Source organism: Cannabis sativa, chromosome 1, assembly GCF_029168945.1.
Source record: "Cannabis sativa cultivar Pink pepper isolate KNU-18-1 chromosome 1, ASM2916894v1, whole genome shotgun sequence".
Classification (NCBI taxonomy): Eukaryota; Viridiplantae; Streptophyta; class Magnoliopsida; order Rosales; family Cannabaceae; genus Cannabis; species Cannabis sativa.
Genome location: NC_083601.1, coordinates 72,716,894 through 72,788,982, shown reverse-complemented (window position 1 = coordinate 72,788,982; position 72,089 = coordinate 72,716,894). Strand labels below are relative to the sequence as shown.

Below are 72,089 nucleotides of genomic sequence, written 5' to 3'. Positions count from 1 at the left end.
TATATAAAAATACAATTTTCGAAAATAAAAAAAAGAAATACTTCAAGCAAAGATATCACCTATCTAGATATTCTTTTGACTAGTTAATTCAATTTCCAATAATATATATATATATATTTTAAATTCATTTATTTTAAATTAATCAATTAAATGAAAAAATCATTGATTGTAGTTGGTCCAAGAATTAATTAAAATAAATAATTAATTTACAACTCAATCTATTTTTCAAAATAAAAAAAAATTCGAAAATATTGCATAAATAAAATGCAAATTTCGAAATTGATTAATAAAATAAAGAAAAAATATATATTTTGAAAATTATTTAAATTTAAGTTGAAAAATTAAATTTCAACCTAAAAATAATTTTCTATTTAATTAAGTGTCATGAAAAAATCAATAAATATTTAAGTATCATGATGAAAATCAACTTAGATATTTAGATTCTTCAAGTTAATTAAATGTATTAAATTCAAGAAATAATAATTAAGTGTAGAGAAGGCTTAATTATTAATTTCTATTTAATACTAGGAAAAATATACTTAATAAAATTGTACCAAAATTAATTATTTAAATAATTAATTTCACAAAGTATGATTTTCCTATTTAATTATTAGAAATAATAAGTAGTCTAGAAATTACTATCTAGAAAATATCTTATTTGACTAAGTATCTTTTCAAAATTTGAAAAATATCTAATTTAAGTTATATAGAAAAAATCTAAAACTTAAATAATTGCAAATCTAGATTTAATTAAATATCACAAATTAAGTTGTAACCACTTAATTTGAAGATATCTTTTTAAAGTTAATATTTGAAAAGATATTAACCAAAAAAATATCTAAGATATTCCATTTCAAGTTAATATTTGAAAAGATATTAACTTAAAAAATATCTTAAGAATCTTTAATAACTAATGCCTAAGATTCCTCAACTTGATTTAAAATTTAAATAAAATATTCAAATTTAAGTTAGATAAGAAAAATCAGTTGATACAACTAATTTATAACTTAAATAGGAATATTTAATTAAATAAGCTCCAGAAAGAATCTTAGTTAGTTAAAATTCTATATTTAATTAAATACAAGAAAAATACAAATAGTTTGTCTAGAAATAATATCTAAACTAAAAGTGTTTTTCTAGAAAATTAACTTTAAAATATTAAAATGAAAATAAATTTCATATATTTTAAAAGTTAATTATGTTGCTAATTCAATTTTATTAGGTCAAACTAATATAATTAACCTAGTACAGTTATTCAAATCAGGCAAATGGGCCTTCACAATTGGGGTAGTTCATGTGAGGGGGTGCTGGGTTCAGTATGTCGTACCCACTTCTATGGCTCCCAACTCTCACACAAGGCCCAAAAGAGAGGAATTTAACCTTAAAATGAATAACTGTTATTAATTGAATAGGTCCAATAACTAAATGGACCTAAATAAAATCTATCATGGTGTGACATTTTATTTAGCAACAACCTATATGTATCTATATTAAAACAAAATAAACATATAGGCTCACACAGACACACTTTGGATGGATCCTATCATGTTGCTAGGTCATACACAGATGAAAGAAGATTGTAAAATACACCTGTTACAAATTATTAACTTGACCAAGGGAGCCATCAGATCATTAGATCTGGCAAAAAAGTAACCATGGCTATTTGCAATCAAGTAATAATAGGTTTTAAAAACTTACACACAAGCTAAAACACATACTCCTGCAACAAGGTTAGCTGGATAGTTGGAAGTAGGATTTATTTAATTTTAAATAAATAATTTCGAAAAATAAATAATTAAAAAAATATTTTAATTAATTTCGAAAATAAAATAAAATTTTAAAAAAAAAATTTAATTAATTTCGAAAATAAAATAAAAAAAAATAAATTTAAATTTCGAATTTATTAAAAAAATATTTAAAATTAAACCTACTATTTTGAAAAATTAGGTTTCAACCAACCTAAATATCATTTCAAAAATTTACTAACTACTTTTAAATATTAAATGTTATTTTAAAAATAAAAATTAAATAAAAAATTAGAAAAGATAAAAGAAATATCTTTTCAGATTTTAAATTTAATTTAAATAAATAAAATAACAAAATTTAAAAGTTAGCAAAATATCTTACATCTATTTAAAATTACATGATTATAAATATCTTATTTTAAATTTAAATAAGGTCAAAATATCTAAAAAGATTTAATTAAAAAATCTTAAAAAGATAAGATATTTTTAAAATATCTTAAAAGATAAGATATTTTTAAATATCTTAAAAGATATTATAAATATTTTAAAAGATAAGATATTTTTAAATATCTTAAAAGATATTGTAAATATCTTAAAAGATATTATAAATATCTTAAAAAATCTGACCTTAAATTTTAAAAAAATATAATCAAATTTAAAAATAAGATAGATTTTTAAGCAAAAAGATAAATACTAATTCTATTCAAATTCAAATTACACTAATATCTTGAATTAAATTAAAAAAAAATATTAAATTAATTCAAAATGATAATTAGAATTGAATTAGGAATAGTAATAGTATATATACAAAACCATACAAAAAATTAGAAGTTAATTCCATGAAAAAGTATGAAAAATTGAAGAAAAAAGAAAAAATTCGAAACTGTACGGACAGTTCTGCGATCGTTATGAAAATATCAAGACGTACCCGATTTTGTCAAATCTTCAAAAAATCATAACTAATTCAAATAAAATCCAAATTGAGCTCTGTAAAAGGCTAACTTGCTTAATTTTTTCCATACTATCCAATAAAAATAATTCTAGAAACGAAATCACAATTATTTTTCACGAAAATTTCACAAACATCAATCAATTATCAAATAACACTCAATACAACATGATACCATCCAAAAAACATACAAACAATCGTTTTAAAGTCCAAATTACATGTAAGTAAATCAATTACCATGGCTCTGAGGCCAGTTGTTGGGAATTATTTTACCAGGATCTTAGATCTACTCACAAGTATGTTGTTTAAACATCCTAAATATGAACTTTCTAAAACGATAAAATAAACACATATAAAGTTAAGAAAACCTTACATTGATGCAACGGAATAAATGTCTCCTTCCACTCAGATCTCTAACCCTTGATTCCTTTCTGTAGCAGAGTATAATCAAGATCTGAGCCCGAATCTCCTTCTTCTTCAAGCTTTGATCCTTCACAGTCTTCCAATCTATGATTGAGTTACTGCTTGCTGTGTGTGGGCACTTACTCTTTCACTAGGGTCACGAAAAAGATGAAGGGAAAAGAGAGAGAGGTATTTCGGCCAAGGTAGAGAGTGAGGAAGGCTCAGTTTTCTGAGAAGAGAAATTTCTGTCAGAAAGCTAATCTAAAACTTGTGATTTGACTGAGCCATCACTTTCTATTTATAGGCAACTACTAGGTCTAGGTTTAGAATTATTTGGCATTAAAATAATGAAAATAATAATTTGAAAAATCATCATTAAGTGGCCGGCCATATGGTGTTATTGGGCCTAACTTAATTTTGCAATTTTATCAAATTTTATCTCTATTTTCTCAAAAATGCCAGTTTTCCAATTCTAACCTTTTAAATGCCAAAACTAATTATTTAATAACTAAAATAGATTATTAAATAATATTGTCATTTAATTTAAATATTAATTAGACATATAATGTCTATTAATAAATAAATAAACCTAGAAAATTCTTTTCCTTACAATTTCACCCCTGCTTAGTGAAAATTCATAAAATCAGACATAGTCTAACTTTAGAATTATAATTGATCAATCACGAATCAATTAATGAGTCTTACAAGCAGAATGTTCTCAACTAGAATGGGGACCATGGATCTATATGCTGAGCTTCCAATAAGTGAACCAAATTTACCAAGTAAATTCCTACTTATTAATTCTTCGTTGAATCCACTCTTAGAACTTAGAATTGCACTCTCAGACTTATATAGAGCATATTGTATGTTTCACGATACCAATATACTATCTCATTTAACCATTGTTATAATCTTATTGTGATTTAAAGATCCTCTATATAGATGATTTACATCGAGATGGGATTTCTTTACCGTTCTCACCCCTCAATGTATTTTGCCCCTTAAAACACTTAGCTACCTGTAAATGGTGTTTAGTGATCTAATAATTAGTCAGTTAAACAAGAGCTCATCCATTTACTTCTATTTGCTAAGCTCGAAGGGAATCATCACTTAACTTCTATACACCAGTAGAAGCTATAGATTCCATATTTATGTTCAGCACTCCCACTCAATCATACTATCATGTTCTCGAAATATACGTATCACCCTGACCCGAAAGTAGGCTTAACTAATAAATCTAAGAACATGAATAGCACTCCTGAGTTAAGCCTAAGCATATCAGGATTTAGATTCTTTTAATCTTAAGATCAACTACTGATATTGACTTGGAAAGATATGTATAACGGTAAGTTTGTAATATCTTAACTTAGTTGCAATATCGGTCCAGTCCAATGTATACTCCATACATTCGAAACTAGTATACTTTACTAATGTCTTGGAAAGAACATAACACTTACTCCAAGTGTAAGTACACATCATCGCTGATTATCACATTAGTGTAAATCCAATAACACTGATGAAACAGGGACCAAAACTTTTGATTCATATGATCACAATCACATTCCACTGTGTTGACGATACTGTAATTGTGAATAAACATATGATCTGGATTTAACTGATTTTGTGTGTATGAATGTAATAAACATATTAAACATATTAAACCATTAGCATGTAAAATTCATGCAAACATCAATCACTTCAAATTTCTTATATTGATAACTAATCAGATTGTAAAGAGTTTTATTTAGGGCATAAAACCCAACAAAAACTACTATTTCAATACTAAATTTTTTATTAATTCCAATCACAACACTAAAAATTACACCAAATTTTATATTCTTTATTATTCTATTATTTTATTAATATAATAAGAATATTTTAATACTAAATATTTATCAAATCCAATAAATTATATTAGTAAATATTATTGAATTATTAATTTTTTTTTTTTAAAAAAAAATATCGTGATATATGATGCCCACTATTATTAGTGGGACACTGTAGATCTCCATAAAAATAAGGTGACAATTGCAGTCTCATTGGAGTAAAACAAAAAAATTTCACATTATATATAGTAATAGGACTGTCCAAAAAGTATCTGATCTAATCCAATCCGCACGATCCAATCCAATCCAATCCGCAAAATGCGGATATCCACACTTGCGCAGATTGAATTGAATTGAAAAATCTAAAATCCGTATTTGTGCGGATTGGATGTTGTTTGACCTCAAAAAGTAACCGATCCAATCCAATCCACACTTAATTATATATTTTTATAAAATTATGATACATAATATATATTTATTTTCTATTACTATTAAAAAAAAAATAAAAACTTCTAATTTCTAAATCTTTTCTAGTAATATATTGAGTTGGTACATTTTATTTATTTTATAATGGAAGATATAAAAAAAATTATTTTTATTCACACAGACACGTACACATTAATTTAAATATATATTAGCTTATTTATTTTAATAATGGATACATATATATATATATATATTATTGTAAATCTAAAGATTAGTATATATATGTATACTAGCAAAAAAGTACGTGCGAGGCACGTATACTAAATTTTATGCTAATTTTTTTCTATGTTATTTGAAAGTTATACAATTAAAAATTAAAGAAAAAATATTATTAATTATTAGGTGAGATTATTAATATGTGTATAGGAAGAAATCACAAATAAATTAATCTTATAATCTTAACTTTAATCAAATAGGGTTCTAGATATATGAACAATAATTAATCAGGTAAAAATAAAAAATAATTATTTAAATAAAGAATTCAATATACACAGTTATATATATGAATCCCATTAATCAAAAATAATTATTCAATATATGAATAATAATTTATCACGCTATATGTTTTCCAATAAAGAAATCCACCTCCTCATAGTCAAAAATAAATAATACATGTAATACAGATCTTAGTAATGGAGTACCTAAAAGAAACAAAACTTCAATTATTATAATCGGAAAAGGTTTAAGTGAATTAAATAATGACTAAGAAGATCTAAATTACAAAATGAAAATAACATGTCTATATGAGTATGATTTTTTTGCTATATGAGCATGATTGATCTAAGAGAAAATAGATAAACCTATAAACATATAAATATACTTAATATTAATTTTGACAAAGAAACAATTCAATTATAAACAATTCTAAATATCAGCTTGACAATTTCAACACACTAATTACTCATTAAATAACCATTGTAAAGCCCGCTTAGTTAATTTAGAAATTATCAGTTAATTATGATTAATTATGAAATTATTTATAGCTATTTAAATAATTTATTACTGTTATTTATGGAATTCAGAAATGCATGGTTATGTTATTCAGTAGTTTTCATATTTTGCATTTCCGGTGCCCGGTATTTTGGAACTCGGCGTTTGGCTCAGTAGAAATCACAACTTAGCATGTTATTAGTTTGGGACGGTTTATTAGATATTGGGAATGTCGGAAATGGCCGGGAATTTAGAATTTCCCAAAATGACCCCTTTTGTGATTTTTATGTGATTTTGGTGTGGAGGGGCAAAATGGTCTTTTTGCCCCAATGACTTTTGTCTTTTAGTGACTTGATTAAATGGAAATAAATATTTATTTGAGTGTTTATTTGGCTGAAATGGGTATATGTTAAGTGTTTATTCATTATTCCAATTTTTACAAAAAATAACAAAGTAAAGAAAAGTTAGAAATTTTCAACTCTCTTTCTCTCTTTTCCTCTCTCTCTCGGCTGTGCTTGTGGGTGTGCAAGAGCTGGATTTTCTGTGGTGATTCAAGCTTGGTTTGCAAGCTCTAGTAATCTTTTGTTGAGGTATTTCTTTATGTGATTTCTCTACCTTGTTTTCTTGAGATTTTTAATGAAAAAGTTGAGTAAATGCATGCTTCTTGAGTTGTTGTTGCTGCTGTGTATTTGTCTTTAATTTCTGAGGTTTAAGCTTGTTAAGATTAGGGTTATTTAAGTGGTTTTGATGCATGATTATTAAGTTGAGCAAGCTATAGCTTTTTCTATGCAAAAATGTGATTTTTGAAGAGATGTTGTGTAATCTGTTGCTGTATGGTTGTTAATGTTTTTGTTTGTTTTCAGAAGCTTATTCATGCATATTTTAGTAGAATTAACCAGGTTTGAATGCATGTTAGAGGGATTTGCTCAAGTTTGAGTTTACAACTCAAAGCTTGAGCTTTAATGGCAAATTTTGTATTTGTGGTTTCTGGGTTGTTTTTATGCCTTGGAAATGTTCATTGGGGTATTTAGAGCAGGTCTGGAAGGTTTGGTATGAATTGGGTTTGATTTGGTTGAGTTAGGAATTTTTGAAAAATTCCTGCGAGGAACCGGAATTCCGGTTGTGCAATCGGAATTCCGGATGAGGGTCCAGTAATTCCCAGAACTGAAATTCCGGTTGGGCAACCGGTCTGTCGGTTGGGGAATTTTCAGAACCCGTGTTTTTCCTCGTTTTTATGTTTTAAGGGGTATTGCCATGCTTTTTATCGATAGGGAAACTTTTAGTTCCTAGTTTTAGTCCCCGGGAAGTGATTTAGCGTGTCACTTATAGCGTTGTGATTTTTATGGTTTAGGAGCACATGTAATCCGCCGTCACTAAAGTTCCACAAAGTTGACGCACACCTGAATTCGGAATCCAGGTAAGATTAGTATAACAGTATGCATATGTAGATTACATGTTTAGCGTGCATGTAGGAAGCCTGTTAGATAACATTATTTGTATGTTGGCTTCGAACCATCCAACCCTGTCACGTCGGTACAGGCTGGAGTATGACCAGCAGCCAGAGTATGACCGGTTCGACCGATCAGGCTGACACTTGGTTGGTGGTTCCGTACTATTGACGTATCCCGTCGGTACAGGCTGGAGTATGACCAGCAGCCGGAGTATGACCGGTTCGACCGATTAGGAGGATATAGTAACACGTCGGTACAGGCTGGAGTATGACCAGCAGCCGGAGTATGACCGGTTCGACCGATCAGGTTGTTACGTGTCAATAGTACCGTCCCTATGAACGTTCAGAACTCAGTACCATGTTTGACATGGCAGTAGTGGCTCAGTATCGTGTTGGACACGGCAGTAGCGGGACTCAGTATCGTGTTGGACACGGCAGTTAGGGTTATGATCAGGGGTATGGGCGTCTGATCATAACCGGGATTATGTATGAGTATTATTATGCTTTTCTTACTGAGTCTGTCGACTCACAGTTCTACGTTTATGTGTAGGTAAAGGCAAGGCTAAAGCTGATGGACCGTGAGCGAGCTTGTGAAGATTGTACATGTCGGGGCGGTTAGGCCTGGAGCGTACGATCATCGGGACAGCGAGGCTGATTTTTGTAACTGGTCGTTAGACGACATTTATTTTGTGTATCAGTTAAACAGTTAAATCTTTTTGTAAATGATTTTATAATCGGGATCCCGAGTCTTTTGTAATATGGTTTATAAGTTTAATTAAAAAGCAAAATTTTAATTAATCACGTTTTTCCATAAACCTCGTTGATTAGCAACGAGCTGCACAGCATGTTTAAAAATCACGTAATACGCCTATGTTAGTTAGAGTGTTACAATTTGGTATCAGAGCCGCCAGGTTGTCTTCCGAAGATCGTCACGACATGTACAATCATCATCAACAGTTAGCTCGTTTCACGGTTCAATAAGCCTTTATTGCTTTAGTAGTTTATTTTATTCAGTTATGAAAAAGAAAAGCCTGTTAGGAAGCATGTTAGTAGCCTGATAGTAGAATAGGCGCATGTTTCGATTTTAATTTCCAAATTAAGCGGCATTAGTAAGCTCTCCTTGAATACGACCTGATATGCCAACTCTTGGTTTCGCAGGCGGTTCTAACTAGATGGACGCCAGGCGGACCACCAGGAGTCAGGGCAATTCAGTGGGGTCGAACCAAGGACAGGGAGCTCAGTTTCCCCCACCTGTTAGGGGCCGAGGTAGAGGTCCCCGAGGCGGTGGCTCGTGGTCGGGGTGATGAGAACCCACCACGGGCTGCCCGGGCTCCCCAGCCGATCGGGGGAGCCCGGGGTGGGAGTTACGGTTTGCGTAAATGCAAGCCCGGATCGAAGAGCAAGACCTCGAGATTCGAGAGGTTGAGACGGCGGGGTGCTCCCGCGGTTCCGGTGCCGTAGTTCCAAAGTGGCACCGCCCCTCGCCCGTGCCGAGATAGTGGTGGCGGCCCATAGATTGGAACCTCTGTATGAGCGGTTACGGAAGCAAGCACCTCCGGTTTTCCTGGGAGGTCCGGACGTGATGAAAGCCGAGCAGTGGCTGACGGTGATCGCCAAGATTTTGAACTTCATGGGTGTCACCGGTAACGACAGAGTGGTGTGCGCCACATTCCAGTTCCAGGAGGACGCTTTGGTCTGGTGGGACATGGTGTCTCAGATCCATGACGTCACCACCATGACCTGGGAAAGGTTCCAGGAACTCTTTAATGCAAAGTACTACAACGAGGCGGTCAGAAGCGCCAAGAGGAAAGAGTTCGCTCACCTGACTCAGCAAGAGAACATGAGCGTCACTGAGTATACTACTCAGTTTGATTGGTTGGCGAGGTTAGCCTCGGGAATTGTGCCGACCGACTTCAGTAAGAAGGAGAAGTATCTTGACGGGTTGAATGCCAAGATCAGGCATGATCTGATGATCACCACCGACGACAGCACCACCTATGCTCAGATGGTGGAGAAGGCACTGCGTGCTGAGGGCGCAGTTGGGTGTATGTCAGAATCAGCCAGTACTCCGGTGAGTGGCGTGGCTCCTACCCCTCCTGCATCAGGCTATAGCAGGGGGAGTAGTGGTTTGGCCATTGATCAGAGGAAGAGAGCACCCACTGCTCCCGGTGGCTCGAGTCAGAACAAGAGGTTCCGGGGGAACCAGAACAGAGGGAGTCGTCCTGGTGGTACTGAGATCCGATTCTCCTATCTCGAGTGCCCTAGCTGCAAGAGGCACCATCGGGGTGAGTGCAAAGGTCAGGGATGCTTTCACTGTGGCATGCCCGGACACTTCAAGAGGGACTGTCCCCAGCTCCGATCAGAGGCACCGAGAGCTCCAGCGATACCCACTCCAGCCAGGGTGTTCGCTATCACGCAGGCTGATGCAGATGCCAGCCCATCAGTTGTCACAGGTCAGCTTTCTATTAACAACTCGCTATATTCAGTACTGTTTGATTCTGGGGCTACACATTCTTATGTGGCGGCTAGAGTCTTTAGTAAATTTGGTAGACCGTATGATAGATATGAATCAGGGTTCGGAACCCTGTTACCTGGCGGAGAATTGGTTATCTCCAATAGGTGGATTAGGTCTATGCCGATCAGAATAGATGGTAGAGAGTTAAGTGCTGATCTGATAGAGATGAGTTTAGTCGAATTTGATATCATTTTAGGAATGGATTTCCTATCTAAGTATTCGGCGAGCATTGATTGTAAAAGGAAGATGGTGATCTTCCACCGGAAAGTGAAGAACCATTTATGTTTGTTGGTTCAGTTCAGGGATCTCGGATCCCGGTGATCTCGGCTATGTCAGCTAGAGAATTGTTGCACGGCGGTTTCTTAGGGTTTCTGACCGTGGTGGTGGACACCACTCGGCCAGATACCATTCGGCCAGAGGACATCAGAGTGGTTCGGGAATTTTTGGACGTTTTTCCCGAAGAACTTCCAGGGTTACCACCTCGGCGGGAGATTGATTTCGTGATAGACTTGGCACCAGGGGTGGAACCGGTTTCCAAAGCCCCGTATAGAATGGCTCCAGCTGAACTTAAGGAATTAAAGATTCAGCTCCAAGGGTTGCTTGACATAGGGTTCATTCGGCCCAGTGTGTCACCCTGGGGAGCCCCGGTGTTATTCGTTAAGAAGAAGGATGGGTCTATGAGGATGTGCATCGACTACAGGGAGTTGAACAAGCTAACGGTGAAGAATAAATATCCATTACCTAGGATCGATGATTTGTTCGATCAGTTTCAGGGGAAGACGGTCTTTTCTAAGATTGATCTCCGTTCGGGTTATCATCAGTTGAGAATCCGAGAGGAGGACATTCCGAAGACGGCTTTCCGCACTAGGTATGGACATTATGAGTTTCTGGTTATGTCATTCGGACTAACCAATGCTCCTGCAGCATTCATGGACCTGATGAATAGAGTATTCAAGGATTTCCTCGATATCTGTGTGATTGTGTTTATCGACGACATCCTCGTGTACTCTCAATCAGAAGAGGAGCATGAGTTACATCTTCAGATGGTACTGCAACGGCTTCGAGAACATAAGCTTTATGCCAAGTTCAAGAAATGTGAGTTCTGGCTATCTCAGGTGTCCTTCTTAGGGCACATTGTGAGCAAAGATGGGATCAAGGTGGATCCCGGGAAGATTGAATCCGTCAGGGATTGGCCGAGACCGAAGACAGTGACAGAGATTAGAAGCTTCTTGGGTTTAGCTGGGTACTACCGTAGGTTCGTCGAAGGGTTCTCTAAAATTTCAATGCCCCTAACCGAGCTTACAAAGAAGAATCAGCAGTTTATCAGGTCAGATAAATGCGAAGCTAGTTTTCAGGAGCTGAAACAGAGGTTGATTACTGCTCCAGTACTAGCTTTGCCTTCGGACAAGGAGAAGTTCGTAGTATATTGCGACGCATCCAAACAGGGTTTGGGGTGTGTATTGATGCAAGCCGATCGGGTCATCGCTTATGCCTCCCGTCAGTTGAAGGATTATGAACAGCGATACCCGACTCATGATCTAGAGTTAGCCGCGGTGGTTTTTGCATTGAAGATTTGGCGGCATTACCTTTACGGGGAAAAGTGTGAGATCTATACCGACCATAAAAGTCTCAGGTATTTCTTTACTCAGAAGGATTTGAATATGAGACAGAGGCGTTGGTTGGAATTAGTGAAGGATTACGATTGTGAGATCCTCTATCACCCCGGAAAAGCCAATGTAGTGGCCGATGCCCTGAGCAGAAAGGGTCCCGGGCAAGTAGCTAGCATGGTTCAGATCTCACCTCAGCTAGCAGAGGATATGGTTAGATTCAGCATTGAGTTTGTGGTAGGTCAGCTTCACAACTTAACGCTGCAATCTGATCAGTTGGAAAGAATAAAAGTCGCACAGATGACGGATCCAGAGTTAGTGAAGATCCGAGATGAGGTGTTGGCTGGTCAAGCCAAGGACTTTTCAGTGTCAGACAGTGGGATGCTTTTGTATAAAGCCAGGGTTCGTGTTCCGAGTAGTGTGGAACTTAGGAATGAGATCTTTGAGGAGGCTCATTCTACCCCGTATTCTCTGCATCCCGGCACCACTAAGATGTACCAAGATTTGAAACCGTACTTCTGGTGGAGCGGTATGAAGAAGAATTTGGTAGAATTCGTATCGAGATGCCTCACGTGTCAGCAGATTAAGGCTGAACATCAGAGACCAGCATGGTTGTTGCAGCCTCTAACCCTACCAGAATGGAAATGGGAGGATATTACGATGGATTTTGTGGTCGGGTTACCTAGGACCACGGGTTTATTTGATTCCATCTGGGTAGTGGTGGATCGATTTACGAAATCTGCTCATTTTCTGCCGGTTAGAACGACATTCACAGTGGATCAGTTGGCAGAATTGTATGTTAGAGAGATAGTAAGACTTCACGGGGTACCGAAGTCTATAGTTTCGGACAGGGATCCGAAGTTCACCTCCAAATTTTGGCAAAGTTTGCAACGGGCAATGGGTACAAAGCTGAAATTTAGTACAACATTCCATCCTCAGACAGATGGTCAGTCCGAAAGGACAATTCAGATATTAAAGGACATGTTGAGAGCCTGTGTTATGGATTTTGAAGGCTCATGGAATAAATATCTACCGTTGATAGAATTTTCGTACAACAACAGTTATCAGAGTACGATAGGCATGGCTCCCTATGAACTGTTATACGGTAGGAAATGTAGATCTCCCATCCATTGGGATGAGACAAGGGAGAGGAAATACCTAGGTCCAGAGTCAGTGCAACGGACCAATGAGGCTATAGAGAAGATAAAAGCTAGAATGCTTGCCTCACAGAGCAGACAGAAGAGTTACGCAGATCCGAAACGTAGAGATGTTGAGTTCCAAGTAGGGGACCATGTGTTTTTACGGGTATCTCCGATGAAGGGGATTAAACGTTTCGGGAAAAGAGGCAAGTTATGCCCTAGATTTACAGGACCTTTCGAGATTCTCGAGAAGATAGGTCAAGTGGCATATCGGTTAGCATTGCCTCCAGCCTTATCAGCAGTTCACAACGTATTCCATGTCTCGATGTTGAGAAAATACGTTTCAGATCCCTCTCATATACTCAGTTATGAGAGCCTTGAGCTACAGCCAGACATGACTTATGAGGAATGTACCGGTGCAGATCCTGGATAGAAAGGATAAAGTCCTTCGGAATAAGACCATAGCATTGGTCAAGGTTCTCTGGAGAAACAGCAAGGTGGAGGAAGCCACCTGGGAGCTAGAGTCAGATATGAGAGCTCAATATCCAGAGTTATTCAGGTTAGATTTTGGGGACGAAATCCTTTTAAGGGGGGGATAGTTGTAAAGCCCGCTTAGTTAATTTGGAAATTATCAGTTAATTATGATTAATTATGAAAATATTTATAGCTATTTAAATAATTTATTACTGTTATTTATGGAATTCAGAAATGCATGGTTATGTTATTCAGTAGTTTTCATATTTTGCATTTCCGGTGCCCGGTATTTTGGAACTCGGCGTTTGGCTCAGTAGAAATCACAACTTAGCATGTTATTAGTTTGGGACGGTTTATTAGATATTGGGAATGTCGGGAATGGCCGGGAATTTAGAATTTCCTAAAATTACCCCTTTTGTGATTTTTATGTGATTTTGGTGTGGAGGGGCAAAATGGTCTTTTTGCCCCAATGACTTTTGTCTTTTAGTGACTTGATTAAATGGAAATAAATATTTATTTGAGTGTTTATTTGGCTGAAATGGGTATATGTTAAGTGTTTATTCATTATTCCAATTTTTACAAAAAATAACAAAGTAAAGAAAAGTTAGAAATTTTCAACTCTCTTTCTCTCTTTTCCTCTCTCTCTCGGCTGTGCTTGTGGGTGTGCAAGAGCTGGATTTTCTGTGGTGATTCAAGCTTGGTTTGCAAGCTCTAGTAATCTTTTGTTGAGGTATTTCTTTATGTGATTTCTCTACCTTGTTTTCTTGAGATTTTTAATGAAAAAGTTGAGTAAATGCATGCTTCTTGAGTTGTTGTTGCTGCTGTGTATTTGTCTTTAATTTCTGAGGTTTAAGCTTGTTAAGATTAGGGTTATTTAAGTGGTTTTGATGCATGATTATTAAGTTGAGCAAGCTATAGCTTTTTCTATGCAAAAATGTGATTTTTGAAGAGATGTGTGTAATCTGTTGCTGTATGGTTGTTAATGTTTTTGTTTGTTTTCAGAAGCTTATTCATGCATATTTTAGTAGAATTAACCAGGTTTGAATGCATGTTAGAGGGATTTGCTCAAGTTTGAGTTTACAACTCAAAGCTTGAGCTTTAATGGCAAATTTTGTATTTGTGGTTTCTGGGTTGTTTTTATGCCTTGGAAATGTTCATCTGGGTATTTAGAGCAGGTCTGGAAGGTTTGGTATGAATTGGGTTTGATTTGGTTGAGTTAGGAATTTTTGAAAAATTCCTGCGAGGAACCGGAATTCCGGTTGTGCAACCGGAATTCCGGATGAGGGTCCAGTAATTCCCAGAACTGAAATTCCGGTTGGGCAACCGGTCTGCCGGTTGGGGAATTTTCAGAACCCGTGTTTTTCCTCGTTTTTATGTTTTAAGGGGTATTGCCATGCTTTTTATCGATAGGGAAACTTTTAGTTCCTAGTTTTAGTCCCCGGGAAGTGATTTAGCGTGTCACTTATAGCGTTGTGATTTTTATGGTTTAGGAGCCTGTAATCCGCCGCTCAGCTAAAGTTCCAGTCAGGTTGACCGGCACACCTGAATTCGGAATCCAGGTAAGATTAGTATAACAGTATGCATATGTAGATTACATGTTTAGCGTGCATGTAGGAAGCCTGTTAGATAACATTATTTGTATGTTGGCTTCGAACCATCCAACCCTGTCACGTCGGTACAGGCTGGAGTATGACCAGCAGCCAGAGTATGACCGGTTCGACCGATCAGGCTGACACTTGGTTGGTGGTTCCGTACTATTGACGTATCCCGTCGGTACAGGCTGGAGTATGACCAGCAGCCGGAGTATGACCGGTTCGACCGATCAGGTTGTTACGTGTCAATAGTACCGTCCTTATGAACGTTCAGAACTCAGTACCATATTGGACATGGCAGTAGTGGCTCAGTATTGTGTTGGACACGGCAGTAGCGGGACTCAGTATCGTGTTGGACACGGCAGTTAGGGTTATGATCAGGGGTATGGGCGTCTGATCATAACCGGGATTATGTATGAGTATTATTATGCTTTTCTTACTGAGTCTGTCGACTCACAGTTCTACGTTTATGTGTAGGTAAAGGCAAGGCTAAAGCTGATGGACCGTGAGCAAGCTTGTGAAGATTGTACATGTCGGGGCGGTTAGGCCTAGAGCGTACGATCATCGGGACAGCGAGGCTGATTTTTGTAACTGGTCGTTAGACGACATTTATTTTGTGTATCAGTTAAACAGTTAAATCTTTTTGTAAATGATTTTATAATCGGGATCCCGAGTCTTTTGTAATATGGTTTATAAGTTTAATTAAAAAGCAAAATTTTAATTAATCACGTTTTTCCATAAACCTCGTTGATTAGCAACGAGCTGCACAGCATGTTTAAAAATCACGTAATACGCCTATGTTAGTTAGGGTGTTACAACCATAATGTATACATCATGATAATTTTATTTTATTTGATATCAAATGATAGAGATTATTGAGGTTTTCAGCCATGGAAAACACACTATGATCAAAAAGTAATGCTCATTAATTGTATATTTCAAAGAAACCCTAATTTCCATGAATGTCCCTAATAAGATATAAACAATAAAGTTGTAAATTAAAAAAAAAAAGTAGCAAAATTTCAGTTAATATAAGAAATAGAACAAATTGAAGATTTATACAATACTGGAATTTGAACCCTTAGAGGCCATTAGCGAATGGGCGAAACTCATTAGATCCCCTAGTAGAACACTACCTTAATGGTCCGAACACAAAAATTGTAGAAATCAAAATATGAATAAATTAGCATCATCAATAAAAAGGAAAATTAAAGGGAAAAGACTTAATAATTACGTGACAAATAATTATTAACTGAAATATGAAAAAACTTTATTATTAACAAATTATATGTTATTTTATGTAAAAAGGCTCGTTTCTGCTCTGCTAGGGCTCGTTTCTGACCCATCTTCTTCCCTCACTTTCGAAGGGTTCCCATCTTCTGGGATTGAGGTGTTTGTTGGAAATTATTTTACGAGGATCTTAGATCTACTCACAAGTATGTTGATTAACACCCTAAATATGAACTTTCTAAAACGATGAAATAAACACATATAAAGTTTAGGAAACCTTACATTGGGTGCAGCGGAATAATATGACTCCTTCCGTTCAGATATCTAGCCCTTGATTCCTTTCTGTAGCAGAGCATTATCAATATCTGAACCTGGATCTCTTTCTCTGAATCTTTGATGCTGAAACCTCCTTCTTGCTGAAAGTCTTTCTTCACGATCTTCCTCACTATGATTGAGGTATCACTTGCTGTGTGTGGGCACTACTCATACACTAAGTATTTCGAAATTTGAGGAAGACGAAAGAGAGAGTGGGTTCGGCCAAAGATAGGGAGAGAGAAGGCTCAGGTTTTTCTGATTCAGAAAGTGTCAGAAAAAAGTGTGTAATTTTCCTGAAGCGTTCACTATCTATTTATAGCATTCCACTAGGGTTAGGTTTGAATTATTTGGCATTAAAATAATGAAAATATCAGAGGGAAAACCCTACAAAAGTGGCCGGCCATGCAAGGTGGATTTGGGCCTCACTTTTCGCAATTTTGCAGTTTTATCTTTTCTGCATCTGATTTTCTCAAAAACCCCAATTTACTAATTCAACCATTTAAATGCCAATTCTAACTATTTAATAACTATAAATAATTATTAAATAATATTGTCATTTATCACATTTACTAATTGAACCATACAAAGTATCATAATTAACAAATATGCCCCTATAAACTCTTTCTTTACAATTTCGACCTTACTTAGTGAAAATTTCACAAATAGACATAGTCTAATTTAAGAATTATAATTGATTAATCAAAACCAATTATATGAGTCTTACAAGCAATATTACCTCAACTAGTGCGGGGACCATGGGTCTATATAACCGAGCTTCTAATAAGTAGATCAAGAATTTAGCACTAAAATTCACTAACTTATTAATTCTTCGTTGAATCCACGCATAGAACTTAGAATTGCACTCTCAGTATATAGAATGCTCTATATGTTCCACCATATAGACACATCATTAGTTATCCATTATTATAATCCTAATTTGATCACTGATCCTCTATATGAATGATCTACATTGTAGAGGGATTAAATTACCGTTACACCCTACAATGTATTTATTCCTTAAAACACTTGACCCCGTATAAATGATATTTCAGCTTATGTGAAATGAGTACTCCACCATTTATGTTCGTTTGGTCAAGCTCGAAGGAGATCATCCTTTGCTTACTATTCGCCAGATAGAAGCTATAGATTCCATGTTTATGCTAGCGCTCCCACTCAATTGCACTACCGTGTTCCCAAAATGTACGTATCACCCTGACCTAAAAGTAGGCTTAACTAACAAATCAAAGAACACGAATAGCCTTTCAAGATTGAGTCTAATCATAATAGGATTAAGATCATTTGATCTAGGATCAACTAGGCGATATTGACTTGAATAGATATTACGGTAAGTTTAATAAATCTAAGTCAAAGTTCAATATCGGTCCCTTCCGATGCATACTCCATGCATCCAACCTGAGCTTTACTTTAACCAATGCTCTGGAAAGAACATAGCATTTCTCCAAATGCAAGTAAACTCTGTTGTAGATTATCATATCAGTAAAACCCTATGTCTGATAAATCTAGGAAACTTTATTCACATAGTCATGTTTACTTTCCAATGTGTTGACGGCACAATAAACAGGATCAAGTATGTGAAAAGGGTTTCAGATGAATTCATACATTATGTACATATAATCATGAAATAAATCATGTAAACCATGCAACATTAAATGTTATTTCTGATCTATATTAATAAGTAAATCTGATTATATTGAAATGAGTTTTATTTAGAGCATAAAACCCAACAAACTCCCACTTGCACTAATATAAAACAAAAAGTGCGTTTCAAATAATCTCAACACCTTGATATACAAATCAAGTGTAGTAGTAGTAAACTCCTCGTAATAGGATCTGAAAGGTTGAATTAAACACAACCTTTTCTCCACCATTACTCTTCCTTTAATCACAAAATCATTGATAATGTGAAATTCCTCTCTATATGTCTACTCTCTTGGGATACTGGATTCTATATCTTTGGCAACTACTTTTGGTTAATCAGGAAATTAACACTAGTAGTTTAAGGCAATTTGGATTGATGCCAAAAATGTATAGAACTTTCCTTAGACTGAATAAGTACCTTTCCTGCAGCTTTAACATTCAGTCTCTCTCTGGTAGATCTAGAGATTTCAGATAGGTTTTTACACTTCTCCAAAATCACTATTCCACCCCCAGAGTAATCACCATCTTATCAGAAAGATTTTCTAGCACAAAGGAAAATTTCGAAATCTGATATGGTGTAGTCTAAGAGTTTTAAACACACCCTTATAGACTAACATATAGTTCCTCTTCTTAATCTTAGGATTTACTTGATTGTCTTCCAATGTTCTTCTCCTGGATTAATCTGATACCTACTCATTACTCCCACTCAACAGCAGGTGTCTGGTCTAAGGCATACAAAAGCATATCTAAGACCTCTCACTGTTGTTTTAAGAAATTCTTTCATGGCTTTATCTTTTCTGGAATAGTTGAAACTTTTCCTTAGATAAAATCTATGTCTAAGAAGTTGTGAAGCTTCTATAGATTGCCATTAGAAAGAAAAATGCTTAAGCATCCTACTAAAGTAAGGTGCTTGCATTAGAGTAAGTAATTACCAGGTATACCACAAGCCATAGGTTTAGATAAACTCAAACCTATAATACTAGGAACAGGAAGTTTTGTTAAGTCTATTGAATGGACTTATAAACGAAAATTTTCTTTTATGTCCTTGTAATAGAAAACTTTAGGTTACTCCATGTGAATGGATTAAACCGTAGTTCTATTGGCTTTCTTCTTAGTTTCTTATCTTGACAATCCATTACTTGTTTAAACTCACAATGGATTTTAATCACTAGTGTCTCCCACGTCATAAGAAGGTGAGTTCCTAGAAACTCTCCCATTACGACAAGGTACCGTGAATTATGTCTAAGAAAACTAAATGGTATTAACCTCTTTGGTTGTGACAAGACAACAGAGGAAGTGGGATCATCATATGTAAGATGATGGAACACTTTTGGAATCAAGAATTAAATATCTCCTTTAATGCTACTTGTTTTCAGACTTAGTCATTATCTTAGAAAAGTAGTATTTGTTTGAACAAACACTTTCTTATCTATTGACAATGGGACGGTCCACCCCTAATCACTTAGAACAACTAACAAACCATGGTTAACAGTTCTAGCTTTTCTTAAGATTTTGATTAGGTCATCCATGAATCTAGTAATGATTTACATTAAGTATACAACCATTACATCATTCTGAAATTGTATTACCATAGAAGGAATTAGGCAACGACTAGTAACTAATCATCAACATGCAACTCGAAATTTCTGGGGAGGTAAGTTTTGATATAATTCAAAAATCAATTTAATGATCTTTGAACTGCATATCTACTAACTATTTCTCCACCCCTATCAGTTCGCAAGATCTTTAACCACTTACCTTAATGGTTTTAACCATTGCTAGAAATTAATGAAATTTTTCAAACATTTCAAATTTCTTGCTAAAAGGTATAATCTAGAGTTATCGTTTTAAGAATACAACGAAAAACTCATATCCACCCCTGAATGTACATCCATCTGCGAATGAGATGAACTACTTTCAGTGGATATAGGCATATTAACTCTTTGCAGAGATTGATCTTGTCAAATCCACTATGAACAAGATACAAATGCCATAGATTATAAAAAAATGGTAGTGTCTTTTGATGACTTAGGTTTATAAAAGAATTCTTAGAATAGTGCAAGTGGATCCTGGTCACAGAATACCTAACTCATATTCCATACAGTTTGAATCCATTAATAGAAGATGGATATTAAACACTCGAGAAAGTGTAACTGTATTGTATTCTGGAATTAGAAATATAAGAAAATTTCTATTTGGAATCTAAAATTAGAGTCAAAGACTTAAATTTATACCAAATATAATGAGTAATTCTATCTTGGACCAGCACTACTAATACAAACTCTAAGTCAGATTTGCCCATACAAGTAGGAGATTTCTAAGATTGAGGATTTATATCAATTGGGAATAGAATTTCGGGATTATAATCATATGCGTCATTTAATTTCTTAAGAGAAAATATAGAATGACATGCAATGATTTATAGACCATTCATCCAATGATATGTTATTGAGCTAATTCGAAATGAATAAGCTAAGAGGAATTAGGATAATTTCGTTTAAAATAAGAATCCAACGATGCTTCGATTAGCGAAAGTCAAAGTAATCTTATTTATACAATCTTCTTGTTTCATATCGTAAAAATACTAGTCTAAGGTGTCATCAATTGATGAACAGCTAGATGTCGCATATACAATATTTATCTTTCGAGATCTAACACTATTATGTATGTCTAATGGTGAAAATCCACTAGGAATTTATCTCATTAGATAAACAAGCCAAGTTAGACCAACAATGAAGATTCGAAATTAAACTACAACTTAATAACAGAAAATAACATGGTTCAATATAAATTCATACACAATTCAGAAATTATAAGCATATAGCAAGTAGGAATGACAAGTGAAAATACTAAAACATACAATCCTAAATAATTTCCAAAGTTTTCAACAAACTGATATCAGTATCCCGTTTAGGCGAGAGTCAAAGCTACTATTCATTGAATAGAGTTGTCAGCTCATCTAAAATGTTAAACATTCTAGCAACCTTTTATTCGATCAAGATTGGAATTCAGCGTTGTCCCGTTTAGGCGAGAGTCAAGGCAATTCTATCTTATGAGCTTCCACCATTGTTTCATAATTTGCAAGTCAAGTATGGTCGCCACCATTAGGGTGATCCATACCATACAAAACACTTACAAACTACTTATCATGCGAGGTTAAACGGTGCGAAATTGCTAATGAACGTTCCTCCATTAGGGAGGATTACTCACTAAAACAAACGCGGTGTAAAACCCACAATGGAGATCGAATATCTTAATAATAAAGCTCATTATTTAAAGAGAGTTGTATTTTCTTTAATTTTCTTTATTTATTCTATTTATTATAAATATATATTTATTTAATTAAAATTTCCAATTTAGAATGAAAAAATTCTAAATATAAATTTTAATTTAATATTTATAAATTTTACTTAGATGGATATGAAAATAATATGAATTATTTCCATCTTAGTAATAATTTCCAATAAATATTTAGAAAAATATTCAATTTAAGTTGTTACAAAGTTAATTTAAATTAATTTACAACTCAAATTCAATTTTCTATAAATATATATTGCATTTCGAAAAATTAAAGTATTTAAGAATACAATTTTCGAAAATGCATGTTAAAATAAAAAATAAATCCTGGAAAAAATTATTCTAATTTAATGTTGGCCCAAAATTAATTAATAAAATTAATTTACAACAAAAAATATAATTTTGCTATTTAATTAAATATATATAAGAAAAATTTCAAATATTTAAGTATGATGATGAAAATCAACTTAAATATTAATTTTCTATTTAATTAAATACACTAGAAAAATACTTCAAGCAAAAATATCATCTATCTAGATTTTCCTTTGACTAATTAATTCAATTTATAATAATATACTTTAATTCAATTTATTTTAAATTAATCATTAAATGAAAAAATCATTGATTTAAGTTGGTCCAAAATTAAAATAAATAATTTAGAACTTTAATCTATTTTTCAAATAAAATTCGAAATTCCAGCATTTAAGAAATATAATTTCGAAATTTGATTAATAAAATAAAGAAAAAATATATTTTGAAAATTATTTAAATTTAGTTGAAAAAATAAATTTCAACTAAAAATAATTTTCTATTTAATTAAGTGTCATGAAAAAGAAATATTTAAGTATCATGATGAAAATCAACTTAGATATTTAATTTTCAAATTAATTAAATGTATTAAATTCAAGAAATAAATAATTAAGTGTAGAGAAGACTTAATTATTAATCTCTAGTTTAATACTAGGAAAAAATATACTTAAAATAAATTGTACCAAAATTAATTATTTAAATAATTAATTTTACAATTTATAATATTTTCCTATTTAATATTAGAAATAATAAGTAGTCTAGAAATAACTATCTAGAAAATATCTTATTTGACTAAGTATATTTTCCACAAAATTTGAAAAAATATCTAATTTAAGTTGTATTAGAAAAATTCTAGAACTTAAATATTTTCAAATTTAAATTTAATTAAATATCAAAAATTAAGTTGTAACCACTTAATTTGAAAATATTCTATTTTAAGTTAATATTCGAAAAGATATTAACCTAAAAAAAAATATCTAAAGAATCTTAATAACCAATGCCTAAAATTCCTCAACTTAATTTTGAAATTTTAAATCCAAAAGATATTCAGATTTAAGTTGGTTAGTTGTAGATAACTAAATATCAACTTAAATAGGAATATTTAATGAAAATTTTAAATTAAGCTCCAGAAAGAATCTAGATGGTTATAATTCCATATTTAATTAAATACAAGAAAATACATATAGTTTAGCTTAGAATAAAAAATTCTTTAAACTATAATTTTCTTAAATTAATTTCAAAATAAATGAAATTAATTATGTTGCTAATCAATTTTATTAGGTTAAACTAGTTTAATTAACCTAGTACAGTTATTCAAATCAGGCAAATGGGCCTTCACAATTGGGGTAGTTCATGTGAGGGGGTGCTGGGTTCAGTATGTCGTACCCACTTCTATGGCTCCCAACTCTCACACAAGGCCCAAAAGAGAGGAATTTAACCTTAAAATGAACAACTGTTATTAATTGAATAGGCCCAAAAACTAAATGGGCCTAAATAAAATATATCAAGAACTATGATAATTTATTTAGCAACAACAACCTATATGCATCTATAATAAAATTAAACACATAGGCTCACACAGGCACACTTTGGATGGGTCCTATCATGTTGCTAGGTCATACACAGATGAAAGAAGTTTGTAAATATACCTGTTACAAATTATTATCTTGACCAAGGGAGCCATCAGATCATTAGATCTGGCAAAAAGTAACCATGGCTATTTGCAATCAAGTAATAATAGGTTTTGAAAACTTACACACAAGCTAAAACACATACTCCTGTAACAAGGTTAGCTGGATAGTTGGATGTAGGATTTATTTAATTTTAATTTAAATAATTAATTTCGAAAAATAGTTAATTAAATAAAAAAATTCGAAAATTTAAAAAAAAATTCAAAAATTCGAAAAATTAAAAAAAAATTAAATTTAAAATTAAACCTACAATTTTGAAAAATTAGGTTTCAACCAACCTAAATATCATTTCAAAATTTGCTAACTACTTTTAAAATTTAAATGTTATTTTATAAATAAAAATTAAATAAAAAATTACAAAAGATAAATGAATATCTTTTTCAGATTTTAAATATAATTTAAATAAATAAAATAACAAAATTTAAAAGTTAGCAAAATATCTTACATCTATTTAAAATTACATGATTATAGTTATCTTATTTTAAATTTAAATAAGGTCAAATTATTTAAAAAAAAAAAAAGATAAATTTAAAATATTTAAAATCTGACCTTAAATTTAAAAATAAGATAAGATATAATCAAATTTAAAAATAAGATGAATACTAACTATTTTTAAATTCAAATTACACTAATATCTTGAATAAAATTTAAAAAATATTAAATTAATTCATAATGATAATTAGAATTGAATTAGGAATAGTAATAGTATAAATATAGAACTACACAAAAAATCGGAAGTTAATTCCATGAAAAAGCATGAAAAAACGAAGAAAAACGAAAAAATTGTGAGCTGTATGGACAGTTTTCGCGATCGCAGGAAAATTTCAGCACAACTCCGATTTTTTCGAATCTTCAAAAAATCATAACTAATTCAAATTAAATCGAAATTGAGTTCTGTAAAAAAGTAACTTGCTTAATTTTTTTCTATACTATCCAATAAAAATAATTCCAGAAACAGAATCGCAATTATTTTTAACGAAAATTCACAATTATCAATCAATCATCAAATACCACTCAATACAACATGATACCATCCAAAAACAAACAAACAATCGTTTTAAAGTCCAAATTTCTTGCAAGTAAATCAATTACCATGGCTCTGAGGCCAGTTGTTGGAAATTATTTTACCAGGATCTTAGATCTACTCACAAGTATGTTGATTAACACCCTAAATATGAACTTTCTAAAACGATGAAATAAACACATATAAAGTTTAGGAAACCTTACATTGGGTGCAGCGGAATAATATGACTCCTTCCGTTCAGATATCTAGCCCTTGATTCCTTTCTGTAGCAGAGCATTATCAATATCTGAACCTGGATCTCTTTCTCTGAATCTTTGATGCTGAAACCTCCTTCTTGCTGAAAGTCTTTCTTCACGATCTTCCTCACTATGATTGAGGTATCACTTGCTGTGTGTGGACACTACTCATACACTAAGTATTTCGAAATTTGAGGAAGAAGAAAGAGAGAGTGGGTTCGGCCAAAGATAGGGAGAGAGAAGGCTCAGGTTTTTCTGATTCAGAAAGTGTCAGAAAAAAGTGTGTAATTTTCCTGAAGCCTTCACTATCTATTTATAGCATTCCACTAGGGTTAGGTTTGAATTATTTGGCATTAAAATAATGAAAATATCAGAGGGAAAATCCTACAAAAGTGGCCGGCCATGCAAGGTGGATTTGGGCCTCACTTTTTGCAATTTTGCAGTTTTATCTTTTCTGCATCTGATTTTCTCAAAAACCCCAATTTACTAATTCAACCATTTAAATGCCAATTCTAACTATTTAATAACTATAAATAATTATTAAATAATATTGTCATTTATCACATTTATTAATTGAACCATACAAAGTATCATAATTAACAAATATGCCCCTATAAACTCTTTCTTTACAATTTCGCCCTTACTTAGTGAAAATTTCACAAATAGACATAGTCTAATTTAAGAATTATAATTGATTAATCAAAACCAATTATATGAGTCTTACAAGCAATATTATCTCAACTAGTGCGGGGACCATGGGTCTATATAACCGAGCTTCCAATAAGTAGATCAAGAATTTAGCACTAAAATTCACTAACTTATTAATTCTTCGTTGAATCCACGCATAGAACTTAGAATTGCACTCTCAGTATATAGAATGCTTTATATGTTCCACCATATAGACACATCATAAGTTATCCATTGTTATAATCCTAATTTGATCACTGATCCTCTATATGAATGATCTACATTGTAAAGGGATTAAATTACCGTTACACCCTACAATGTATTTATTCCTTAAAACACTTGACCCCGTATAAATGATATTTCAGCTTATGTGAAATGAGTACTCCACCATTTATGTTCGTTTGGTCAAGCTCGAAGGAGATCATCCTTTGCTTACTATTCGCCAGATAGAAGCTATAGATTCCATGTTTATGCTAGCGCTCCCACTCAATTGCACTACCGTGTTCCCAAAATGTACGTATCACCCTGACCTAAAAGTATGCTTAACTAACAAATCAAAGAACACGAATAGCCTTTCAAGATTGAGCTTAATCATAACAGGATTAAGATCATTTGATCTAGGATCAACTAGGCGATATTGACTTGAATAGATATTACGGTAAGTTTAATAAATCTAAGTCAAAGTTCAATATCGGTCCCTTCCGATGCATACTCCATGCATCCAACTTGAGCTTTACTTTAACCAATGCTCTGGAAAGAACATAGCATTTCTCCAAATGCAAGTAAACTCTGTTGTAGATTATCATATCAGTAAAACCCTATGTCTGATAAATCTAGGAAGCTTTATTCACATAGTCATGTTTACTTTCCAATGTGTTGACGGCACAATAAACAGGATCAAGTATGTGAAAAGGGTTTCAGATGAATTCATACATTATGTACATATAATCATGAAATAAATCATGTGAACCATGCAACATTAAATGTTATTTCTGATCTATATTAATAAGTAAATCTGATTATATTGAAATGAGTTTTATTTAGGGCATAAAACCCAACAGTGTTCACCTCTGCAATGGATGAGATACTGAAGAAAACCCATAATCTTCAGGTCACGGATGAAGATGAAGAATGGGAAGTGGATAAAAGCTTGTCAATCACGGTTTCAAAATTCAATTTAAGAGGCCGCCTCTGTACTAACTCAGAACACAGTCGGGGATTTCTCAAGAAAGTGCTGGGAGGAATATGGAGATTGAAGGATGCTGAATGGAACATCAAAATCAAAGAAAAGTTCGAAAAAGGTCTTTTCTTAACTTTTACATTTGCATCTAAATCTATTCAAAGCAGAATTTTAACTAGAATGCCATGGTATTTATCTAATGGGGTGTTAATCTTGGGCAAAATGGAAAATTCTAATGAATCTTGGAGGCATGATTTAACAAGCTTCCCTATATGGGGTCGGGCATGGGGAGTTCCAATCGATCTGCTGACTACAAAAAACACAACTCGAATGGCAGCCAAGGCAGGGGAAATAATCACGGTACAGAATACAGATGTCTCTCGGATGGTTGCAGACGGATTTTTTCGATTTAGAATCTGGACGTCTATCAACAAACCAGTGTGTCCAGGATTTTCCCTCCCTTGGAGCGGCCAAAAGAAGTGGATAGCATTCCAATATGAAGAATTGCCTTTCATGTGCTTTAAGTGCGGAAGAATTGGGCATTGCATTAAAGATTGTCATCAATATCCCATACTAGCTCAAAGGGAAGACATGGATGGTACAGTGGTATATGGAAAATGGTTGAAGGTTGGAAATAGTCTCCAAGAAGACACACAAGATGATCGAAAAGAACTTGAAAGGAATTTAATTCTTGAAGACACTATACAGGAACCAACAAAAACAATTGGAAGGGCCACTACTGTTTCCTCTTCTCCCTCAATAGCTTCCATGGGCGAGAACAAAATAGAAGGCAAGTTAGGGGCGGCTAACAGGGACACTGTCCAAAGCAAGATACAGTAGAGACTAGAGGAGGGGTCAGGTTATTTATCAAAAAATTCTGGTTTGAAGACAGGGGAAATCGGCAGAGAGGAATCCAAGGGAAAGTGTGATGATGGAAATAGGGGGAAACGTCGAATTGTGGAAGATTATGGAGATGTAGGCTACGGGAAGATGAAGAAGTCAGCCACGGCTCTATCCAAAGAAACTCAGGATGAAACACTCTTTAACATACCAGTATTCTATGCACAAGAAGCAAACATACTAGAAGGATCTACACCCTTTGTGGTAGGAAACTGTTCAAAAAGCATTGCAAAAGAAAATAGAAGAAAGGTGGCAGTGAAGAAGGATCCCAAGGCCAAAAGAGGGAAGGTGGAAACCAAAGTGGCTAGCATTTCTCCTATGGGGGATTCGATAGTCACTCAGCTCAAAGAAGAGGCGAACCCTGAAGTTTAGGGTCGCCTACAGCCATGAACATCCTTTTTTGGAACGCCCAAGGGGTGGGGAACCCTTGGACAATGCGTTCTTTAACTTCCCTGGTGAACCATTATTCTCCTAAAATGGTTTTTATCTCTGAATCCAAGATTCGTACTGTGAGGGCTGAAGCTTTGAGAGTCAAGCTGGGTTTTGTTGGTTGTTTTACAGTTGAAGCTCGGGGAAAAAGTGGGGGTCTCATTTTGCTTTGGGCTTTGGATGTAGAAACCCATGTGCAATCCTTCTCTCCCTTCCATATCGATTCTTTCGTTAGAATTGAGAATGGTCAATGGTGGAGATTCACTGGTTTCTATGGCGACCCAGATCCAAGTCAACGAGTCCATTCGTGGAAGCTCTTGAAAAGAATATGTAGAATGTACTCGGGGCCTTGGGTTGTGGGTGGAGATTTTAATGAGATTCTGCATCAAAGAGAGAAAAAGGGAGGCCTCCCTAAACCGAATTATCTAATCCACAATTTTAGAAAGGCTTTAGACAGTTGTCATTTGCGGGAAGTGAGTTATGAAGGAAGTGATTATACTTGGTGCAATGGTAGGAAAAATGACCTTATCTTTGAAAGGCTGGATCGTGTGTGTGGGAATTCAGATTGGTTTGATATGTTTCCATTAATGAAAGTTCACCATTTGGATCGCACTAATTCGGATCGTTGCCCTCTCCTCCTCATGGATTCCGATCCCAATCTAAAGACGAATAATGCGATTAGATGGCGAACTCGATTTCATTTTGAGAGCGCTTGGGCTGAAGATGAAGAGTGCACGAAAATTGTGCATTCGGTGTGGCGAAAAGACAAGCAGATTTCTAATGCGAAGGAGCTTAAGAACAGGCTGGGTAATTGTGGGGAGGCACTTCACCAATGGAACAAGACAAAGAAGCAAGAGATGACAAGGCAATTAAGGGAATGTGAAGATAAAATTGCACTGCTGTCCAAAAGCACCAACGAAATGGATTGGCAACAAATGCAAGAGTTGGAAAGGAAACAAAATGTCTGGCTAGATAAGGAGGAGAAATTTTGGAAACAACGGAGTAGAGCGGTTTGGCTAAAAGAAGGGGATAAGAACACAAAGTTTTTCCATAGAAAGGCGAGTAATAGGAAAGCAAAAAACACTATCCATGTCTTACTAGATGACCGGCTTCAATGGGTAACGGGTAATTGGAATATTGGTCGGGTGGCGTGTGAATACTTCAAACAATTATTCACATCTACTCCGGCTACAAAGGAGGAATTAGATGACTTCCAAAGCATTATCCCCAACCGAATTTCCAGAGCTACTAACGAGTACCTGCTGGAGCCTTTTAACAGTGAGGAAGTATTCAAAGCTATGCGTGATATTAACCCCCATAAAGCCCCAGGTAGGGACGGATTTCTTGGACTGTTTTATAGACAATATTGGCCAACAATTGGGACTGAAGTGATAAAAATCTGCCTTGGAATCCTTAATGATGGGATGCGAGTTCAGGATATCAATGACACACTCATTTGCCTCATTCCAAAGATCTCAAAGCCAACCCGAATGTCTGAATTTCGTCCAATAAGTCTCTGCAACGTGATATATAAAATAGTGGCTAAATGCCTTGCTGGCCGAATGAAGACAAGTATGCACCAAGCAATTTCAGAGGAGCAAAGTGCTTTCGTGGGGGGTAGACTTATTCAAGACAATGCCATAATCGGGTTTGAAAGCCTCCATTGTATGAAGACAAAAAGATTTGGAAATGGAAAGAAAATGGCTCTAAAGTTGGATATGTCAAAGGCCTACGATAGAGTGGAATAGAATTTCTTAAGAACAATGATGCGGGGTTTGGGCGATGAGGAACAATGGATCGGAAAAATTATGAGATGTGTGGAAAGTGTTACTTTTTCGGTCCTCATTAATGGTGAACAAATTGGGAATTTTCAACCTACCCAGGGTCTTCGCCAAGGTGACTCGCTATCTCCATACCTTTTCCTTCTTTGTTCGGAAGGTCTTTCTTGCCTAATTCATGAAGCTGAGAGGGCTGGCCGAATAAATGGGATCCAATTTGGGAGGGATAAAATCAAAGTTTCGCACTTATTCTTCGCAGATGATAGCTTTGTTTTCCTTGAGGCAAAGGAGAATGAATGTGATACGATGAAGAACATCTTGCAGAGATATGCTAGGCTCTCGGGTCAACAAGTAAATCTAGAAAAGTCTGAGGTGAGCATGGGTAAGAGGATCTCTTCGAACATGGGGCAGGATATGGCTAATCGGCTGGGGGTTCGGCTGGTCTCACATCATGCTAAATACTTGGGGCTTCCTAGCTTTGTGGGAAGAAAGAAACAAGAGGTTTTTGAAGTCATTAAAGAAAAAGTATGGAGCAAACTAAAAGGTTGGAAATCTTCAATGTTCTCTCAAGCCGGAAAGGAAATATTAATCAAAGCCGTGATTCAAGCTATACCAAGCTACACCATGAGTTGCTTCCGGCTTCCAAAAAAACTCATTAAATCTCTTCACTCCTTGGCCGCTAATTTCTGGTGGGGGGATACAAAAGATCACAAGAAACTCCATTGGAGTACTTGGGATAAATTATGTAGACCCAAGGAAGAGGGATGTCTTGGTTTTCGAAGCCTAACTGAGTTCAACCAAGCCCTTTTGGCCAAACAAGGGTGGAGGCTTATTCATAATCCCCAATCTCTCCTTACGCGAGTATTGAAAAATAGCTATTATCCTAACAAATCTTTTATGCAAGCAGGGTGTCCCGCGGGAGCTTCTTGTGTATGGAAAGGAATTTATTGGGGTAGGAAAATTTTGAAGGAAGGTGCTAGATGGAGGATTGGAAATGGTAGAGAAATCAATGTTTGGGAAGATAAATAGCTTCCCCGGCCACATGTAGCTACTCTTTCTCAATTTCCCGGTCTTCCACCCCAAACTAAACTTCATAAGTTTATCACTTGGGATGGGAATTGGGACATGGGGGAGATCACCAAATATTTTCACAAATATGACATCCCTTGGATCCAAGGAATTCCTATAGATTTATATATGGAAGACACTTTAATTTGGCCTTTCACTCCTAATGGTCAATACATTGTGAAAAGTGGGTATAGGGTTGGAAGGGAGATGAATCTTAATCCCACTAGATGCTCTAATTTGACAGCAATTCAGAGTTGGTGGAAAATGCTTTGGAGCCTTCACCTTCCCCCTCGAATGAAGCTTTTTGGGTGGAGAATGTGCCACAATTGGCTACCTGCTAAGACCAATCTGAAGCATAGAGGTATGGACATCAATACTCAATGTGAATCTTGTGGAAGGTATGATGAAAATCTTACTCATGCTTTATGGAATTGTGATAAGATTAAAAATATATGGAAGCTGCTGCCTTGGTATAAAAAAATTTCCAAATTGGGAGAGGGATCTATGTTCGATGTGTTACAGGCGGTAGAGAAGCAGGTTACTCGGGATGAATTTGAAGATACAATCAAAGTTCTTTGGGCAATATGGGAGAATCGAAACCGGCAATGGAATCAACTTCCAAGTATGAAGGGATATCAGCTTCTCAATTGGGTTTTCAATGCCTATCCGAAGGCCTCTACAATCGATCTCACAGCTGGCCAACAGAAGGTGGAAACTTACCCCAATCCGAAACACTGGATTCCTCCTGACAGTGGGTGTATTTGTGTTAATAGTGATGCAGCAATCAACGAAAATACTACTGGTGTGGGGCTCGATTTCGTTTGGAGAACAACCAGTGGCAAACTGCTTTCAGCTGGGATGGTATATATGCCCAGCCTGTGTTCTATTAAGATGGCTGAAGCTTGGGCCTTGCTGGAAGCTTTGAAGAAACCTCCTGCGATTGATACTTCTCAGATTGCAGTCCAGACTGATTGCAAATTGCTGGTGGAAGAAATTAAGACTCAAGGAAATACCCTCACTGCCGAAAGAAACATTATCCACAAGCTCAATAGGGTGCTGGAAACTTTTAATAGTGTTCATATTTTTCATGTAAAAAGAACCAATAATGAGTGTGCAAATTTATTAGCTAGGAAATGTCTAGCTGATAAATCTACCCAATTTTTTGACAATTCTTTTCAGGATTGGTTAGCTAAGTTTTGTAAGGCTGACCATCCTCTTGTGGTGTAGTTTGGTTTTGGTTCTAATAAATTCTTTTTCAAAAAAAAAAAAAAAATTATTAATTGAATTAAAAAGTTAAGATTATAAGATTAATTCAAATTATTGTTCATATATTGATTCTAGAAAGAGTAAGAAAAAGAAACATCATTTCTTTGTGCCCAAACTCTTTCGGATTTTATAAACTTTTTGATACTAACAAAATTGTTGCTTTAATTTTTCATCACACTGGAAACATATTGTTTTAGCTCTATTAGACAACCATATTTTCCCTTTTAAAAAGTCATTTTTTTTATAATTGAAAGATGTGATGTTTGAGTAATTACATGTATCATGTAATTGAAGATTTGATGTGAAGTCATTTTTTTTTATTTTTATTTAATGATGTTTTTTTTTTTTTTTTGATTTAAGGAGATTTATTTTATTTTTATTTTATTATATATAAATAAAAAGTGACCTATGAATTTCTCATAAACCATTTTATTTTTAATATAAATAAAAAGTTACCCATGAATTTCTCATTGAGAAAATTAGATTATTATTGGAGATAATAAACAATAGTCTTTTTTTAATTTTTTTTTCTGTAAATTATTTAAAATAATTAATTGAAAATAACCGATCCAATTAAATATTGTTTCACTACAAAAATACGGATTAGATGGAATAAACAAATATACCTTTTAGTTGGAGATGCCCTAATATACCTAACACGTTTCTTAGATATATTTTATGCTGTGGATGAGATGAGATAATCCTTCACAGTTCACACGAGTCGATGAGTCAATTCCACGTAAGTTCTGTACTCTTTCTAATTATTTCCCTGTTTTATAATCACCCAATTCCACGAGTGGATGTGAAAAACACAACAGATTAAGAACTCCACAAATCAGTTCTAGTTCTAAAAGACACCCACCACTCAATTCGTTTTTGCTTATTTGGCAGATAATTATCAAAATACAAAATCTTCCAAATAATTAATAACTGATAAGTATATTTTTGTTTACTTTCCCATGTGGCAAAAAATAAACAAGTATCAAGCGAAAATGAAATTGATCCTGAAGAAAATAAACAAAAAATAAAAACAAATCTAATTTCTAGACCAGAAAGTGCCACCGTGTGACCACAATTTATGTGTATGAGAAATTATTTTTTTTTGTTTAATATTTTATTTCCTACCACACACAGAAAATAAAATAGGTAAATTATTTCCAAAAATAAAAATAAAAATACTCCTAATATTTGAGGCTTAGGAAAGACAGATGGCTCAAAAGCAAACGGTCTTCTCGTTCGTTCGGTGACTTCACCCATGCTTAACTGACAGAACGCCTACGTTTCGCCGCGAAAAATGAAGCCACAACCCCACACTCACAGTGGCTTCGACCTTGGTAGACCACTCTACAATATAAATTCTAGGAATCTCAGAGAATTTGTCCCGGCAACCCTATTTTCTGGTCGATTTTCCGGCGTGAAGCTGCGGCAACATACCATTCGTCCGGTTTTATGTTGCCTTAACCAACCTGAAAATGAGAATTTCTCCAGTGGATCTTCCCGGAGTGAGGCGTACTCGAGACGACATGTGCTACTCGCTCCGTCTCTGGCGCTCGGAGCGTGGTTTCTGCAATCGGCGATGGCGAGTGGAGAGGATGCACTGCCGAATTCGCAGACGCCGCAGCCACAGCTGCAAACGAATGTGACGGAAGTGGCTCCGAAAATTGAGGTGGAGGCGGAGAAGAAGAAGGAAGAGGAGGAGAAGGTTATGAATGCAAGGATTTACGATGCGACGGCGATTGGAGAACCGATGGCGGTGGGGAAGGACAAGAAGAAGGTGTGGGATAAGCTGATGAACGCTCGGATTGTGTATTTAGGGGAAGCAGAACAGGTTCCGATTCGTGATGATAAGGAGTTGGAGCTTGAAATCGTAAAAGGTTTGAGAAATAGGTGTGTGGAAATTGAACGCCCCATATCTTTGGCTCTGGAAGCTTTTCCTTCTACAATGCAAGACCAACTCAACCAGTATATGGACAAAAGGTATTAACCCTGCCAACACGTTCATATTATATTTCTTCAACTGTATCATATGTGCATGCGAGCTTTTATGACTTATTTGGTTGAACCTTTATCTAATCGTGTTTCGTGGAGTGGAGTCATATTCAAGTTCCAAATTTAGTGAAAAATAATGTCTCAATTATTAGTCGTAATTGTTGATTTGAAGCCATGAAGTATATGAGCTATATAATACAGCACTGGTTGGGTTGACCTTTTCGAAATGGCTAATTGATGACAATTTTCATATCATCAATTTGCTAAGAATGCCCAGCTTGTGATTTTACTCTATTTAATATATTCGTTCTTGCCTTCTCTTAATAGAATAGATGCACCTCAGCTTGGACTATTAGTTGGATTGTTGCTCAACCTTAAGACCTCTATACTTGAACCAATGATGTCACCTTTAAGACCTCTAACTCGGAATGAAATTTAAATATTCACGATTATTTTGTTTATATGCTGTTAATTATTGCAGAAACCTTCCATTTATAGTTAAGTTCTGTATAAATAGGATTATTAACGATCTCATGTCAACAGTATTTGTTAAATACACCAATATATGAACAAAAAATTGTATACTTTTTCCTCTATCACGTTTCTTGAAAATCATTGCAGCATAGATGGTGAAACCTTGAAGTCTTACACAACACATTGGGCACCTGAGCGCTGGCAGGAGTATGAACCTCTTCTAAGTTACTGTCGTGATAATGGAGTTAGACTTGTTGCTTGTGGTACTCCTCTCAAGGTCTTTTACATTTCCCATATAAGGAATCCATATAAGGAATAGACACTAGAAATTATTAAATTACTTTGCATGTGCTATGGTGGGATAAATTGTTATCTGTTATCTTAATTGTTTAGGGGCTCGCCATCTTTCTGCTTTGCATTCATGTATTATGATTTTATTATGTCTGTTGATCCTTTTGTTATTTAGGGTAGAGATTGACAAAATACTCATTATTATAAATTAAGTAGGTTTTGCGGACTGTACAAGCAGAAGGTATTACTGGACTTTCAAAGGCTGATCGCAAGAAATACACTCCTCCAGCTGGTTCAGGCTTCATTGCAGGCTTTACTTCTATCTCACGTGGGTCACTGGTTGATTTAAACTATCCAAATCAATCTATTCCTTTCGGCCCAAGCTCCTATCTATCTGTTCAAGCTCGAGTGGTGGACGATTATGCCATGTCCCAAAATATCTTGCAAGCCATGGTGGATGGAGGAACCACAGGTATTATAGTAGTGGTTACAGGGGCGAGCCATGTTGCATACGGGTCCAGAGGTACTGGGGTGCCTGCAAGAATTTCAAAAAGGATACCAAAGAAAAACCAAGTGGTTGTATTACTTGACCCTGAAAGACAGCAAATAAGAAGAGAGGGAGAAGTTCCGATTGCTGACTTTTTGTGGTATTCTGCTGCCAGACCTTGCGACAGGAACTGTTTTGACCGCGCTGAAATTGCTCGAGTTATGAATGCTGCTGGCAGTAGACGAGATGCCCTCCCTCAGGTTACATATTCTCAGTATTCTTGCGATGCATTACTGCCAAAATTGCAACTACTTTACACAGCAGTTTCTACTATTTACTATTTAGTCTGTCAAAATTGAAATGCACATCCTGGCTATTACAAATGACATCATACATCCATTTGGTTTGGGTCCAACATATGCTTACTGAATCATCTTATTATTCTCATACATTATCTGCTGTTATTTATCTTCTGCATGCATAAGTAGAAACAATGGAGATATATTTCCTGGAAGTAATTGAACTGTGAGGAGTTGTGTAAGTCCTAATTTAATTTGTTTGATGGACTTTGAGGGGGATGGGTAGATCTAGCTCTTGGTAGGTGAGATTTTTGGGTTTGTATGTTATGACCACCTGCTATTCAATCCCTTAATGACCTTCTCAAAAGACCATATTCTGTCATGATTTCAGGACCTTCAAAAAGGACTAGATCTTGGTTTGGTATCTCCGGAGGTATTACAAAATTTCTTTGATTTGGAGAAGAATCCTCTTATGTCTGAACTCACTCATCGCTTCCAGGTAAGCTTGTTTCTGAAAACAAAAGTCACTTGTGTATGTGATTTTGAAGTTAAATTGTGTTCTGTGAAAGAAAAACCTGCGCATGTCTAAACTGTGTTCATGGTTTAAATTTGATATGATAGATGTAGTGCTTTATAGCACATAAGGTGACTTACTTTTAATCTTCTATGCAGGGTTTCAGGGAAAGACTGTTGGCAGATCCTAAATTTTTGCACAGATTAGCTATAGAAGAGTCTATCTCTATAACTACAGCTCTTATAGCACAATACGAAAAGCGGAAAGAAAATTTCTTTCAAGAGTTGGATTACGTTATTACAGATACTGTAAGGGGAATAGTTGTTGATTTTTTTACAGTATGGCTTCCTGCGCCAACTCTATCATTCCTTTCGCCAGCAAAGGAAATAAATGGCCTTGATAGCATGGACACTATTACAGACCTCCTTGGATCCATTCCTGATAATGCATTTCAAAAGAGTCCTGTTGGAAAGTACTGGAATATCAATCATAGAATTGCATCAGTTGTTTTTGGTGGTTTAAAGCTTGCTAGTGTTGGATTCGTTTCCAGTATTGGGGCTGTTGCCTTCTCAAATGTTCTGTATGGATTTCGCAAAGTTCTTAATCCAGAAGTTGTCAATATAGAACAAACTAAAAGATCTCCAATACTAAAAACAGCTGTTGTTTACTCGGGCTTTCTTGGAATCTCAGCAAATCTTCGCTATCAGGTACAATAGAAGTTTCTGTGGGTGCCTCAGTTGTTATTCTGTTGTGCATTATCGGTATTGTGTTCACTAATAAATCTTACTGTTTAAATCATGAGTTTTTTTTAATTATCATTTTTTATTTCTGTCATTATTAATTTATACAGGCACAAGAAGCTTTTTTTATTATTATTCTTTTCTTTTCTTGGTAAAGGCTAGACCCATTAGTATTCTACTGAATTAAGAGGTTGTGTTTTCATAGAAAATCCAAAGGATGAATGCATATTGTTGTCCTTTATTTTATGGGCTTTAACTTTCAACAAAGATTTTGTGATACGGTAAATAAGCATCTATGTTCTTAACCATAGCGTCCGTTTTCTTCAAATATACAGGTGACTATATGCTGATCTCTACTATTTCTAATGCAGTTTATCGCTGGAATTGTGGAGCACAGAATTTCTGATGAATTTCCATCTCAAACAATATTTGTAAATTTGCTGTCATTTATTGCTCGGACGATCAATTCCTACTGGGGAACTCAGGTAATAGCCATCTCCTTTCGCTTCTATACTTTCGTTCAACTACAGTTACTTTCTACTTGTGAAAAATATGCTCAGAGATTGACAAACACGTCTTTATCCTGTCCGTAAGGCAAAATAACATTTAGCTGTAATGTACTTCTATTTGTTTGGAACTATAGTTTATTACTTTATTATTACTATTATGAAGGAATTTAAACTAGAAAATCTAGGCTTAAGTTAATAGGAAACCATTCTGAATTCTTTTTTGTAGACCTTTCCCTAAAATCTTATTTTCCGCCACCAAGTTTTGATACATTTTTTTTTACTTAATCTCCATTCCTATTTCTTTGAATTTTTCACGCACTGCATCACAGTGGCTATAATGAAATAAGATGATTATTCTTGAACTTGGCTTAACATTGTTTCTTCAATGCTGCAGCAATGGATTGATCTCGCTCACTATACAGGACTGCAGTCTCGGGCAAAGGAATTACCCTCTTTACAAAATTCTGATTCTCCTAGTCACGTCGCATTGGAAGGCAATACCACAGAAGAAACCAATATAGATGAGATAAAAAATCAGGAAGGTGATAATCCCATTTTATAGTAGAGCCACAGTTTTTTTTTTTTAAGTTAATTTTTTTCCCTCCTTCCCTTCATATACTAATGAAAAGAGGGAACATGAAACGTGAAACAGAGCAGCCCTTGTGTTATAGAACTCTAAATACCCAATTTTTGTATACATTCAATGCAATTATTCCAATTTTGATGAAAATATATAGAAAGTTGTATCTCGCTATTCTGTTGTGTACTTCTGAAATTTTGCGCAATTTAACATAAATTAACAAATAAAAACAATATTGTAATGGAAACTGGGCAGCCTGTAGCGCCTCTAACATTCCTTGGAATAGTATACACCAACCAACTAAGCAGAACAATCTGATTGATATGGCCAACAATGTTTGATTTAATTTTGAGAAATGCTAAATGTACTCCATATTACACTCTGATATTGGTATTTCACTAAGACAAATTCTACTTACCGATTGAATAATTTGAACAATACGATTTGTTTTGATGAGATTGGATTGTTACAAAATGATTTCAAGCATTTTAATAGTTATTTTTATTTGTAATGTGAATAAAAACCAATTAAAATCAAACTTGTGGATCGTGAAAAGTCAAGTTGAATGTGTAAAGAGTGGAATAGAGAGTCAAACTGTTATTCAAATTTCAAACCATAAATATTTACTCTCACATAAATCACCCAACCATAAGAAAACAAATGTCTTCTTTATCAGTTGGACCTGTCAACCAATTCGAACAACTACAATGGGAAACAATATTTGTTTATCAAATATATTTTTTCAACCAAATGTCGTAAATCAGAATCTCTCATACATAAATTCTTGTGTTAGTGTTGCAACAGTTATTTATCTTGTTCTTCATTCATCCTATCTAGCAGCTTCTGCTTGACCTTCTGCAGTGCAAGTTCAAGGTTTTCCAGCTGCATATATTTAAGTTGTAAATTTTTAGTTTTAGCAAATCTTTAAGCACATAAGTTATGTTAAGAACATAGGGCAGTTGATCCATACCTCTTGTTTGGCAAATCTATTTCGTAGAAATAACCCACTATACAAATCAAAACTATCCTTCATGGTGTTCTCTTTCTGCAAAATAATTTGATGTTAGTCTCCTTTCTACTTCATTGCAGATTTTTTTTTTTTTTTTAACTATTTAAATATAGAAAGAAAGAAAAAAAGAAAACACTTCAATATGGTCATTTATTATACCAACTGGATTAGTGTTTCAAAGCCTTTCGTGTTCATAGGTGTGGACTCAATCGCCATTTCCGACAATACCCTGAAAAACATGTAGATGCTTGAGACTTGTTCATGACAGAATTTTTTTATTTTTTTTTCACCAGTCATTACTGATATAGGGCTAGAAAAAAATGAAGAAGAAAAAGAAGAAGAATACCTGCCAATAGTGTGAGTGAGAAATTGGCTCTTAGCAGCCACTTTGTCATGCTCCTCGCAAGACATTTCCAGCATTTGGCAACCCTGGATTGAATACATGCTGATTTTTGTTAGCAAAGATACTTGAAACTATAAGGCATCTCTAAATGGTGTTTTTTTACATGCAAGGGGTAGCAGACTCTTCTGACTATTAAATAGTCATACTAAGAACACATATTATGATCAGATAGTAATTTGAGTAAGGAGGGCATACTCTTCTGAGTATTAAATAGTTATACATGTGGCATGATGTTTGTTTAGCTTAATAATTGTAGGAACAAAAATGTAAAGCACTATTAGTTAACAGAGGAATCGATCAAGATATTAGCTTAGGCGAAATGACTAGTTACCTCAGTCTGGAAAATTTGGAGAAAGCTTGAGCAAGTAGATTGGTTCCTTATTCGAACTTTCTCAAACACACACGTTAAGCCTTTCCACCCATTTTTCCCACTCTCTGGTCCAAACATGGGATGAGTACAAAGCACATCTGACTCTTCAGGAAGCACCTAATAAGCAAATACAAACACGCCTTGTGTTATGTAAAAACTAAAAAGCATTTTGTTTTTACTATGGAGTGTTTTTTTATGGGAGTCAATTTAGCTTACTTGCAGTAGAAATGTTTTTGGATACTCTTTAACAGAGAGTACATCTACGAAAAGGGTTGGCCTTTTTAGACAATGAAATGGCATTGACTTGACAACCTCAGATAAGGACATAATCGAGGTGCATATCAAAACGACGTCGTTTTCCGCTTCAAGAAACGCTTCTATATCCCTGTTAAATACTCAAGTAATTTTTTTTACTTTTAGAAAAAAAGAAAAGTTAAAGACATACCTCTGTCTTTCCCTTTGTACATTTTGTATGCAAAAATTTGTACCTGAAGAATGAGACACCCAAAGAGTGACAGAGATCAGTGTAATCTGTCCGAGAAGTTGCTGTTAACTTATGGCCCTGTTTGATCATAGTCTGTGCCAGAAATTGGGCGAAAGAACCAAATCCCACTATGCCAATTTTGAGATTTGATGAAGAAATCGAGACAGATGATGAGGAAGTATACATGGTTTTTGTTTTGTTGTTCAAAATTGAGTTTCTACTTTTTAGGCTAAAGTAGGCTTAATAATTCAGCAATTGATAATAAATAATGAGGGGCCAAAAAGTCTTCGAATTTTGTTGCTGCCTATTTCTGGTTGTCATGTTAGGTGGGCTCTACCTCCACATGTTGCCTAGGTATAGTTCTTAGGTCAAATGGCTTCAACCACTTTTTTTTTTCTTGATAGAAGGCTTCAACAACTTAAAAGATTATTCTCGGAAAAATAAATTAAAAATACCTGTATAATAGAAATCAAATGTTTAGGATACAATCAAGTGCATAGGTATTTTATTGTGTTCAAATATCTTCCTTATCTTAGCTAGTTGATGAGCAACAATATTTACCTCTAACAACATAGTTAACAGTAACTTGAGGAAATGAAGAAAATAAACTATTAATATTACAAATAAAATCATTTAAACAAAGATTGGTGATGGATAAATAGTGGACACGGTCCACAAGGACTTGACAATCGGATTCCATGTTAGAGACAACAATTGAATTTTTAAGACACCACTTTAGAGACTGCTAAAGAGAGAGAGCTTCCATTAACAAAGGTGAAAAGACAGCAAGCCAAGGTATGGAGGCTACTGCGATGATATCTCCTTTGAAGTTGCGTATTACAAAGCCAAGGCCCATCTTGCATCTGTTAGTGTCTTGAGCTACATCAATGTTCAATTTCAAAAGGCCAGCAGGTGGGGGTACCCAATTGGAAGCGGATGAGCGAGTTGCATAGGCCAAGGAAGTGTAGGAAGGCTCATTATGCAGCTGATACTGATGCAGGTACTGCTCTGCCCCTTATAGAACCAAGCTAGGATTGGTGACATGCTTATGATGTAATGTTTCGTTGCTGCAGTGCCATATTTTCCACAACAAACAAAGAAAAAACCAGAAATCTCTTTTGGAAAAGTTAGTTTAAATAAGATGCAATATATCAACAACAACCCGTATTTTGAAAGAAAAACATACAAGTGGGTTAGTTTCCATACCTTCTACACAGTAGAGCAACCAAAAAGAGCATGTACTAGGGTCTATTCAGTGCAATGGCAGCAGCAGCAAACTGAGTTGGGAATGATTCGCTTGTGATGAAGCTTCAATCGAGTTGGGAGAACATCATTGTAAGCTCGCCAAGCAAAGTATTTGATCTTTGACGGAATAGGGAGGAGCCAATAGGATTTCTACATTTTTGTTGCTCAAAGGAATCTGAAGGAGAAGGTTCATTTTGTGTAGCTAAGGTATGAGCATGGTGATATCATGAGTTTATTGTGTAGTGTCCATGAGATGTAAAAGGCCATAAAAAGGAATCTAGTGATTGGGTATTAGGGAGAGGGATAGAGAGTATGGCCTAGTAAATATCATTGGGAAATAGTGTATGAAGCTTGATGACATCCCATGCACCATTGGAAGCAATTAGACTAGAAACAGAACAGTTCCGATAGGAAGGATTACTAAGATATGCCAGCTTACCACACCCCGAAATCCAGGTATCAGTATAAATTGAAATGGATGTACTGTCTCCAACTTTTTTCCTAATTCCAGACATGAGAAGCTCCTTGCCCCATGAAATTCTAGTCCAAACCAGCTAGGGATGATGACCCTTACCAGTATTTAGAAAAGTAGAATGAGAAAAATGGCGAGCCTTGAGTAGAGAGGCCACCAAAGAATGAGGTGATTGAGTAAGGCGCCAAGCTTGCTTGGCAAGCATAGCTTGGGTGAAGGCTTTCATAGACCCAAAACTAAGGCCACCATGGAACTTGGATTTGTAAAGAGAAGACCAAGCTACCCAATGAGTTTTCTATTTTTGATTGGTTCCACCCCACTAAAAATTAGCCATCATGGACTCAAGTTTAGAGTGAAAGAAAAGGGAAGCTTGAAGCAAGACATGGCATAAGACGAGATTGCTTGAACCTCCGATTTGAGTATATTTCCTTTCCCCCTTTTGAGAAGAAGGTGGAGTTCCACCTATTCAAATGAGCCCAAACACGATCATAGAGGTAATTGAAGGCCTCCTTTTTAGATCTCTTAAAAGATTGAGGAAGTCCCAGGTACTTCTCTATTTTAGCACGGATGGGGACGTTAAGGATATTGGTAATGGACATTTTGATATTCTCGTCAGTAGTAGGAGAGAAATAGAGTGAGGATTTGGAAAGTTAACAAGTTTTCCAAACGCCAGACTATAATCATGCAGTAAATCCTTGATGGTGGTGGCCACAATAGGAGAAGTAGCACTGAAAAAGAAGATTTCCATCATCGAATATGAGATGAGAGATAAGGGGAGCAGTGCGAGTGATCTTGATGCCAAGTGCATGCTTTCGAGGAATTCTTCGACTGGTTGCCTGAGCAATGATTGAGGATAATCCCTCAGAGCATAGAAGAAAAAGATATGGTGATAGAGGGTCACCCTGAAGAATACCAAGAGTGGGAAGGAGATTCTCATGGACTTGGTTGTTGACAGAGAAAGAAAAGTAGGTCGAGGATACACAAGACATTATGAACTCAATGAAATTAACAGGAAAAGTAAACTTTTCCATCACTTTGCAAAGAAAAGTCCATTCAACTCAGTCAAAAGCTTTTACCATATAAGGTTTAAGAGTCATCCAATCAACTTTACCTGAGGTTCTACAGGCTAGGGTGTGAGTTACCTCCTGACCAATAATGATGTTATCAGAGATTAGTTTGTCAGGTAAGAAAGCACTCAGAGTGGGAGAATGATTTTGGAAAGGATAGGTTTGAGCCTGTTGATAAGAGTTGGAGAGATGATTTTATACAAGGTGGTACATAGGCTTATTGGACGATAATCAAGGAGAGTGTTAGGATGAGATTTCTTCAGAATAAGCACAATAATGGTTTTGTTGATCAAAGTAATGTTTGTTGTGCCATTTAGGAAGCTAAGAGCAGCGGCAGTCACGTCCCCCAATAATGTGCCAATTAGACTTATGAAAAGAGCCATTAAAGCCATCAATACCCAAAGCCTTATCATTAGCTAAAAAGGTAGCTTTCTTGACTTTGTCAACTGTGTAGGGGGCATTCAGAAGGTTATAATCATCATGGGTGATAATTAGAGTAATTTCAGAGATAACTTTGTCCATGAGAGAGGGATTTGGAAGATGGCTAGTGAAAAGCTAAGAGAAGTATTCTTCAACAGTGTCCACAATGGCTTGATTACTGGAGGCAACAGATTCATCAACATGGACAAAGGAGCATATTTTATTCGTCAACCATCGAGAAGAAGCCACATAATGAAAGTAACGGGTATTCTTATCACTAAGTAATGAGTACTCCTTGTAGAGAAGATGATCAAGAGAACTTTGCAATTGACGACAAGAACTAAGGCATTGATCATTGGGTTAGGGAATGCTCTGAACTAGACGTAGCTAAGTTTGGGCCTCGCAGATTTGTTGAGTAATTGGCGAGCCTAAGATTTTCTTCCAAGATTGAAGATTGAATTCTCACTGAGAGAGCTTGTGAGTGATATTGGCAATTAGATCAGTGTAATGCTCAGTGGGAACATAGCACTAGGCATTACAAATACAATCTTCAAAGGCTACTTCACTAATCAAAGTTTTGTCAAAATAGAATCGAGAGGGTCGACGACAGTTCTTCGCTCTGCGCCCATAAGGAGAAAGGATTAGAGCACAATGATCACAGCCAAAGTAATCTCTGTGTTAAAGAGGAGCCCGAGGGAACAATGAGTCCCAAGTGAAGTTTGAGATGCTCCAATTTAAACACTCCTAGATATGAGTACGCTGAGAATGCCTGTTGGTCCAATTGTAGGGACTTCCATGTCTAGAAATGGGATGAAGAGTAAAAGAGTAAAAGAGTCTAAGAAAGATCTAAAGTGAGGCGAAGGACCATGATTAGAAGTGCTCCCAATTTTATCAACGGTTGTTAGGAAGTCATTAAGTCCTCCATCAGCAGCCATGGGGTGGTGCTAACTGTATCACCAATGCGTTGCAATAATTGCCAAGTATGAGTGCGATGAGAATGATTAGGAGCACCATAAAAACCAGTAAAAGTAAAAGAATAATTATTAGAAAACTTGTTGTAACAGTGAGAATTACTTATATTGAACGAAAGCAAGGTTACATCGATATCATTAGTCTAAAGAAAAATCAAGCCACGACTAAGGCCAACTCTAGGGACTTCAAGATCATTAGGAAACATAAGCTTATTAATAAACCTATTTACAGCACCTATGGGGAGTTTAGTCTCCATAATATACAAAAGGGTTGGTTTATATTGCTTCACTAACAATGAGAGATTTCAAAATGCTCGGCCGCTCCCTAAACCCCAAGCATTCCAACTAATGAAACTCATGGGTCCCAGCAGGTGCGTTGGGCATCACTCGCCTCAATAGAGCTAGCTTCGTCAAGAGAATGAGCGATGTTGCGGTTGTGCTTCAGTATCTTTCTAAATTCAACTTCATTGATGCTAGATGGATGATTAAAAGTAAACTTCGTATTTGTTTGAGCTTGAGGAACATTGTGCGCAGGCTGTGGAGAGGCTCCTATCGTGAACTGAAGTGGTTGAGAACCAACTAAATCACTAAGTATGGTGGAAAAGACCCAAGAAATGAGAACACTATGCCAGTCAGGAAAAATAACAGTGGAAAAAGGAGGCCCGAACGAAGGTTGATAAGTGGGAATGGGAGCTAAGAGTTGCTCCGCAGTGGTGATCATGGGGAAGTGAGACTTGGATGGGATTGGCAGCCTCGATAACAGGAGGTTGCCCATGAGCAAAAGCTATGGAATTGGGCCAAGTACTCAGGGGATTGGAGAGAGGCTGCTGTACAGAAACAGTCGTTGTGGGAGGAGTAGTATAAAAGGGTCCCATAGCAAAGGCACCAACAGTAATCGTGTGTGGTTGACCCAGGTATTGAACCCCATAGGCAAACGTAGGGGCATTGAAATTTCCCAAGGAATTGAAAAGAGAGTTATCAGCTCGAGCCAGAGGCATATTTGACAAAGGAATAGGATGATAAATGTGTGGGTAAAGAGTAGTGGGGGTATTCGCTATCTAGACGAGATTTGATGTGATTGGAACCATGGCACCAAGTGTATGATCATACCGCAATAAGGGCAAAATAGAAGAGGCATCACATTGGCTAAAAACTTGCTGCAATGATTCACTATATGGCTGAGACATCCACAATAGTGATAGAATCAGGGAGATTTTTTAAGCAAAACTCAAGCCAGACAAGAGATGCCATACCCATGGAATTGAAAGTATAGGCCTCTTCGAAGTGGTTGAGTGACATTAATTTCAATTCTGACCCAAAGGTAAGGGCCCCAAGATTCCTTCAAAGAAGCAGTGTCAACTTCAATGAACCTACCCAAAATGACCCTAAGTTTATAGGTCATCGCCTTAGAATGATGAAGAAATGCAATCCCATAGACTTGGATCCAAAAGGTGGTAAAGGTTAACATGTCTGCAGTGACAATAAAACCTGATTCGAGAGGGGTCATGACATAAGTTTATAATCAAAGTGCCACGGTTGGCCAATCAAGACGCACCTTTCATCACCAAAGCAACTGAATTCAACAGTGTAAAGCTAGGAGTTTTTTCCAAGATTAAACTATTACCGTTGAGTCAAATTTTAGTCAACATGAGCCAAAAATAGGACAATATTTGTGAATTAATAAAATAAAATAAAGCAAGAAGCAACATCATAGATTTATAGAGGTTCGATCTCAAATTATTTGGTAATAACTTACTTCTTTTCTTAGTATTATTTGTGAAATAACTAAGATCAACTGAACTAGAGCCAACAGAGTTTCTTGATTATCCATTAAGAATTACAATAAGATATTTTAGTGATATTTATACTCTTTAGAAAGTTTGAAATTCAGATCCCCAAAACAGCGAATGAGCTGTTGGAAATTATTTTACCAGGATCTTAGATCTACTCACAAGTATGTTGTTTAACACCCTAAATATGAACTTTCTAAAACGATAAAATAAACACATATAAAGTTAAAAAAACCTTACATTGATGCAGCGGAATTAATGTCTCCTTCCACTCAGATCTCTAACCCTTGTATCCTTTCTGTCGCAGAGTATTATCAAGATCTGAGCCCGAATGTCCTTCTCTTTGAGTGTGATCCTTCACAGTCTTCCAATCTATGATTGAGTTACCACTTGCTGTGTGTGGGCACTTACTCTATCACTAGGGTTCGAAATATAGAAGAAGAAAAGAGAGAGAGAGGTTCGGCCAAGGAATAGAAAAAGGAAGGCGTAGTTTTTCTGAAGAGAGAATTTTCTAACAGAAAAGGTTATTCAAAGTTATGATTTTGACTGAGCCATCACTTTCTATTTATAGGCAACTACTAGGTTTAGGTTAGAAATTATTTGGCATTAAAATAATGAAAATATCAATTTGAAAAACTTAAATAAGTGGCCGGCCAAGAATGGGCCCCACTTGATTTTGCAGTTTTAACAAATTTTATTTCTATTTTCTCAAAAACGCCAATTTTCCAATTCTAACCATTTAAATGTCAAAACTAATTATTTAATAACTAAAATAGATTATTAAATAATATTTTCATTTAATTTAATTATTAACTAGACATATAAAGTCCATTAATAAATAAATAAACCTAGAATGTCTTTTCTTTACAATTTCGCCCCTGCTTAGTGAAAATTCACATATTAGACATAGTCTAACTTTAGAATTATAATTGATCAATCACGAATCAATTAATGAGTCTTACAAGCAGTATGTTCTCAACTAGAATGGGGACCATGGATCTATATGCTGAGCTTCCAATAGTGAACCGAATTTTAAAATTCTCCCACTCAATTAAGGTAGTGTGAAACTTTATCAAAGAACTTTTATGGGTATCAAACTTTTACTACAATAGTAAAATGAAATGGAACATACAATCAAGATCAAGGATTTATATTGATAATAGCTAAGTTATTATATTAATTCCATGTTTAAAGAAAATGTGTGTTACATAGGAAATTGTGGATTAGACTCCACCCCTAAGTATATATACATATAGGGTATTGTGGATAAACTCTACCCCTAAGTATATAGAGATTATGATCCACTCCTAAAGGTTGTGAAGATCATGATTCTCTAAGTGTGATAGAGTTTATGGGGAGTTGAATACTATTTAGAGTTCATTAGATATAAAAGATCGTTGAACTGCATAGTTTTCTTAACTTTTCTCCACCCCTCTCAGATCAAAAGATCCTTTTATTAAACAAATTCTTAATAATTGTATTAAAATTAACTATTATTAATAAACATAGAATTAGTTTCTAGTGTTTATTTAATATAACTCTATGAAGAGTTGTAAATATTATAGAATTTGCATCAATAATAAAAACACTTACACATACAAACATATAAATATAATGTGGTAATTGTTGATTAAGATAAAGTAAATGAAGCTCAATCTCATAAATTGTAATGGTTTGAATTCGAAAATTAAATAAACTTTATTAATAATAAAAAATATTGCAACAATATGAGAAAAACAGGGATAAATATCCCTAACTAAAATTCGAAATCCAAATTGTCTTTAAACTAAAACAATTAATTCAAAAAATAGATAGAAGAGCTTCATCTTCATCTGGACGATTTCACCCTTGGTCCAGCTTTCCGATCCAACTCATCAGAGTTCAAGTAGCTTGGCCTATAAGAAGAAGAAAGAAATTAACAAAGTTAGTCCAGAATCATAAATCCAATTGGATAATAATTCACTAAAACTCTTAAAGTTTATAAATAGAAATACTTTGTTTCTTTGCAAGAAGTTTAGGACACTGGGGTTTCCAATGACCTTTCTCATTGCAGTAGAAACACTTTCCTTTGAGTGTAGCATCACCAGAAGCAGCAGCCTTTTTGTTTTTCATGGCTTTTGCACGCTTCTTAGTGTTCTTCCACTTCTTCTTCGATTTGGGTTTCGAAGCAGAGGCAACATTTGCTTCAGGTTTTACCGTCCCATTACCATTTCCAGGATTGTGAGGTTTACTCCCTTTCTTCTTGGGTCCTCCAATCAAATTTTCATAAGTCTGAAGGTCATTGACTAACTCATGAAAGTCTATGTCCTTCTTATTCATGACATAATTTGATGTGTAGGGCAGAAATGCTGGAGTCACACTATTCAAGATAAGGCTTACTTGAGTAGTGCTATCCATTTCAGCACCATGATCCTGGGCTTCTTGGAAATAACTTGCCATGAGGAGAACATGATCATGCACGTTTTGATGGGGTTCCATCCGTGCATTGATGTACTTCTTAGTCGCGTCAAAACGAGACTGAAGTGATGCCTTACCGAATAGCTCATTTAACTTCGTCATTACTTCAGCAGCCTTTTCGGTTATAGAAAATCGAGTTTTGAGGGTGTCAACCATGCTGGAAAGCATAAAGTATAGAGCTTTGTCATTTGCTTTCTGCCAACGCTCATACTTTTCTTTCACAGCTTTGGATGCATTATCCCCCGGCACTTCAGGTGACGGCTCAGTTAAAACAAACAAGGCACTTTCTCCTATGAGAGCAATATTAATGTTCTCATTCCATTTAGGAAAGTTAGATCCATTTAGCTTATTTTCAGTCAACAGTGATAACATGGAATTCATCATGCTTATACAGGATACTACAAAATAATAGAAATCAACAAATAGAAATTAATAATGGTTTAACACAAAATCAATTCAGAAATTATAAGCACATAGCAAATAGGAATGATAAGAGAAAATATTTTTTTAAAAAAAAAAATCAATCCTAAATAATTTCCAAGGTTTTTCAACAAATTGATATCAGTGTCTCGTTTAGGCGAGAGTCAAAGCTACCATCTATTGAATAGAGTTGTCAGCTCATCTAAAATGTTAAACATTCTAGCAACCTTTTATTCGATCAAGATTGGAATCCAGCGTTGTCCCGTTTAGGCGAGAGTCAAGGCTATTCTATCTTATGAGCTTCTACCATTGTTTCGCAATTTACAAGTCAAATATGGTCGCCACCATTAGGGTGATCATACCATATAAAACACTTACAAACTACTTATCTTTCGAGATTAAACGGTGCGAAATTGCTAATGAACGTTCCTCCATTAGGGAGGATTATTCACTAAAACAAACGCGATGTAAAACCAACAATGGAGATCGAATATCTTAATAATAATAAAGTTCATTCTTTAAAATGTATTTTCTTTATTATTCTAATAAATATATTCATTAAATATCAAATTTAGAATTAAAAATTCAAAACTAAGAATTTAATATAATATTTATAAAATTATACTTAGATGGTGATTGAAATAAAATGAATTATTTCCATCTTAGTAGTAATTTTAAATATAAATACTAAGGAAATTAATTTAACTTGTATTAATTTAAATTAATTAGCAACTTAAAAAATTTCCATAAGAATATATTTATTGTATTCGAAAAATAAAGTATAAAACTATACAAATTTTCGAAAATACTCAATAATAAATACTTAAAAAAAAAAATACTTCAAGCAAAAATATCACCTATCTAGATTTTCTTTTGACTAATTAATTCAATTTCTAATAATATATAGTTTAATTCATTTATTTTAAATTAATCAATAGATGAAAAAATTATTGATTTAAGTTGGTCCAAGAATTAATTAAAATAAATAATTAATTTACAACTTAATCTATTTTTCAAGAAAAATTCAAAAATATTGCATAATTAAAATGCAATTTTCGAAATTGATTAATAAAATAAAATATATATATATTGAAAATTATTTAAATTTAAGTTGAAAAATTAAATTTCAACCTAAAAATAATTTTCAATTTAATTAAGTGTCATGAAAAATAAATATTTAAGTATCATGATGAAAATCAACTTAGATATATAATTATTCAATTTAATTAAATGTATTAAATTCAAGAAATAAATAATTCAGAGTAGTGAAGGCTTAATTATTAATTTCTAGTTTAATACTAGGAAAAATATACTTAAATAAAATTGTACCAAAATTAATTATTTAAATAATTAATTTCACAATGTATAATATTTTCCTATTTAAATATTAGAAATAATAAGTAGTCTAGAAATAACTATCTAAAAAATATCTGATTTGACTAAGTATCTTTTCAACAAAAAAATTTGAAAAATATCTAATTTAAGTTGTATAGAAAAAATCTAAAACTTAAATATTTTCAAATTTAAATTTAATGAAATATCAAAAAATTAAGTTGTAACCACATAATTTAAAAAATATTCCATTTTAAGTTTAAAACTAACTTAAAAAAATATCTTAAGAATCTTTAATAACTAATGTCTAGGATTCCTCAACTTAATTTAAATTTAATAAAATATTCAAATTTAAGTTAGATAAGAAAAATCAGTTGATACAACTAATTTATAACTTAAATATAAATATTTAATTAAATAAGCTCTAGAAAGAATCTAGTTAGTTAAAATTCTTTATTTAATTAAATACAAGAAAAATACAAATAGTTTGTCTAGAGATAATATCTAAAACTAAAAGTGTTTTTCTTAAAATTAACTTTAAAATATTAAAATAAAAATAAATTTTCATATATTTTAAAAGTTAATTATGTTGCTAATTCAATTTTATTAGGTTAAACTAATTTAATTAATCTAGCACGGTTATTCAAATCAGACAAATGGGCATTCACAATTGGGGTAGTTCATGTGAGGGGGTGCTGGGTTCAGTATGTCGTACCCACTTCTATGGCTCCCAACTCACACAAGGCCCAAAAGAGAGAAATTTAACCTTAAAATAAATAACTGTTATTAATTGAATAGGTCCAAAAACTAAATGGACCTAAATAAAATCTATCATGGTGTGACATTTTATTTAGCAACAACCTATATGCATCTATATATAAAATAAACATATAGGCTCACACAGGCACACATTTGGATGGATCCTATCATGTTGCTAGGTCATACACAGATGAAAGAAGATTGTAAAATTTACCTGTTACAAATTATTAACTTGACCAAGAGAGCCATGAGTTAAAATCAGATCATTGGATCTGTCAACAAGTTAACCATGGCTATTTGCAATCAAGCAATAATAGGTTTTAAAAACTTACAAACAAGCTAAAACCACATACTCCTGCAACAAGGTTAGCTGGATAGTTGGAAGTAGGATTTATTTAATTTTAAATAATTTAATTTCGAAAATAAAATAATTAAATAAATAAATAAAATTAATATTTAATTTTTCGGAAAAATAAAAAAAATATTTATTTATTTTCGAAAATAAAAAATAAAATAATATAAATTTAATTTCAAAATTATTTAAAATAAATATTTAAAATTAAACCTATAATTTTGAAAAATTAGGTTTCAACTAACCTAAATATCATTTCAAAATTTGCTAACTACTTTTAAAATTAAATGTTATTTTATAAATAAAAAATTAAATAAAAATAATAAAAAAAGATAAATTAAATATCTTTTTCAGATTTTAAATTTAATTTAAATAAGTAAAATAACAAAATTTAAAAGTTAGCAAAATATCTTACATCTATTTAAAATTTCATGATTATAGTTATCTTATTTTAAATTTAAATAAGGTCAAATAATTTAAAAAAAAATTAATTTAAAAAATTTAATATCTAACCTTAAATTTAAAAAATAAGATAAAATATAATCAAATTTAAAATTAAGATAGATAATTAAGAAAAAATATAGATATTTACTATTTTAAAATTCAAATTACACTAATATCATTAATTAAATTAAAAAAAATATAAAATAATTTAATTATGATAATTAGAATTGAAATAGGAATAGTAAATGTTTAAATACAAAACTACACAAAAAATCTGAAGTTAAATCCATGAAAAAGCATGAAAAAATGAAGAAAAACGAAAAAATTGCGAGCTGTACGGACGGTATGCATTGCATACACGTCCGCGCGCGCATGGGGTGTAGCCTACCGAGAAACCTCGGCGCTGGGGGGAACGTGCAGCATTTCCGCGCGTATGAGGCTTCAGACAGGCGCTGGGCGAGCAGCTTGTCTGAATGCCCTCTGTCCGCGCGCGTGAGTGAGTGCAGCAGCCCTATCTTTTTTTTTCGAATCTTTAAAAAATCATAACTAATTCAAATTAAATCGAAATTGAGTTCTGTAAAAAAGTAACTTGCTTAATTTTTTCAATACTATCCAATAAAAATAATTCCAAAAATAAAATTTCAATTATTTTTCACACAAATTCACAAACATCAATCAATCATCATATAACACTCAATACAACATGAAACCATCCAAATAACAAACAATCGTTTTACAGTCCAAATTTCTTGCAAGAAAATCAATTACCATGGCTCTGATACCAGTTATTAGAAATTATTTTACCAGGATCTTAGATCTACTCACAAGTATGTGGTTTAACACCCTAAATATGAACTTTCTAAAACGATAAAATAAACACATATAAAGTTAAGAAAACCTTACATTGATGCAGCGGAATTAATGTCTCCTTCCACTCAGATCTCTAACCCTTGTATCCTTTCTGTCGCAGAGTATTATCAAGATCTGAGCCCGAATGTCCTTCTCTTTGAGTGTGATCCTTCACAGTCTTCCAATCTATGATTGAGTTACCACTTGCTGTGTGTGGGCACTTACTCTATCACTAGGGTTCGAAATATAGAAGAAGAAAAGAGAGAGAGAGAGGTTCGGCCAAGGAATAGAAAAAGGAAGGCGTAGTTTTTCTGAAGAGAGAATTTTCTGACAGAAAAGGTTATTTAAAGTTATGATTTTGACTGAGCCATCATTTTCTATTTATAGGCAACTACTAGGTTTAGGTTAGGAATTATTTGGCATTAAAATAATGAAAATATCAATTTGAAAAACTTAAATAAGTGGCCGGCCAAGGTGTAGACAATGGGCCCCACTTGATTTTGCAGTTTTAACAAATTTTATTTCTATTTTCTGAAAAACGCCAATTTTCCAATTCTAACCATTTAAATGCCAAAACTAATTATTTAATAACTAAAATAGATTATTAAATAATATTGTCATTTAATTTAATTATTAACTAGACATATAAAGTCCATTAATAAATAAATAAACCTAGAATCTCTTTTCTTTACAATTACGCCCCTGCTTAGTGAAAATTCACAAATTAGACATAGTCTAACTTTAGAATTATAATTGATCAATCACGAATCAATTAATGAGTCTTACAAGCAGTATGTTCTCAACTAGAATGGGGACCATGGATCTATATGCTGAGCTTCCAATAAGTGAACCGAATTTTAAAATTCTCCCACTCAATTAAGGTAGTGTGAAACTTTATCAAAGAACTTTTATGGGTATCAAACTTTTACTACAATAGTAAAATGAAATGGAACATACAATCAAGATCAAGGGTTTATATTGATAATAGCTAAGTTATTATATTAATTCCATGTTTAAAGAAAATATGTGTTACATAGGAAATTGTGGATTAGACTCCACCCCTAAGTATATATACATATAGGGTATTGTGGATAAACTCTACCCCTAAGTATATAGAGATTATGATCCAATCCTAAAGGTTGTGAAGATCATGATTCTCTAAGTGTGATAGAGTTTATGGGGAGTTGAATACTATTTAGAGTTCATTAGATATAAAAGATCGTTGAACTGCATAGTTTTCTTAACTTTTCTCCACCCCTCTCAGATCAAAAGATCCTTTTATTAAACAAATTCTTAATAATTGTATTAAAATTAACAATTATTAATAAACATAGAATTAGTTTCTAGTGTTTATTTAATATAACTCTATGAAGAGTTGTAAATATTATAGAATTTGCATCAATAATAAAAACACTTACACATACAAACATATAAATATAATGTGGTAATTGTTGATTAAGATAAAGTAAATGAAGCTCAATCTCATAAATTGTAATGGTTTGAATTCGAAAATTAAATAAACTTTATTAATAATAAAAAATATTGCAACAATATGAGAAAAACAGGGATAAATATCCCTAACTAAAATTCGAAATCCAAATTGTCTTTAAACTAAAACAATTAATTCAAAAAATAGATAGAAGAGCTTCATCTTCATCTGGACGATTTCACCCTTGGTCCAGCTTTCCGATCCAACTCATCAGAGTTCAAGTAGCTTGGCCTATAAGAAGAAGAAAGAAATTAACAAAGTTAGTCCAGAATCATAAATCCAATTGGATAATAATTCACTAAAACTCTTAAAGTTTATAAATAGAAATACCTTGTTTCTTTGCAAGAAGTTTATTGCTATGTTCCCTGTGAGATGTCCCAGAACGATACGTTTTATAACGTATTTAATACACATTTGCATTGACCAGGTAAAAGTGGACCAATCACAGCTGGGTGATTATCGGATAATAACCACATTTATTTTACGTGGGACGTAATCAAATCCCACAATTTCAGGGGATTATTGTTGTAAGATTTCAGTTCGATTTGTAATTAACTGCCCTCCTATGTAATTGTAAACAAGAGCAAGTTATACTGAAAAAGGGACGAAAAATTCATTAGAGAAAAAGCCCTAGAACTGTATCAGAAATCTAATAAGATTGACTCTTGGACTATGCAGAATTTTAACTGCAAAACCACATAAAAACTTTGTGTTCTTTATTTTTCTTTACTGCTATTATTTTCTGTGCAAATTTATCACGGTTAGGCTTTAATATAGTTAACAAAAATCTGCGTTAACATTTACCATCTCAGGATTGAGATCAATTGACCTAAGATCAACTAAGTGACATTGACTTAGAAAATACATAATAGTAAGTTTATGATATCTTTTCCACTATCAATATCAGTCAAGTGTGATGTATAGTCGATACATCTGATACTAGTTTACTTTGTTAATGACTTGAAAAGGATATTCTACTTATACAAGTGTAAGTAAACTACCTCATTAATTATCACGTCAGTGTACATCTAATGCACTAATAAATCATTGGACTAAATAACTCGATGTATATAATCACAATTACTTTCCACTGTGATGACATCACTATAATTGTGAATAACTATATGTTCAGGATTTAATAGGACTTATATATTAAACCTATAATCATGTGTAAAACATGTGAACAAAGTATATGACAAGGTTAAGATATGATTTCTGATCTTTATTGAAAGTAAATAAGATTACAATAAAATTGAGTTTTATTTAGGGCATAAAATCCTAACAACGCTCACATATAAGGCCTTCATAGGGTTTATCTCAGTTTTAGTTATCAAGTCTAACCTAGTTATACCTTGATTGCACAACTCTTATCATATATGCATAATTCATACATTATGCTTTCACATGTATTCATCTTCATGGTGTTTATCAAGCCTAACCCAACTATGTCTTATACACATAACTCTTGACATAAATCCACATAGTTCATTTAGTACATGCTCATATATAAACTTTAGGGTATTAATCCTAGCACAAATTTGAATCTAAATATCCATATAATATAACCTTTATCAGTTATTCACAAGCCATGCCTTAATCGCATAACCTTTAGCATTTATTCACTTAATACATTATCGTATATTTTTGCCAATACATATTTAGGGTAATAACCCTAACTTACACATTATATATAACTTAGGGTAAAATCCTAATTCATGCTTTCATCTAATTAATTGTATATAATTGTGCCAACACACTATACTCTATGTGCATAATTCATTGTCTTACATGATTTCCAACACATGAGGATAAATTCTAATCCATAGGCAATCTTGACCAAGTGTCTGTTTTTCTAGTCACAAATCTTTGAATTTTCACATAATAAGGTTAATCTCAAATCATATTTCATAAATCTTTACATTTAGGACTCTAACATTGGACAAAATAATAGAGCTCAAAATGAGCTTTCCAATGATATATATAAAACGTCCAAAATAGAGTTCGGAGTCAAAAATTATGCCCAAAACAAAATAGCAAAATGGAACTGTCGCTGCCATCTAGTTGCGACCAATTAATGTCGCAACCATATTAAGGCTCACCGCAACTAGACGTTGGGTAGGGGCTATCCCTGTTCTGGGTTCGAGCCTAGTCACGACAACCATAATTTGTTCGCGACGACTGTGCTTAAAGATCTAAAAAATGCCATTTTACCACATTTCAGCATATACTAAAACACAAAAAATTCATATAACTCAATTAGATCAATTCATAGCATCAAAATAAGGCTTTCTAGGTAAATATTCACTTCCACAAACACAAGCTAGCATATACACCCTAATGGAGTACAAATCACACAACTTATGCCATCATTTCTAAAAGAAAAACCAAAAGAAATTCATACTTAACTCAACAAAGACCATTAAGAAATTCTTTACCTAATATACCAAAAACTATAATATAAAATTAGCAAGGAAAGAACCTAAAAATAAAACCCAAAATTTAAGTTCATGTTCATCTAAACAAATTACACACACACTCCTAATTCCAACATGATTTTATCAAAGAACATCAAACAAGAATTATCATCACTTCTTCAAATTAAACACATGCATAACATCTTCAAATTTTAGCCTTTTTAGTCAAATTAAACTAGAAATTAAAGGAGAAAAGCTACCTTAAGTGTTCCTCAAGCAACACTAATCAATTTCCCTTAAAAAGACTTCAATTTTCTTCAAAGCTCATCAAAATCATAATTTTGGAATATGAAAGAGAGAGGGGGTCGGTTGAGAGAGTTCAGACCAAGAAATTGGTGTTCTATTTTCTAACTCAACCAACAAATGGCTTAGTTCAATCCTTTGTAAAATTGGTCAAAAGACTATTTTGCCCCTAAGACCTATAAACCACATAAATAACTACCAAGGGTACTTTTGACACTTCATATCACACATATAATTCATAATTACACATATATATCATGTTATTGCCCTAAGCACATAGCTCATAAAATTTGGACCTAGTACCCAATTTGAGTCAAAATATCTGATTGTGACTATACCGCACTAACTTGTCAAAAACCACCTCCAGTAAGACAATATGAACATACTATATAATTATATAGTCCATTAGTACAATATATATATATATATATATTGCATTTTGAAAAATTGAAGTATTTAAGAATACCATTTTCAAAATTGCATATTAAAATAAAATAAAAAAAAATCCTGGGAAAAATTATTCTAATTTAATGTTGGCCCAAAATTAATTAATAAAATTAATGTACAACAAAAAATATAATTTTCTTATTTAATTAAATATATAAGAAAAATTTCAAATATTTAAGTATCATGATGAAAATCAACTTAAATATTAATTTTCTATTTAATTAAATACATTAGAAAAATACTTCAAGCAAAAATAGATAACATCTATCTAGATTTTCATTGACTAATTAATTCATTTTCTAATTAAATATATTTTACTTCATTTATTTTAATTAATTATTAAATGAAAAAATCATTGATTTAAGTTGGTCCGAAATTAAAATAAATAATTTACAACTTTAATCTATTTTTCAAATAAAATTCGAAATTTCAGCATTTAAGAAATGCAATTTCGAAATTGTGGAAAAAGATTAATAAAATAAAATAAAATATATTTTGAAAATTATTCAAATTTAAGTTATATGAAATAAGATTTCAAACTTAAAATAATTTTCAATTTTCATTAAATAACATGAAAATAATAATATTTAAGTATCATGATGAAAATCAACTTAAATGTTTAAATTTTCAATTTAATTAAAAGTATTAAATTCAAGAAATAAATAATTAAGTATAGAGAAGACTTAATTATTAATTCTAATTTAATACTAGGAAAAATATACTTAACTTAGATTGTACCAAAATTAATTATTAAACAGTTAATTTCACAATCTATGATATTTTCCTAATTTAAATATTAGAAAAAATAACTAGTTCTAGAAATAACTATCTAGAATCATTTCATTTACTAAGTATTTTTCTAAAATTAACTTTAAAATATTAAATGAAAAATTAAATTTCATATATTTTAAACGTTAATTATATTGTTAATTCAATTTTAATTAGGTTAGACTAATATAATTAACCTAATACAATTATTTAAATAAGGCAAATGGGCCTTCACAATTGGGGTAGTTCATGTGAGGGGGAGCTCGGTTTAGTATGTCGTACCCACTTCTATTGGCCCCCAACTCTCACACAAGGCCCAAAAGAGAGGAATCTAACCTTTAAATAAACAATTGTTATTCATTGAATAAGCCCAAATCTAATTGGGCCTAAATAAATTTACTTATGTCAAAATTTATTTTAGCAACCTAGTCCATTTACTTAGTAAAACTTAAATGGGCTTCCTATATGCATCTAAGCCCAAAAGCAAACATATAGGCTGACACAGGTCAAAAGATTTGGATGGGCCCTATCATGTTACTAGGTTTACACAGATGAAAGAAATTGCAAAATTTACCTGTTACAAATTATTTATAAGATCTATTGACAATTGGACTATGATTAAAATCAGATCATTAGATCTGTCAACAAGTTAATCATAGCAATTTAGATCAAATAAATAATAGGTTTGTAAAAATTTTTTTGAATACATAATAATATAATCAAACAATACAAACAATAATAACTGATCTGGAATATCCGGAAAGTAAGCTAAAATATCTCAATTTTAAAATTTAAAATTAAATTAAATTTTAAAAGAAATATCTTAACTAGAATTCAAATTTAGGTTGTTAGAGAATATTTCAAAAAATTCAAAATTCAACAAACTCCTAAATTTCTTAAATTCTAACAAAAAATCAAAAAATATCTAACCAATTTTTCAAATATCAAGTTTATTCAAAATTTAAATTTATTTAAAATTTCTAATAAGATAATATAATATAATATCTTGAATTATAAATTTAGATATTTTATTATATTCTGAGTCTTATAATTTAATAAATTTAAATATTATATAAATAAACTAATTGAAAAATAAGATATTTTATATGGTTAGAATATTTAAAATAATAATAATAATAATAATAATAATAATAATAATAATAATAATAATAATAATAATAATAATAATAATAAGTTTGAAAAATTTATGGTTTGAAACCCTAAAATATCTATTCAAACTAAACTAACCAATTTTTCAAATCTTCATGTTATTTTTGCCAAAATATAATTATATTAAAAAAAATATCTAATAAGATAAAATGTTAAACCTAACATATTCCTAATCTTATAATTTTTAATTAATAAAATATATTTTAAAAATAACAAATTTGAAAAAGATATGATATGGTTAGCAAATTTTGAAATTAGTACAATATTATTTTTAAAAAATAATATTTTAATATCAAAGTAAGATCATTTAAAAATTAAAAAAAAATAATATCTGATCTTATAATTAAAATAAATAAAATAATCTAAAATTTCAAAAATAACCATAAGGCTCCTTTGTGAGAAATCAAATTTTCAAAATTCAAAGCCTACTAATATCAAAAACTAATTTTAATTAATTAAAAAATTAATAAAAATTAATTTTATTATGAAAATTAGATTTTTAATTAAAAATTCAGATTCTACACAAAATTCTACCAAAATTTGGCTTTTGTTTCAATGAAAAACGATTTTTGAATCAAAAGTTATGACGAAAATAAAATTGGTGCACAGGGGTATGCATTGCATACCCCTACGTGCGCGGAATGAAGGGGATGGCCGAGTTTTGAGGCTGCACGCAGCCTATTTGACCGAAGGAGCTCAGCGGGACGTGTCTTCAGACAGCCCGTGTCCGAGTTTCCTCGGTCAGGCTGTCTGAAACCGCGTCAAATGCCGAGATATCCCTATGTTCGCGCGCGCGTGTGACACTCGATTTCAAATATTTTTGTTCAACTTCAAAAAATCAAATCTAATTAATAAAAAATCCAAATTAGGTTCTGTAAAAGCCTAAATTTATTAATTTTTCGTCTACTTTCCAGAAAAAATAATCCCAGATCGAATTAAAAAATGTTCCAGTAATATATATTGCGATTTCTAAACTATCATCAAATAAGCACATAAACCACATGAAACTATCCAAATCAACATATAATATCGTTTTAATTCATATTTCATGAAAGTAAATCATTACCATGGCTCTGAGGCCAGTTATTGGATATATTTTACCAGGATCTAGATTTACTAACAAGTATGTTTCATTAACATCCTAATATGAATTCTAAAACAATGAAATAAACACATATAAAGTTTAGGAAACCTTACATTCGGTGCAGCGGAATATAATGACTCCTTCCGTTCAGATATCTAGCCCTTGATTCCTTTCTGTAGCAGAGCATTATCAATATCTGAACCTGGATCTCTTTCTCTCCTTCCTTTGATGCTGATTCTCCTTCTTGTTGGATGATTTTCCACAGTCTTACACACTATGATTGAGATACCACTTGATGTGTGTGGGCACTCACTCATTCACTCAAGGATTTCGAAAATTTAGAGAAGAAAAGAGAAGGGAAGTGGTTCGGCCTATAGAGAAAAGAATAGGAGGCTCAGTTTTCATCTGATAGAAGTTCACAAAAGTTAAGTGTGAATGAGAGCCATCACTATCTATTTATAGGTAACCACCTAGGTTTAAGTTAGAATTATTTGGCATTTAAATAATGAAAAAATAAATGATAAAAGCCTATAAGTGTGGCCGGCCATGGGCCTTGGATAATGGGCCTCACTTAAGCAATTTTGCTGTTTTATCATTTCTGCATCTCATTTTCTCAAAAACGCCAATTTTTAAATTCAACCATTTAAATGCCAATTCTAATTATTTAATAACTAAAAATTAATTATTAAATAATATTGTCATTTAATATATTTATTAATTAGACATATAAAGTCTCTTAATTAATAAAATAAACATAGAATCTCTTTTCTTTACAATTTCGCCCTTGCTTAGTGAAAATTCATAAAAAAGACATAGTCTAACTTTAGAATTATAATTGATTAATTAAAATCAATTAACTGAGTCTTACAAGCAGTATGGTCTCAACTAGTATAGGGACCATGGGTCTATATATCCGAGCTTCCAATAAGTAGATCAAGAATTTATATCTTAAATTCACTGACTTATTAATTCTTCGTTGAATCCACGCATAGAACTTAGAATTGCACTCTCAGTATATAGAACGCTCTATATGTTCCACGATATAGACACGTCATTAGTTATCCATTGTTATAACCCTAATGTGATCAATGATCCTCTATATAGATGATTTACACTGTAAATGGATCAAATTACCGTAACACCCTACAATGTATTTTATCCTTAAAACACTTAACCCTATATAAATGATATTTCAGCTAAGTGAAATGAGATCTCCACCATTTATTTTTGTTTGGTTAAGCTCGAAGGAAATCATCCTTTACTTTCTATTCGCCAGATAGAAGCTATAGATTCCATATTTATGTTAGCGCTCCCACTCGATTGCACTATCGTGTTCCCAAAATGTACGTATCACCCTGACCCAAAAGTAGGCTTAACTAACAAATCAAAGAACACGAATAACACTCTTGAGATTGAACCTAATCATATCAGGATTAAGATCATTTGATCTAGGATCAACAGGTGATATTGAATTGAATAGATATTACGGTAAATTGTAATATATCTAATCAAAGTTCAATATCGGTCCCTTCCGATGTATACTCCATACATCCGATGCTGGTAAACTTTGCCAATGTCCTGGAAAGGACATAACACTTATCCTGGGTGTAAGAATACCTATCGCTGATTATACCATGTCAGTCTAAATCCAATGTTCTGATAAATCAGGGAATAAACTTTCAAACATATAATCAAGATTATATTCCACTGTGTTGACAACACTATAATCATTAACAAATTGATATGTTCTGGACTTAAATAGAATTCATACATTATGTAAATAATCATGAAATAAATTATGTGAACCATGCAACATTAAATGTTATTTCTGATCTTTATTAATAAGTAAATCTGATTATATTGAAATGAGTTTTATTTAGGGCATAAAACCCAACAAACTCCCACTTGCACTAATATAAAACAAAATGTGCATTTCAAATAATCTCGACACCTTGATATCAAATCAAGTGTAGTAGTACTAAACTCCTTGTAATAGGATCTGAAAGGTTGAATTAAACACAACCTTTTCTCCACCATTACTCTTCCTTAATCACAAAATCATTGATTATGTGAAATTCCTCTCTATATGTCTACTCTCTTGGGATACTGGATTCTATACCTTTGGCAACTACATCTTGGTTATTCAGGAAGTAACACTAGTAGTTAAGGCAATTTGGAATGGTGCCAAAATGTATAGAACTTTCCTTAGACTGAATAAGTACCTTTCCTGCAACTTTAACATTCAGTCCCTTTCTGGTAGACCTAGAGACTTAAGATAGGTTTTTACACTTCTCCAAAATCACTATTCCACCCCTAGAGTAATCACCATCTTATCAGCAGACTTTCTAACACAAAGGCAAGTCTACAAATCTGATGTGGTGTAGTCTATGAGTTTTAAACACACTCTTATTGACTAACGTATAGTTCCTCTTCTTAATCTTAAGATTTACTTGATTGTCTTCCAATGTTCCTCTCCTGGATTAATCTGACACTTACTCATTACTCCCACTCAGTAGCAGGTGTCTGGTCTAAGGCATACTAAAGTATATCTGAGACCTCTCACTGTTGATATAAGAAATTCTTTCATGGCTCTATCTTTTCTGTAATAGTTGAGACTTTTCCTTAGATAAATAAAATCTATGCCTAGAAGTCGAGAAGCTTCTATAGATTGCCATTAGAAAGAAAATGCTTCAGCATCTTACTAAAGTAAGTTGCTTGCACTAGAGCAAGTAATTACCAGGTATACCACAAGCCATAGGTTTAGATAAACTCAAACCTATAATACTAGCAACAGGAAGTTTTGTTAAGTCCATTGAATAGACTTATTAACAAAAGTTTCCTTTTATGTCCTTGTAATAGAAAAATTTAGGTTACTCCATGTGAATGGATTAAACCATAGTTCTATTGGCTTTCTTCTTAGTTTCTTATCTTGACAATCCATTACTTGTTTAAACTCACAATGGATTTTAATCACTAGTGTCTTCCAAGTCATAAGAAGTGAAGTTCCTAGAAACTCTCCAACTACGACAAGGTACCGTGAATTATGTCTAAGAAAACTAAATAGTATTGATCTCTTCGGTTGTGACAAGACAACAGAGGCAGTGGGATCATCATATGTCAAATAAGATGATAGAACACTTTTGGAATCAAGAAAAATATCTCCTTTATTTTCTACTTTATTTTCAGACTTAGTCATTATCTTAGAAAAGTAGTATTTGTTTAAACAAACACTTTCTTATCTATTGACTATGGGATGGTCCACCCCTAATCACTTAGAATAGCTAACAAACATGCAAACCATGGTTAACAGTTCTAGCTTTTCTTGAGATTTTGATTAGGTCATCCATGAATCTACTAATGATTTACATTAAGTATACAACCATTACATCATTCTGAAATTGTATTACCATAGAAAGACTTAGGCAACGACTAGTAACTAATCATCAATATGTAAATCGAAATTTCTGGGGAGGTAAGTTTGGATATAATTCAAAAATTAATTTAATTATCTTTGAACTGCATATCTACTAACTATTTCTCCACCCCTATCAGTTCGCAAGATCTTTAACCACTTACCTTAATGGTTTATCACCATTGCTAGAAATTCAGAAATTTTCAAACATTTCAAATTTCTTTGCTTAAGGTATAATCTAGAGTGATCGTTTTAAGAATACAACGAAAAACTCATATCCACCCCTGAATGTACATCCATCCGCGAATGAGATGAACTTACTTTCAGTGGATATAGGCATATTAACTCTTTGCAGAGATTGATCTTGTCAATACCACTATGATCAAGATACAAATGCCATAGATTAAAAATGTGTGGTTGTGTCTTTTTGATGACTTAGGTTTAGTTACATCAAAGAGTTCTTAGAATAGTGCAAGTGGATCCTGGTCACAGAATACTAAACTCATATTCCATACAGTTTGAATCCATTGATAGAAAATGGTTATTAAACACTTGTGAAAGTGTAACTGTATTGTATTATGGAATTAGAAATATAAGAATATTTCTGTTTGGAATCTAAAATTAAAGTCAAAGACTTAAATTTATACCAGATATAATGAGTAATTCTTTCTTGGACCACCACTACTAATTTAAATCTAAGTCAGATTTGCCTAACAAGTAGGAGATTTCTAAGATTGAGGACTTATGTCATTGTGGAATAGTATTTCGGTATTATAATCATATACGTCATTTAATTTCTTAAGAGAAAATAGAATGACATGAAATGATTTATAGACCATTCATCCATTGATATGTTATTGAGCTAATTCGAAATGAATAAGCTAAGAGGAATTAGGATAATTTCGTTGTTTAAATAAGAATCCAACGATCCTTCGATTAGCGAAAGACAAAGTAATCTTATTTATACAATCTTCTTGTTTCATATTGTAAAAATACTAGTCTAAGGTGTCATCAATTGATGAACAACTAGATGTTGCATATACAATATTTATCTTTTGAGATCTAACACTATTATGTAAGTCTAATGGTGAAAATCCATTAGGGATTTATTGTTGGAAATTATTTTACCAGGATCTTAGATCTACTCACAAGTATGTTGATTAACACCCTAAATATGAACTTTCTAAAACGATGAAATAAACACGTATAAAGTTTAGGAAACCTTACATTGGGTGCAGCGGAATAATATGAATCCTTCCGTTCAGATATCTAGCCCTTGATTCCTTTCTGTAGTAGAGCATTATCAATATCTGAACCTGGATCTCTTTCTCTGAATCTTTGATGCTGAAACTCCTTCTTGCTGAAAGTCTTTCTTCACGATCTTCCTCACTATGATTGAGGTATCACTTGCTGTGTGTGGGCACTACTCATACACTAAGGATTTCGAAATCTCAATGAGGAAGAGAGAGAGAGTGGGTTCGGCCAAAGATAGGGAGAGAGAAGGCTCAGGTTTTTCTCTGAAGGAAAAATAGAAAATTTTAAGTGTAATTTTCCTGAAGCCTTCACTATCTATTTATAGCATTCAACTAGGGTTAGGTTTGAATTATTTGGCATTAAAATAATGAAAATATCAGTTTAAATTTCCTACAAAAGTGGCAGGCCCTATACTAGTGGATTTGGGCCTCACTTTTTGCAATTTTGCAGTTTTACCTTTTCTGCATCTGATTTTCTCAAAAACGCCAATTTTCTAATTCAACCATTTAAATGCCAATTCTAACTATTTAATAACTATAAATAATTATTAAATAATATTGTCATTTATCATATTTATTAATTGAACCATACAAAGTATCATAATTAACAAATATGCCCCTAAAACTCTTTCTTTACAATTTCGCCCTTACTTAGTGAAAAATTCACAAATAGACATAGTCTAATTTGAGAATTATAATTGATTAATCAAAACCAATTACATGAGTCTTACAAGCAATATTATCTCAACTAGTGCGGGGACCATGGGTCTATATAACCGAGCTTCTAATAAGTAGATCAAGAATTTAGCACTAAAATTCACTAACTTATTAATTCTTCGTTGAATCCACGCATAGAACTTAGAATTGCACTCTCAGTATATAGAATGCTCTATATGTTCCACCATATAGACACATCATTAGTTATCCATTGTTATAATCCTAATTTGATCAATGATCCTCTATATGAATGATCTACACTGTAAAGGAATTAGATTACCGTTACACCCTATAATGTATTTTATCCTTAAAACACTTGACCCCGTATAAATGATATTTCAGCTTATGTGAAATAAGTACTCCTCCATTTATGTTCGTTTGGTCAATCTCAAAGGAGATCATCCTTTGCTTACTATTCGCCAGATAGAAGCTATAGATTCCATGTTTATGCTAGCGCTCCCACTCAATTGCACTACCGTGTTCCCAAAATGTACGTATCACCCTGACCTAAAAGTAGGCTTAACTAACAAATCAAAGAACACGAATAGCCTCCTGAGATTGAGCCTAATCATAACAGGATTAAGATCATTTGATCTAGGATCAACTAGGCGATATTGACTTGAATAGATATTACGGTAAGTTTAATAAATCTAAGTCAAAGTTCAATATCGGTCCCTTCCGATGCATACTCCAGCATCCAACCTGAGCTTTACTTTAACCAATGCTCTGGAAAGAACATAGCACTTCTCCAAATGCAAGTAAACTCTGTTGTAGATTATCATATCAGTAAAACCCTATGTCTGATAAATCTAGGAAACTTTATTCACATAGTCATGTTTACTTTCCAATGTGTTGACGGCACAATAAACAGGATCAAGTATGTGAAAAGGGTTTCAGATGAATTTATAAGGGTTTCAGATGAATTTATACATTATGTACATATAATCATGAAATAAATCATGTGAACCATGCAACATTAAATGTTATTTCTGATCTATATTAATAAGTAAATCTGATTATATTGAAATGAGTTTTATTTAGGGCATAAAACCCAACAAACTCCCACTTGCACTAATATAAAACAAAAAGTGCGTTCAAATAATCTCAACACCTTGATATACAAATCAAGTGTAGTAGTAGTAAACTCCTCGTAATAGGATCTGAAATGTTGAATTAAACACAACCTTTTCTCCACCATTACTCTTCCTTTAATCACAAAATCATTGATAATGTGAAATTCCTCTCTATATGTCTTACTCTCTTGGGATACTGGATTCTATACCTTTGGCAACTACTTTTGGTTAATCAGGAAATTAACACTAGTAGTTTAAGGCAATTTGGAATGGTGCCAAAAATGTATAGAACTTTCCTTAGACTGAATAAGTACCTTTCCTGCAACTTTAACATTCAGTCTCTCTCTGGTAGACCTAGAGACTTCAGATAGGTTTTTACACTTCTCCAAAATCACTATTCCACCCCCAGAGTAACCACCATCTTATCAGAAAGATTTTCTAGCACAAAGGCAAATTTCGAAATCTGATATGGTGTAGTCTAAGAGTTTTAAACACACCCTTATAGACTAACATATAGTTCCTCTTCTTAATCTTAAGATTTACTTGATTGTCTTCCAATGTTCTTCTCCTGGATTAATCTGATACCTACTCATTACTCCCACTCAACAGCAGGTGTCTGGTCTAAGGCATGCAAAAGCATATCTAAGACCTCTCACTGTTGATTTAAGAAATTCTTTCATGGCTTTATCTTTTCTGGAATAGTTGAGACTTTTCCTTAGATAAATAAAATCTATGCCTAAGAAGTTGTGAAGCTTCTACAGATTGCCATTAGAAAGAAAATGCTTCAGCATCTTACTAAAGTAAGTTGCTTGCATTAGAGTAAGTAATTACCAAGTATACCACAAGCCATAGGTTTAGATAAACTCAAACCTATAATACTAGGAACAGGAAGTTTTGTTAAGTCCATTGAATAGACTTATAAACGAAATTTCCTTTTATGTCCTTGTAATTGAAAACTTTATGTTTCCCCATGTGAATGGATTAAACCATAGTTCTATTGGCTTTCTTCTTAGTTTCTTATCTTGACAATCCATTACTTGTTTAAACTCACAATGAATTTTAATCACTAGTGTCTCCCAAGTCATAAGAAGGTGAGTTCCTAGAAACTCTCCACCTACGACAAGGTACCGTAAATTATGTCGAAGAAAACTAAATGGTATTGATCTCTTCGGTTGTGACAAGACAACAGAGCCAGTGGGATCATCATATGTCAAATAAGATGATAGAACACTTTTGGAATCAAGAATTATATATCTCCTTTATTTGCTACTTGATTTTCAGACTTAGTAATTTTCTTAGAAAATTAGTATTTGTTTGAACAAACACTTTCTTATCTATTGACTATGGGATGGTCCACCCCTAATCACTTAGAATAGCTAACAAACCATGGTTAACAGTTCTAGCTTTTCTTAAGATTTTGATTAGGTCATCCATGAGTCTAGTAATGATTTACATTAAGTATACAACCATTACATCATTCTGAAATTGTATTACCATAGAAGGAATTAGGCAACGACTAGTAACTAATCATCAACATGCAACTCGAAATTTCTGGGGAGGTAAGTTTGGATATAATTCAAAAATCAATTTAATGATCTTTGAACTGCATATCTACTAACTATTTCTCCACCCCTATCAGTTCGCAAGATCTTTAACCACAGACCTTAATGGTTTTAACCATTGCTAGAAATTAATGAAATATTTAAACATTTCAAATTTGTTGCTAAAAGGTATAATCTAGAGTTATCATTTTAAGAATATAACGAAAAACTCATATCCACCCCTGAATGTACATCCATCTGCAAATGAGATGAACTATGTTCAGTGGATATAGGCATATGAACTCTTTGCAGAGATTGATCTTGTCAAATCCACTATGAACAAGATACAAATGCCAGAGATTAAAAAAAATGTGTGGTAGTGTCTTTTGATGACTTAGGTTTAGTTACATCAAAGAATTCTTAGAATAGTGCAAGTGGATCCTGGTCACAGAATACCTAACTCATATTCCATACAGTTTGAATCCATTAATAAAAGATGGATATTAAACACTTGAGAAAGTGTAACTGTATTGTATTTGGAATTAGAAATATAAGAAAATTTCTATTTGGAATCTAAAATTAAAGTCAAAGACTTAAAATTTATACCAAATATAATGAGTAATTCTATCTTGGACCACCAGTACTATTTAATTCTAAGTCTGATTTGCCCATACAAGTAGGAGATTTCTAAGATTGAGGATTTATATCACTTGGGAATAGAATTTCGGGATTATAATCATAAGCGTCATTTAATTTCTTAAGAGAAAATATAGAATGACATGAAATGATTTATAGACCATTCATCCAATGATATGTTTTGAAGCTAATTCGAAATGAATAAGCTAAGAGGAATTAGGATAATTTCGTTTATAAATAAGAATCCAACGATGCTTCTGTTGGGTTTTATGCCCTAAATAAAACTCATTTCAATATAATCAGACTTACTTATTAATATAGATCAGAAATAACATTTAATGTTGCATGGTTCACATGATTTATTTCATGATTATATGTACATAATGTATAGATTCATCTGAAACCCTTTTCACATACTTGATCCTGTTTATTGTGCCGTCAACACATTGGAAAGTAAACATGACTATGTGAATAAAGTTTCCTAGATTTATCAGACACGGGGTTTTACTGATATGATAATCTACAACAAGAGTTTACTTGTATTTGGAGAAATACTATGTTCTTTCCAGAACATTGGTTAAAGTAAAACTCAGGTTGGATGCATGGAGTATGCATCGGAAGGGACCGATATTGAACTTTGACATAGATTTAATTAAACTTACCGTAAAATCTATTCAAGTCAATATCGCCTAGTTGATCCTAGATCAAATGATCTTAATCCTGTTATGATTAGGCTCAATCTTGAAAGGCTATTCGTGTTCCTTGAATTGTTAGTTAATCCTACTTTTAGGTCAGGGTGATACGTACTTTTTGGGAACACGGTAGTGCAATTGAGTGGGAGCGCTAGCATAAACATGGAATCTATAGCTTCTATCTGGCGAATAGTAAGCAAAGAATGATCTCCTTCGAGCTTGACCAAACGAAAATAAATGGTGGAGATCTCATTTCACATAAGCTGAAATATCATTTATACGGGGTCAAGTGTTTTAAGGATAAAATACATAGTAGGGTGTTACGGTAATTTAATCCCTTTACTGTGTAGATCATTCATATAGTGGATAATTGATCACATTAGGATTATAACAATGGATAACTATTGATCTGTCTATATGGTGGAACATATAGAGCATTCTATATACTGAGAGTGCAATTCTAAGTTCTATGCGTGGATTCAACGAAGAATTAATAAGTTAGTGAATTTTAGTGCTAAATTCTTGATCTACTTATTGGAAGCTCAGTTATATAGACCCATGGTCCCCCCACTAGTTGAGATAATATTGCTTGTAAGACTCATGTAATTGGTTTTGATTAATCAATTATAATTCTCAAATTAGACTATGTCTATTTGTGAAATTTTCACTAAGTAATGGCGAAATTGTAAAGAAAGAGTTTATAGGGGCATATTTGTTAATTATGATACTTTGTATGGTTCAATTAATAAATATGATAAATGACAATATTATTTAATAATTATTTATAGTTATTAAATAGTTAGAATTGGCATTTAAATGGTTGAATTAGGAAATTAGCATTTTTGAGAAAATCAGATACAAAAGGTGTTAAAATTGCAAAATTGCAAAAAGCAAGGCCCAATCCACTAAGTGTATGGCCGGCCACCTTTGTAGCTATTTTAAGTTGATTTTTTCATTATTTTAATGCCATATAATTCAAATCTAACCCTAGTGGAATGCTATAAATAGATAGTGAAGGCTTCAGGAAAATTACACTTTTCTTCTGACTTCTTCTGATTCAGAAAACTGAGCCTCTCTCTCTCCCTATCTTTAGCTACCACTTCTTCTTTCTTCTTCCTTTGAATTTTGAAATCCTTAGTGATTAGAGTAGTGCCCACACACATCAAGCAATACCTCAATCATAGTGAGGAAGATCGTGAAGAAAGATCATCAGCAAAGGAGTTTCAGCATCAAAGATTCAGAGAAAGAGATCCAGGTTCAGATATTGATAATGCTCTGCTACAAAAAGGAATCAAGGGCTAGATATCTGAACGGAAGGAGTCATATTATTCCGCTGCACCCAATGTAAGGTTTCTTAAACTTTATATGTGTTTATTTCATCGTTTTAGAAAGTTCATATTTAGGATGTTAATAAACATACTTGTGAGTAGATCTAAGATCCTGGTAAAATAATTTCCAACAACTGGTATCAGAGCCATGGTAATTGATTTACTTGCAAGAAATTTGGACTTTAAAACGATTGTTTGTATGTTCTTTGGATGGTATCATGTTGTATTGAGTGTTATTTGATGATTGATTGATGTTTGTAAATTTTCGTGAAAAATAATTGCGATTTTATCTCAGGAATTATTTTTATTGGATAGTATGGAAAAAATTAAGCAAGTTAGCCTTTTACAGAACTTAATTTGGATTTTATTTGAATTAGTTATGATTTTTTGAAGATTTGAAAAAAATCGGGGCTGTGCTGATATTTTCCTGCGATCGCAAATCTGTCCGTACAGTTTCGAATTTTTTTATTTTTCTTCGATTTTTCATGCTTTTTCATGGAATTAACTTCCGATTTTTGGTATAGTTTTGTATTTATACTATCACTATTCCTAATTCAATTCTAATTATCATTTTGAATTAATTTAATATTTTTTAAATTTAATTCAAGATATTAGTGTAATTTGAATTGGAATAGAATTAGTATCTATCTTCTTGCTTAAAATATCTATCTAATTTTAAAATTTGATTATATCTTATCTTATTTTAAATTTAAAAATAAGATATTTATAATCATGTAATTTTTAAATGATATAAGATATTTTGCTAATTTTTAAATTTTGTTATTTTATTTATTTAAATTACATTTAAAATTTGAAAAAGATATTTATTTATCTTTTCTAATTTTTTATTT

The 72,089-nt window shown here is 33.2% G+C and overlaps 3 protein-coding genes across 3 annotated transcripts; 2 read left to right on the top strand and 1 right to left on the bottom strand.

The window, feature by feature from the left end:
- Positions 1-30,975: 30,975 nt before the first annotated feature.
- LOC133035761 (uncharacterized) lies at positions 30,976-32,145 on the top strand. Its single transcript, XM_061111952.1, has one exon. It carries the CDS (start codon positions 30,976-30,978, stop codon positions 32,143-32,145), a length of 1,170 nt encoding a protein of 389 aa, XP_060967935.1.
- Positions 32,146-32,702: 557 nt separating this feature from the next.
- On the top strand, positions 32,703-38,241 carry LOC133033706 (protein RETICULATA-RELATED 6, chloroplastic-like). Its single transcript, XM_061108750.1, has 7 exons — positions 32,703-34,161; positions 34,795-34,924; positions 35,155-35,685; positions 36,116-36,223; positions 36,397-36,945; positions 37,350-37,463; positions 37,882-38,241. Exons 1-7 carry the CDS (start codon positions 33,479-33,481, stop codon positions 38,047-38,049), a joined length of 2,283 nt encoding a protein of 760 aa, XP_060964733.1. The 5' UTR covers positions 32,703-33,478; the 3' UTR covers positions 38,050-38,241.
- A 396-nt stretch (positions 38,242-38,637) lies between these two features.
- LOC115703598 (arogenate dehydrogenase 1, chloroplastic) lies at positions 38,638-41,838 on the bottom strand. The gene is made up of 8 exons (XM_030630828.2): positions 41,540-41,838; positions 40,338-41,400; positions 40,066-40,234; positions 39,811-39,966; positions 39,423-39,505; positions 39,236-39,305; positions 39,038-39,112; positions 38,638-38,949 (listed from the first exon to the last, which is right to left on the bottom strand). Exons 2-8 carry the CDS (start codon positions 40,517-40,519, stop codon positions 38,872-38,874), a joined length of 813 nt encoding a protein of 270 aa, XP_030486688.2. The 5' UTR covers positions 40,520-41,400; positions 41,540-41,838; the 3' UTR covers positions 38,638-38,871.
- Between the last annotated feature and the right edge of the window lie 30,251 nt (positions 41,839-72,089).

What these genes read in the sequence shown, in the direction of transcription:
- LOC133033706 (XM_061108750.1), top strand. Translation starts at nt 33,479, where the DNA reads ATGAAGCCACAACCCCACACTCACAGTGGCTTCGACCTTGGTAGACCA. An exon ending in CAGCAAATCTTCGCTATCAG is followed by an intron (nt 36,946 to 37,349) that starts GTACAATAGAAG and finishes TTTCTAATGCAG; the next exon opens with TTTATCGCTGGAATTGTGGA. An exon ending in ATTCCTACTGGGGAACTCAG is followed by an intron (nt 37,464 to 37,881) that starts GTAATAGCCATC and finishes TCAATGCTGCAG; the next exon opens with CAATGGATTGATCTCGCTCA.
- LOC133035761 (XM_061111952.1), top strand. Translation starts at nt 30,976, where the DNA reads ATGGGGGAGATCACCAAATATTTTCACAAATATGACATCCCTTGGATC.
- LOC115703598 (XM_030630828.2), bottom strand. Translation starts at nt 40,519, where the DNA reads ATGTATACTTCCTCATCATCTGTCTCGATTTCTTCATCAAATCTCAAA. An exon ending in TTGGGTGTCTCATTCTTCAG is followed by an intron (nt 40,235 to 40,337) that starts GTACAAATTTTT and finishes AGTATTTAACAG; the next exon opens with GGATATAGAAGCGTTTCTTG. An exon ending in ATAGATTTGCCAAACAAGAG is followed by an intron (nt 38,950 to 39,037) that starts GTATGGATCAAC and finishes AAATATATGCAG; the next exon opens with CTGGAAAACCTTGAACTTGC.